A 72089-nucleotide genomic window follows, 5' to 3' on the forward strand; every position below is an offset into this window, starting at 1 on the left:
TCATCAAATGACACCATAACAAAATCACTTAACATTCCTTTGCCTTAGTTAAACTTTCAAATCAAGAACACTTAGTCTCAGCTAGCATATATTATGTTACAAGACTTACCATTTGGCTCACACAACCATATCACTTGTGCTTAGGTTGATACCATATAGGCATGCATCAAAAAGCTATAAAACACAACCAAAAGCATAAGCAAATCAATTCATACATCAGAAGCCATTATGCATCACTACATACAGCTTTAGACCTCCTATTACGTGCCATATAAGCCAAGTTGTATACGAAATCTACCAAAATGATCCTCGAATAGTGTGGTTCTTTAAGTTGATCCAGTCTCCTGATTTCAAAAAAACGTAATCTACAAAGAAAAGGCAATGACACGAGTAAGCTTACATAAAGTTTAGTAAGTCTGCCGATTAAATGATAAAGCTTACCGAATTAAATATAAACATTCAAATAACAAGATAAATGAACAGAGTTCCTGTCAACAAGGTTATTATCAGAATTCCTATCACAGCTCATAATAGGTGAGTATTACTCAAACATTAGTCCAAATCAATTTTCCACATTTCAATAACATTCACATTTCTTACTATCACAATGCTTAATCTCTTTAACAAATAATGATAATACAACATTTACCACATTTACACATATATAGTATTGATAAACCATAATTTATACATATTTTTACCCCATGTTTAACTCATTTTATGGATGATTTCCCATTAGAATAGGTGAATTCGATGCTCCTAATGCTTTAATTTCATGTTTTATGCTTAGAAGAGCATAGGAGAGAGAAAGGAACGAGAAATGGGCCAAAAACGGAGAAAATGAGCCAAAGTACAAAACAACACGGCCTGGACCTCCTCACACGGGCAGACCACACGGTCGTGTCAATTTGGTAGGCTCGAGCACGGCCTAAAGTAATCACACACGAGCGTGTCACACCGGTGTGTCCCTGCTGAGCCCAAGTTGAGTCCAATTCAAAAAAGGCTAATTTTAAGGGCTCTTAGGCATTCCAAAGCCTATAAATACACCCTAGAGGAGGAAGAAACAGGGGCACATAGGGAGGGAGTAAGAAATTACTCCGAGGAAGCCGATTGATCCATCTCAGAAGCTGGATTCATCATCAAGACTGAAGATCTCTCCTCAATTTCTCCTTCAGGGGTTTTGGATTTTCTTTACTTTTTTTATTCTTTATTATTCTGAGATGTTTTCTTATTTAGTTATGATCTAAAACCCCTAAATACCTAAGGGGAATGAAACCTAAGACGAATCTTGTTATTATTTTTTGAATTGTATGATAAATATTTAACTTGTTCTTAATTATGTGTTCTTAATTCTTGTTTTGATATCTAAAGATACTGATTCAAGATAAGCTCTTATTCAGATAAGGAATAGACCCTGTCTAAGAGTACATTTGTCATAATTCAGCGGAGTTGTTTGTGCGCCTAGACATAGGGTGACAAGATTTTGCCGGATTAGGGTGAAACCTAATAAGGGGATTCATAGATCGAGTTAATGCAACCCTAGGGTGTTAATTAGAGAAAGGTATGAAGTATTCATTCTAGGGATTAGACGTTATTAGTCTTGAATAGGGATAATAACATTAGACGTTATTAGTCTTGAATAGGGATAATAACATAACTTAGGGTGTAACACCCTGTACCCGAGACCGTCGCCGGAGTCGGACACGAGGGGTTAACGAGCTAAATCCCCTTATTGCACCGACCAATTTGACATTTCCAGACAAGCTGGATAACTGCATCACTGTCTCTTTAAAAATCATATCTTGAGTTTCAAAACTCGAAAACTGATTCCGTAAATTTTCTCGGAATTTAGACTCATATATCCATCCGTGGATTTATTTCTAGAATTTTTGGTCAGGCCAATTGGTACAGTTTATTAGTTAAAGTCACCCCTATTTCAGGGTTCGACTACACTGACCTTTGCGCATTACGACCTGGATATCTTCTCGTACAGAGCTTCAATACTCATGCCGTTTGTTTCTAATGAAACTAGACTCAAAGAGGAATCTATACATATAAGAAATGACTTCTAATTGTTTCTGGATAATTTATGGAAAATTTTCAAAGTCGAAACAGAGGATCCAGAAACCGTTCTAGCCCTGTCTCACGAGAACTTTAATATCTCTTAATATACTGTCCATATGATAGTTTCTTACTTTCATATGAAAATAGGTTCATCAAGGCTCGATTACATAATTTATTCACTATTTAATACCATTCCTAAAAATTTTGGTGATTTTTCAAATCCACACCACTGCTGCTGTCAGCATCTGTTTTCAAGGTAGGCCTTACCTATTTTGTAGTTTCCATGGACCAACTATAGTTTTGTCATACATAGGTCCACATATGATCATATTTAGCCATTCCAATGGCTGATCATTTGACCAACACTTCCATTCCAGTCCATAATCACAACATGAAACCATATATATATTTACATAAACACAAATGGTCTAATGCCATACTCCACTTTTACGAGCCATTTTCGCATGGCCGTACACATATACATCACAAAAGTACTTAAAAACAACAAAGGGTAGTCCTATACATGCCATATCCAAAGTACAACTAAAAGAGTACCAAAAAGGGCTTTGATAGTGTGGATGACTTCGACTTCTATGATCCCGAATCCGATCGCTAACGAGCAAAATCTAGAAAACAAAGAGCCAAAGCAACGGGGTAAGCATTTTAATGCTTAGTAAGTCTCAAGTAATGAAATCGGCTTTGACTAAGGTATTACATTCACATAGCTAAATGAATCACTTTATTAATACACATTCACATAATCGTACTTACTTCACACTTCATCAACATATACACACACAAGGTATCAACCTATTTAAGAGCTGAAAATTCGTTAGTCGATTGAACGAATATTATTTCAAACGTATCGACTTTTCCGATGCACATGCAAACATACCTTATCATTTGGGCTTTTCGAGCGTACTAATTGAATTTATTACCGCACAAAACGCTCACCTTCAACCCAAGTTTCTTCAGAATATAACCGGATATAACCACAAGCACGAATGCCTTCGGGTCTTAGCCCGGATATAACAACTCGCATAATTGCCTTCGGGTCTTAACTCGGATATAACAACTCGCATAATTGCCTTCGGGTCTTAGCCCGGATATAACAACTCGCACGATTGCCTTCGGGTCTTAACCCGGATATAATCACTAGCATAAATGTCTTCGGGACTTAGCCCGGATATCATTCAATTGCTCATGCACACATATATCAATAATCATTACACATCCATATTTCATTTTCGTTACTAAGGCTCAAACACAAACATATCACTAGCATAATTGCCTTCGGGACTTAGCCCGGGTATAATTCAATTGCTCATGCACACATATATCAATAATCATGACACATCCATATTTCATTTCAATATAATTCAAGTAGGGTCATTACTCGAAGACTTACCTCGGATGTTGTCGAACGGCTTCAACGGCTATTCGATCACTTTTTCCTTTCCCTTATCCAATTGTGGCCCTCTAAGCTCTTGAGCTAATTCAAACAAATTCAACTTATTAAAGTCTCACTTGCTAGCTTATGGCCGAATACACATATCATTAGCCCAATATCAAATAACTAAGCACTTTAGTCAATTCTCTTTAACTATGCACACATTCGGCACTTTCATTCATCACTCTACCAAGCATGTGATGTTCAAACACAACCAACTCACATTCGGCCCTAGCTCACAACAAGGTAGCCAATTATCTAAGTCAAGAATAGGCATCAATATGCTTGCCTCTAACCAAATGCATGCACAACAATTCCCCTCATATGGCTGAATATGCATGTCCATGTTGAGGCCAATTATATACTTCAAAATCGAAACATCATCATATGTAAATGTACACCTTGAGATAGTCTATATGCCATACTAATGCATCATGTGCAAACATATATATATATATATGTACAAGAGCCGAATCTCAAGTTGATCATAACCACATATAACATATATCCAAAACACAAATTTTACCTATCATGCAATAAGCATAAATCATGCTTATGAACATACCATGGCCGAATACATCACAACCATACCCTTTCCAATTTCGGTCATGGTTAAACAAAGAACTCAATGTCTTACTCAAGAATGCTAAAAAGAAAATTCAAGAGTAGTCAATCCACCATCGCATGCATCATTAACAAGCTTCACATTTAGCATGCAATGGCTTTAACACAACATCAACCTTGGCCGAATACCATCCCCATGACATAGCAAAGATTTGAACCATGGGCTAACATGAACATCAAGCTAGCAACTAAAACATGCATGAATCTCATGGCACAACCTCAAACATACCTTAATCTTGATACAAGTATGGCCAAACCTCCCCTTAATCCTCTTCTAAACCAAACATGGAGCAAAAAAATTCCTTCCTTCCTCCTTAGAATGATCGGCCAAAAGAAAGAATGGAAAGGATGAACAACTTTTTTTTTTCTTTTCTTTTCTTCAACATACGGCAAAAGGGGGGAGAATACCACACACACACAATTTTTTTTTGTTTCTCTTCCTACATCCTTAATTTTTAATCATTTTTTTACATCATGCATTAACAAAACATGTTATGACATGTTTTCTTTGCCCATAATCCTTTGTCATGGCCAGCCACTATCAATTAGGGGGGGAAAATTTGACATGCAAGTCCTCCCTTTTGATTACATGCACTATTAGGTCCTTATAGATTAGCCTATCACATTTCAAAAGTGTCACACAAGTCCTACTAACTGAATTCACATGCAATCGACTAAATCGAAGCTTGAAATTTTCGCACATTCATAATTACATATTCTAGACAATAAATATTACGTTCAAACATTTCGGTGACTCGGTTTAGTGGTCCCGAAACCACTTCCCGACTAGGGTCAATTTTGGGCTGTCACATAGGGATCTCTACGGAACAAGTTAAATGAATAAATCGTCCGATTCGGAGCCAGAATAACAAGTACTGTCTAGGTGGATTTTTTCTTAGGTATTGTCTTAATTCAATCGATTTCCCAAAAGTAATTCCCCAATTCTATTCTCTGTGAGTTCTTAGTTTAGATAATTAGTTAGTTCAAACAAAACCTCTTTATTCTTAGGTTACATAATAAAAAAGACAGTCATTACTAGTACTTTTAGTTCCCTTGGGTTCAACAATCATGTCTTGCTAAAACTGTACTACTATTCTATAGGTACACTTGCCTACATCGCGATAATAGTTAGTTTCAAGAATGATTAATTATAAATATTTAAAACCTATCACGAAATCACGTGATCAAGTTTTTGGCACCGTTCCCAGGGAACTATGATATTAGGAATGCTCAATTTTTATTAGTTTATCCATTTGTTTTTCTTCCAAGTTAATTCTATTTTATTTTTATTTATTAATTTACTTTTTTCTTTCTCTTGCCAGGTTTTTATAGTTTATGACTAGAAGAAACCCGTCAGGACCACTACTTTTTAACGAAGAAATCGATCGCACAGTTCATAGACATCAAAGAGAAATAAGGCGAAGCTTAAGATACACAGAGAACAAGCAAGAGGACGATACTTAACCCCCAACCGAAGAGATGGTTGAAAACCAAGACAATCAGATACCTCTTGCAATTGCGGTTAATCAAAATCCTGTTCCATACACTATGTATGATTGTGCTAAACCTTCTTTAATAGGAACTAAATCGAGCATAGTTAGACTTGCTGTAGCTGCAAATACCTTTGAACTAAAACCTAACACTATTCAAATGATACAGCAATTTGTTCAGTTTGATGGTTTTCAGGATGAGGATCCCAATGCTCACTTAGCAAACTTCTAAGAACTATGCGATACATTTAAAATTAATGGTGTTTCTGATGATGTTATTCGTCTTCAGTTATTCCCTTTTTCATTGAGAAACAAAGCTAAACAGTGGTTGAACTCATTACCACGAGGGTCAATCACTACTTGGGCGCAAATGACCAAAAAATTTCTATTAAAATATTTTCCACCGGCTAAAAAGGCTAATTACGTAATGATATCTCTTCGTTTGTGCAGATGGACTTAGAAACTCTTTACGATGCATGGGAGAGATACAAGGGCTTACTGAGAAGGTGCCCACACCACGGGTTACCACTTTGGCTACAGGTTCAAACGTTCCATAATGGCCTGAATCCTTCGACTCGACAAATGGTTGACGCAGCTGCTGGCAGAACCATCAATAATAAAAAACCTGAAGATGCTTATGAGTTTATAGAAGAGATGTCACTGAATAACTATCAGTGGCAAGTCATGAGGACTAAGCCAACAATAACAGCAGGCGTTTATAATGTCGATTCGGTTACTATGCTACCAAACCAGGTAGAACTTCTAAATAAAAAGATTGATGGTTTACTTGGTTCCACTCAGGTACATCTAGTAATGAGGTACGAGACGAATGGAGGAGGAGCAAGCAAAGAGTATCAACCCTTCAACCCTAGCATCGAGGAGGAACAAGTCCAATATATGGGTAACAATAACTCTCGATCCCAAAATAACCCATATAGTAACACTTACAATGCAGGTTGGAGGAACCACCCCAATTTCTTATGGGGCGGTCAAGGAAATCAAAGACCACAACATCCTCTGGGTTTTCAACAACCACCCTATCAACAGGAAAAGAAGCCGAACCTTGAAGAGATGCTCTCAAAGTTTATATCGGTGTCAGAAACCCGTTTTCAGAACACCGAGATAGCACTTAAAAATCAACAAGCGTCGATCCAAGGGCTCGAAACTCTGATAGGCCAGCTTTCCAAACTAATCTCCGAACGACCACAAGGTAGCATGCCAAGTAATACTGAACCCAACCCAAGGGAACAACTCAACATAATTAATATTCAAGATGACGAAGAAGTCGTTGAGCCTGAACCAGAACTAAGGCAAGAAACTGTGGTAAGCAAAGGTCAAGGTGAGGTAGGTCATAATAAAAATATATCAGTGAATGTCGAATATAAACCTCATGTGCCATACCCCAACGCGACAAGGAAAGACCTCTCAGATGAACAATTTGGTAAATTCCTTACACTCTTAAAAAAATTACACATTAACTTACCGTTTATTGAAGCTCTATCATAGATGCCAAACGCAATAAAATTTTTAAAGAAGCTTTTAGCAAATAAGCGAAAGTTGGATGAGGCATCGCATATGGAGCTAAACGCAGTGTGTTCAGCTATTCTGCAAAATAAGCTACCGAACAAATTAAAAGATCCAGGGAGTTTTACGATTCCTTACTTAATTGGTAGTTTAGATGTTAATAATGTATTAGCTGATTTAGGGGCTAGTATCAACGTCATGCCTGACAAAATGTTTAAGCAACTAGGTCTCGAGAAACCCAAACAGACTAGGATGAGCATTCAATTAGCAAATAAAACTATAAGATTCCCTAGGGGTATTATTGAAGATGTGCTAGTTAAAATCGATAAATTTATATTTCCCGTTGACTTTATTGTTCTAGACATAGAGGAGGATATCAACACTCCTTCAATTCTAGGAAGGCCCTTTTTAGCAACTGCTAAAACAATTATTGATGTTGGCACAAGTGAACACACACTCCGTGTGGGAGATGAAACAATCACCGTTCAAGCTCGCAATTCTGGCAACACATTAGAAATTGAAGGTGATCGTCTAAACCATTCTACTAAAACTGACAATATGGTGCAACCTTCTTTGTAGGAAATGAGTGAAGGAAGTACATGAGCCATTCTCAAGCAATAGTAGAGGACCTATTCATGAAGATCGAAGGCTACAAATCAAGGAGCTAGATGAATGGCAAATGCATAAACCGAGAACACCTGACAAACTGAATCTACGATAGAACGAGCTCAATACCTTTCCAAATCAACTTAAGGTTGGAGATAGAGTCTTATTAGATGCCACAGATCCCCACATTGTTGCTACCACACTGAATGAAGAAATCCCTCTTACAGTACTTAGCATTTTCCCATTCGGTACGGTCGGTGAGTCATCCCAAGTTCAGCACTTTTAAGGTAAACAACACCCATTTAAAACCTTATTTTGATGAGATAGATAGCAGGAATGAGGAGTATAAACTCCTCAAACCACCATGATCATTCAACAGAAAGGTAAGTCAGGCTTAGACTATAAATAAGCACTTCTCGGGAGGCAACCCGAGCACTAACTGTATTAACTTCTTTAAAATTTAGTCTTCAACACCTAACTTACTAACAGAGCTCTTGAATACAGGTTTTCCACAGAGACACGGCCAAGCATACGGGCGTGCTTAGGGCCGTGTGAAAATAGGGCAAAGATTTCCTCAAACACGGGCTACGATAAAACGCCACGGCGGTGTGACATGGCCTGGTCGAGCCTGCCAAAACAACACGAGCGTGCGACATGCTAATATGGAATAACCGTGGGCGAACCTGTTAGATTGACACGGGCGTGGGTCTTCATACACGGGAGTAGGAGAAGCTTACAACGTGCGACACGGTCGTGCGACATGACCGTGTACACCCACACGCCCAAGGAACACGGGCGTATACTAAATGTTAGACGTTCCCAAATTCAAAATTCGCGAATCACACGGGCTGAAATTGGGGAACATGGGCGTGTTACCTGGCCGTGTGCCCCAAAATCTATAAATACCCTGCACTATTCATTGTCTTCCCCACTCAAAAACCCTAACCCTAGCCACTGCAATTCCACACGGCCTCCCCACCAAGCCCGTGTGCCGTCTCCAACTCCATTTTTGACGCTCAATCCTCCCTTCCTAGCGTTTGTTTACTTCTTTCTTGTCTATTCTAATGATTTCTAAGGCTTTTTATCATAATAATATGCAAGTTTTTATGTTATTTTCATACTTTTAAATGTCATAATCTAGATTAATTTTTATTTTTTTTTCATGTTCAAGTTTTTTTTTATTTCATTACAAGATTTCTTTTCTCCATTTGATTAGTTAAAAGTAAACTATTCATGGTTAGGATAGGTGGAATACTCATGCCTTTTTCAAATATTCTAACTCAAGCCTCATACTTTTCAAATGCTTCTTGTTATTTGCCAATTTTTTTTATATATCTTTTATTATTATTCATGCGATTATCATGCAATGCCACAAATGTATGCTATAAAATGGATTAGTTTGATTAGAATTGTTAAATGATGATAGTTATGGCTGAAGTATTAGTCATAATCTATGACTTTTTGAATTTAGATACATTCTTCCTCGTTCACTTATCAAAACAAAGTAATGGTTTTGATTGCAGGTTCAAAATGTCGTCTTTACGTGGTAAAAAGGCCGCTGTCCCTACTTCAAAGAAAAGGAAGGGAGCGTCATCTTCCTCGGGTCCTACTACGAAAGTTCGTCACCCTTTCCTGAGGTTCCCCATCGGGCCCCAAAAAGAACTATTCCAAATACTCCGGGCCCAACCTTTAATTGTTGGCCGCTGCATCGACTGGGCCGCGGTAGAACAAGTTCAGTTTGCTAAAGCGATTCAGACCCTCCTAACCATCGACCCTTGGGAGCTATTCTTTGGTATCATCGAGCCAACATACCTCGAGATCACAATGGAACTATGCTCAACGTTCCATCTTCAGACTGTAATGATGAACTACGATGATCCCGGCACGGTCCAATTTCGCCTAGGTGGGTTAGTCAGCCAGCTCAGCGTCCCAGAATTCGGTACGGCGCTGGGTTTATATATGGAGGAATTTAAAGAGGAGAATGACTTACATGCTCTCAACCGCCACATCCATCATTCTCCTTTACGGTGCTGGGACGCACTAGTACCAAGTGGGGCCACCTACAATCCTAGTCGCTCCAAGGCATCGGCTCTCCCTCCATCTCTGAGGTACCGACACGCCATTTTGGCTCACACGATTACAGAACGGCGAGAGAGCACTGGCATCGTCAATACTCATGACGCCTACTTTTTATGGTGTATGTCGCACGGGCACGTCATCAACCTTGCCTATTTCATCGCCCTCGCGATTCAGCACCAAATGGAGCAGCATAGGAAGGGGTCATCTCCATTGGCCCCTATGTTACTCGGTTGGCTCAACACTTCGGGCTCCTCAGCACCGCAGCCCAAGAGTCATCCTTAACCCTCATTGGCTAGATGTCTCCACAAGGCATCTCGAGCATGCTTAGCATGAGGATATCGAAAATGTGGAGGAACCTACCCTCCTCAATATCGTCTGGCCCAATCTACCGAGGAGGAGTCCTACGAGGACATTCCTGATGATGTCCCTCACAGCACGAGGACCCACCGACTCAGCCACCACCACCCTCTCGTCCAGTTCATGCGGCGGCTTCATATGCTGACATCTCTGAGTGCCTCATACGATTCGAGCAGTAGTGTTTTCAGTGATTTGATAACATTCATGCTACTCTACAGTAGATTTGTCAGCACCTCCACATCTCATCACCAGTCCCACCTCACGAACCATCCAGCGATGAAGATGTTTAAAAACATTTATTTATTATTTTATGTTTTTAATTTTTATTAAAACTACTTTTTATTATTATTATATTTTAGAATTTTATTTTTAATTATCAATTTCGGTTATTTCTTTCTTAGTAATTATTCTTCTTAATATCCCCTAAAAAGTTCCTGATTTTATCACAGTTATATAGAGATCTTAAGCTCATCATCTCATAGGAACTGAAAACTCCACTGGGAAAGGTTCTCCACGACTGCCATGTCCTAATCGACCATGACCATAACTACTACTAGATATAATATTCTTTTGGCGCAAGACTTATTGACTAATGAACCTCTACCACCGCCGGAGTATCCTCCTCCACTCTCGCACCGATTACTCTCTAAAACTCCAGTTCGAGGAATTCATCATACAGGAAGTTTCACTTCTCTCGCTATCATATTTTTATATTCTAATATCTATTTTTGTACATTGAGGGCAATGTACATCTTAAGTGTGGGGGGTATTTATTTCATTATCAGAAAAATCCCTGAATGACCGTCTTGTTCCCTTAGAAAGCTCTCATATCGTATTTAGGATAAATTTTGATTGATTTATGATGTTGATTAATATATCTTGAATTAAAACATAGGCATTTATGCATTGATTGTTTAAACCTCAAGACATTAGAGAATCAAACATGATAAGTTGATTTTTAAGAATTTAAAATTTCAGATTGTTTCCCCAAAGTTTAGGTATTACTTTGAGTTAGAATTCACAAGTTTTAAACATCAAAAAGCCATAATTTTTTTGAGATTCTTGAGCCTTTTGAGCATCTATTAATTCTTTCATGCTCACTTTTATTATTACTTTGAGTGCGTCAGTATTGAATTGTTATTCTAGAACTTGCTTGATTATGCATGTTAAGACCACACCATTTGATTTGATATGTCAAAATGATTAAGACACTCAGGATTAACCCACTCATGCCATGAAAAGCCTACCTCCACGATTAACCCCTAATAAACCCCGTTTAGCCTAACAAGCCATTTCTTGTATTACCTTTAATATTAACCCTTAACCCATTATTGTTGAAATCCCCTAAATTAATCCCTATTTTTGTCGAGATTTGAGTTGAATAAATTGCTTAGCTATGTCTTGTTCTTAATAGTTAGTCTATGATATTTAACTTGTTCATAAAAAAAATGTATACATATTAGTAGTGATCTTCTGTTTGTAAGCTTCAGTACTTAAATTCCATAGTCAGAGAAGGAGTTATGTTGCACGTAAATGATGATTAAATATTTTTCTAGTTAAGTAATTTTTCAACTCAATCTCGATTCTAACCCTTTCTTTCAGCTTGTGACCACACCCCCTAACCAAGCCTCATTACAACCCTCTAAAGACCTTTTGATTGATGTATCATCTTAAATTATAGTGGTGGAGATTTGATTTTCATGCAAGCCTATGGAAATGACTTTTCATTATTGACTATTGAGTGCTTCATTTATTGTCCTTAAACACCTCAAGTGATTTGAGTGAATCTTTAGTGAGCATGTGAAACTTTGTGATATTCTGAATCAAAGGTAATTACTTAGATGAGGGGAGACACCTATGTTTGCATGATTAAATACTCAACTTGGAATGTTTGAAACTTTTATGTTCTTTTAGTTGAATTCTCAATGTATAATTACCTATGGATTATTTTGAGATATTATCGATAGAAATTATAAGTTGAGAAGAATTTATTTTGATTATGAGTTGAGAATTTTGCTTGAGGACAAGCAAATGCTTAAGTGTGGGGGTATTTGATAAACCGTAATTTATACATATTTTTACCCCATGTTTAACACATTTTATGCATGATTTCCCATTAGAATTGGTGAAGTGCTCCTAATGCTTTAATTTCATGTTTTATACTTAGGAGAGCATAGAAGAGCGAAAAGAACGAGAAATGGGCCAAAAATAGAGAAAATGGGCCAAAGTACGAAATCAACACGACCTAGACCTCCTCACACGGGCAGACCATACAGCCGTGTCAATTTGGCATGCTCGAACACGGCCTAAAGTAATTGCACACGAGTGTGTCACACAGGCATGTCAATTCGGAAAAGGCTAATTTTGAGGGCTCTTAGGCATTCCAAAGCCTATAAATACACCCTAGAGGAGGAAGAAAAAGGGGCACATAGGGAGGGAGTAAGAAATTACTCCGAGGAAGCCGATTGATCCATCTCAGAAGTCGGATTCATCATCAAGACTGAAGATCTCTCTTCAATTTCCCCTTTAGGAGTTTTGGGTTTTCTTTATGTTTTGTATCCTTTATTATTCTGAGATGTTTTCTTATTTAGTTATGAACTAAAACTCCTAAATACCTAAGGGGAATAAAACCTAAGACGAATCTTGTTATTATTTTCTGAATTGTTTGATAAATATTTAACTTGTTCTTAATTATGTGTTCTTAATTCATTTTTTGATATCTCAGGATACTTATTCAGGATAAGCTCTTATTCAGAGGAGGAATAGACCCTGTCTAAGAGTACATTTGTCATAATTAAGCAGAGTTGTTTGCACGCCTGGACATAGGATGACAAGATTTTGCCGAATTAGGGTGAAACCTAATAAAGGGATCCATAGATCGAGTTAATGCAATCCTAGGGTGTTAATTAGAGAAAGGTCTCAATTATTCAATCTAGGGATTAGACGTTATTAGTCTTGAATAGGGACAATAACATAACTTAGGGATCTCTACGGAACAAGTTAAATGAATAAATCGTCCGATTCGGAGCCAGAATAACAAGTACAATCTAGGTGGATTTTTCCTTAAGTATTGTCTTAATTTAATCAATTTTCCCAAAAGCAATTCCCCAATTCTATTCTTTATGAGTTCTTAGTTTAGATAATTAGTTAGTTCAAACAAAACCTCTTTATTCTTAGGCTACATAATAAAAAGACAGTCATTACTAATACTTTTAGTTCCTTCGGGTTCAACAATCCGGTCTTGCTAAAACTATACTACTGTTCGATAGGTACACTTGCCTACATCACAATAATAGTTAGTTTCAAGAATGATTAATTATAAATATTTAAAACCTATCAAGAAATCACCTAATCAAGTATTACAAATCGCTTACCGTTTCATAAATCACATTTAGATCCTAATTTATTTCCATCCGATAAATATTGTAAAGACGATTGAAACCCCTATACACCTTTCATATTGTGCCATATTCCAACTATGGTCTTACATGTGCATTGCCATGGCCCTACCATGGTCTTACGTTCATAGTGCCATAACCCATTTATGGTCTTATCATCAGAATGCCATAGCCTAGTTATGGTCTTACATATATTCACTATCATGGTCCAACCATGGTCTTACATCTAAACAACTATCATAGTATTGCTATGGTCTTACATATACATTGTCATTTTCCATAGCCTTGCTATAGTCTTACGTACGAATGCAACCTGTCTCCATGGATATCAGAAATACCATTTTTGTAACTTTTTACAATTCCAGTTCTATAAACAAATCAATTTAAATATTAGTATTTTTATATCATTTAATCTCTAACATTCATAAAAAATTAGAAATATAATTGAGTTCATAGTAAATGAACTTATCAGAGCTAAACTGCAGAAATGACAAAAGTTCAAGGACTATTCAACAACCTCTCTTTTCCTTGATTTTTGACTCTCCTAGATCTAAATAACAATTTTGTTCAATTATTAATTTCCAGCAACATGATTAAATATTTTATGCAATTAAGTCCTTTATTGACATTTTTACAAAATTACCCTTAACATTTTACTTTTATGCAATTCAGCCCGTAAGCTTCAAACTTGAAATTTAACCAATTTTTTAACCAAATGTAAATTCAACCAAATTGTATACTACTCCATTATAGCCCATTCTTGCTGTTATTTCACATCAAGTCCTTGTAATTTTATCATTTTAACATTTTAGTCTTTTAACATTAAAATTACTTTACAAAATAGTCTTATTTAACAATCAAGCTTAAAATTTTATCATATCAGAAACATACTAAACTCATCAATTACATAATCTATAACATTTGACTGTTTTACAAATTAGTCCATGGGTTAGCTACATCTAGCTAAAACGAGCTCGAAAACATAAAAATCACTAAAGACGGGCAACTGAAACGTACCATACAAGCACCAATACCCAATTGAAGTTCTCAAGCTCCCAAAAAGGGAGGTTCGGCCAAGCATGGAAAAAAATAAAAAAGGTAAGTCCTTTTTATTTCCTTTGTTTTCTTTTTATTATAATAATACTTTTACTTTAATTTAATTAAAACATTTTAAATAATAAACTAAGGAAATTAATCAAATTCTAGATAATGCTCCACTATTCCATCGTTTGACCAATTAAAAAGGGTCCAATTACACAATTGGTCCTTCAATTATCTTTTATTATTGATTAATTAAGCTTTATTTCAATTTAACCATAAACTAATTAGGACTTAATAGGAAAATAGGCCAAAAGTAATTGAATCAATCATGTCCACCACCGCTTGGACTTTTTGACCATGGTTTAATCACCATATTGGTCCCTTTACTATTTTAAATCTATAGCAATTAACTTTTAACTATTTTACAATTTAATACTTTTACCTTAATTAACTATTAAATCACTAAAATTTCTGGATTAAACTTCAATTCACCTATAATACGAATCCATAAATATTTAATAAAATTATTTACGACCTGAAATTATAGAGACGAGGTCCCAATACCTCATTTTCGAAAACCACTTAACTTCCAGAACAACCACTTACACTAACCATTAATTCAATTAATTAAAGTTCATCAAATCAAAATTCAATATAAAATTATTATTGAGTCGTATAATTTAAATACTAATTATACAAACTTACTCGCCAAATTTGTGATCTCGAAACCACTGTTTCTGATAACATTAAAAAATAGGATGTTAAATGCTTAATCCTAATCAAATGGTGCTAATGGACGCGATAATTGAAAAGTGCATGCTTAATTTATATCCTAATCAAAATAAACTAAAGGTTCGTAATAATCTAATAGAATACTATTACCAAGGGCAAAGCCAAAAAAAAATTTTAGGGGGGTGAAATGAAATTTTAATTTTTAATAGTCTATATCTTTATAATTTTTAAAAGATTAAATTAAATTTTTAGAATTTTAAGGGTTCAAAGTACAATTTTACCTTTACTAATTTAGAATTTTAAAATTTTCTAAAAGACCAAAACAATAATTTCTCATTTTAGGGGGGCTGGGCCCCTACCGGCCCCCTGGATTCGCCTCTAAATATTACCTTGCATAACTTTATGTTGATTAAATCATTTCAAACTTAATACGTCCTTGTTACTTCACATAACTTCTAAGGAATTCTTAGTTATATATGGACATATAAATATACATGTTTTTTTAAGTATAAGACTTCGAAAGAACTTATATGAGATTCAAAGATAATAAATGATCGAGTTGCCATGGAATTTTTCCAAACATTGTTAAACATGATGAAGAATGAATTGAGTCAAGTGTTGTAATTGTTCTAGCTTATTCATGTTATTATTGTTAAAACTTGTGAATTTGCTGCTAAAACCATTTCATTGCATTTTATTTCATCTCATTTGCATTTAGGCTAGTTTACATTTAGTTTTAATATCCATCACTTCAAATTATTGTGTTTTCTTTACCAACTTTTAAATTCTTAATTTTAGAATTTTTTTACTAATAGATATAGTCCCTATGGAGACGATAACTCATTTTACTTACTTACTACTTGATAATGACTGTGTACATCTGCACATTCCATCGCAAATCACATATTAGCCTTTCAAATGGTTTGTTCATTTCTAGTTAAACTAAGGACATGTTTAGGTTTGTCTACTAATACAAGTTGTCTTTCTGTATTACGATCCGACCACAATACCGCTTAGTATTAGTTTAAACATTAAACAATCAATGAAAAAAACTAGATGAGGACGATCATACAAAGTATATTAATGTTATCAATGAATTTTTATTAACCAATATGTTCTAAAAAATTACAAGTTTACAAACGAATATACTACATTCAGGGCACCAGGTCCAACAATATGTAATATGCTCCTACGGATGGAGGAAATGCAAAAAATATTCCTGGACAAGGTGTTGATGCATGGTATGATGGTGTATAATTTGGTGCTTGTGTGAAAAAATGGGGTTAGTAAAAGCACCAAAAAAATATGAACCATATTGACCGGAAGGTGGTGCAACCATCGATATAGAATTTAGGGTTAGAACTGATAATGATGAAATTAATGCATGCACTCTTGATCTCAACCTCATGTGGTGTCGTATTGGCCTTCTACAATGAATTCGTGTACTTCTTTCCTCCATTGACAATAGATATGGCTTACTGTGAAGTCTAAACCATGTCATGTAATCTGAAGACATCACCGAATCAAGTTTGACAATTGGTTTACACATAGGTATGAAATTGTACCTATGTTCCCACAAGTAGATATACCTTGCATGAAATTTAGGCCACTCTTCATCGTTCTCCCCCACAAGTCAATCTTTTGAATTTCATCGAGCTCTTAAGGTAAGGATAAAATATTTTTCCCAAACCCAAATTGGCGCATCACTCAATCAAATTCATGCATCTCAATTGTTGTAAAAACTATCAATTGCACTTTGATGTGTCAGATATTGCGATTTGTCAAAAATTCAGTCAGGATGCCTTCTTGAATTCTCATATCAGAGTATGACAGTCATTCAAACTATAGTATATAATTTTTATGTAATTTAAATTTTCAAAAACTAACCTTAGCTTTTAGCCGTTGATCTAAAAATAATTGGATATGTTCAAGCTTGTTTGGTATACCCATATGACTCGAGCCATTGTTCCACCTATTCAAATAACATTTTATTCCAAAAATATAATAATGGAATAAATAATATGATAACTATATTATTAATGAATCTTACATTTTTACGAGTGGGAACAAATAAAAGAAGTTTACTTGGGGACGTAAAAATGGTAAGCGATAGCATGCCCATGACTGAAAGAGTATACAACCACCGATTTTACTTTTTTGTGCTTCAATTTTCTGACACATCTCTCAGTATCATGTAGCCAAGACAATTGATCTCATCTGAGTCGCCCAACTTCTTTTAAGTCGCTTAGTTGTAGTAGTCACCTTAAATGTACAAAATATCAAGATTTATCTAGCATTAGAAGACCCCCAATCAAACTCAATATGAATGCTTGAGCGAATTGTTTTCTTTCAACCGCAATAGAAGAGTTGTCAAAATATGAGAAAGTATCTTCTAACCATTTCATATCTATCCGATTACTACTAAACTTATCTGGAACCTTGCCTAATAGTTGGTGGCAAATTGAGCTCCAATCACCAACGCGTACTACCCCCGTAACCAATGGTCCATCAATCGGTAGATTGAGTTGTAATGTCACATCTCTGAGTGTAATCATACACTCACAACATGGAAGATGGAATGTGTGTGTCTCCGGTCTCCATCATTCCAGTAAAGCACTAATAAGTGCAAGCTCCAATTTAGTCTCACCAAGCATACGGGACACGTGCAAGAATCCAACCTATTCCAAGTGTTGTTCAATAACACGCAGTGTTCTTACACTTAAATTGTGTATATATATTTCAATAATTTGAACTTCATCTTGATTATATAAACATAAAAAAATTAAAACAATAATATTAGCAACTCAATAATGATATTAATTAAAATAAAAAAATATAATAATATTTTCTTACCTTTTGTAATTAGACGCCAAAAATGTGTTTGTGATCCAAATGAATTAGAGGCATTTAAATTTTTAAATTTTCTAAAATGATGAAAATCAAATAAGGTCTAAAAAATTACAAACAATTGGGATAGAAATTTGAGTGAAGAATAATTTGAGAGAAACTTGAGAGATTAGGATTGAAAAATTAAGAATAAAAGAGTTGAGTGAGTGAGAGAAATAAAAATTGAAATTAGGGTAAAAAAGATAAAAGATTAGAATGAAAAATTTTGAAACTTAAGAGGCTGTATATAGAAGAAAAAATACAGGTCGTTACTATGAGGCAACAGACATGAAGGTTTATATTGTTTCCACCCTCTCTTCTCAAACACCAAGGATGTTGTTTGTTCCAAATTTTAGTTGAATAATATTGAGTTGAGTAGTAATGTTGATTTCCACTCCTCTTTTACTTGTAATATGTTTTGAGTTATAGCATCAGGGTCTTGGGCACCCATCTACTCAGGTCCTAAGAGTTGTTTTTAAAAGATTGTAATGTTTGTTTTAATGATAATAATAAAATGTAGAATGTCTACTACTTGTCAACAAAGGAATCTCACAAACTTTCTTTTTCCAACTCTACTACAACCACAACGACTAATTGGTTGGCAACCTTGAGCAAAAGAATAAACGAGGTGAGGCGCTCCAGACTGTTACTTTTTTCATAAATTAATTTTTTTTTAAAATATCAATCCAGTCGATGAACAATATGCATAGTATATCATCAGATAATGAGTCAATATGGGGGATAATTTTGCTATACTTCGAGAAAAGGAACTTGACACTTACCTTACTAAAATTCAAGGAAAGACATCTTTGCAAGAAAGCTGATTCAAATCCCCAGTGACTCTCAGTAGTACAATACAAGAATTAATTCAATATCATAGGTGGGTCAAATTTTGTAAAATCTTGACAAACCCAGTTATACCTTATTAAAAGAAATAGAAGCCAAGCGACTGTTTGGTGAGCTATGGTCGCACGTCACTATTAGGGGAATATACATATCAATATTACCCCCCCCGAAATTTGTAGATATTATGATGTTTCATTCTACATGTATGATTTTTTTCAAAAATCGAATCTAATTTTTTTCCAAAACATAGACATGGACATCATAATGGACTACTTAATTAAAGGGAGAGGTGAATGGACACGTAAGTTCGATATTGAGTTCCCAATATCATTTCCACATGTTACACTATCTTCTATGGCCAAGATGTGGTTCCAATTTATTTGCACTAATATACATCCTGAGGTAAATGTGTCTACAGTCAATGCTTTTGTAGCTACTATGCTTTATGCCATCATGCATGTAACAACCCTCACCCGTATTCAACACCGGAATAGGGTTACAGAGCGTTACCTAACTTATAAAACAATTAAACAACCATTTAGAAAACATTTTCCCAATTTAATTATTCATCATCCAATCTCAAACAATTTGTCCCTAATACCAGCCTACGAGGCCCTAAACATTATTTGGGAGTGGTTCGGGACCGATAACGTAAAAAACTTTTACAAAACTTAAAAAATTTTTCCTCAAAACAAGGGACACACGCCCGTGTGGCCAAGCCATGTGTCTCACACGGCATCTCACACGCCACCAGACATGCCCGTGTCACTGGCTGTGTGGACAATCGAAATGGGAGCACATGGCCGTGTCCCAACCCTTGTCCAACCCAGTGTAACTCTCTAACTTCGGTCACACAGCCAACACACATGCCCGTGTGACTAGCTCGTGTGAACTAAAAATGACCACAAACGCCCGTGTACCAGGTCGTGTGTTAGGCCATGCCAAACCTGTAGGGTATACTGACTTATTCCACACGGTCAAGTCACACACTCGTGTGTAAGGCCATGTGGAGCATACTGCTTGATTTCAAATTCAACATCAAGGGACACACAGCTGTGTACTTGACCGTGTGTCACACGCGATTGAGACACACGCCCGTGTGGACAAAAGTAGGCTATTTACCAAGCCAATTTGCCACCCAAATATGCATATACCTACACAACCAAAATGCTTTTAACCTCAAGTCTTACTCAATCAAAACATACCAAAACACAATTACAAATCAACTAACTAAACCTTTACCAAACATACATCATTTTTCACCAATTCACAAACATAATTCATATCTAATGTCAACCATTTAACATATACTATATCAATATCCACAAGCCTCATAATATAATCTATTCGCATATCCATTCATGAGCTTACCTTAACAATCATATATACACATATATGCACATAACCAAAATCCACCAAATTAAGCCAAATCTCAAGGCTATATTTACAAACCAAACATAAACATTTACAATGCTAATTCATATGGCCAAATTCATTAACAAAACATAACCAAAATGACTCAAAATCCCTATACATGCCATATATTTAAAATACCAAGTTCATAGGTACCAAAAGATAGGTGGATAGTGTGACGATGTCTCCAACGATCCCCAAATCTGAGCTAGCTTTGAATTCACTCTAAAACATAGAAAAATAAATTAAGCTATAAAGCTTAGTAAGCTCGTATGAAATAAACTTAATGCAATCACATAAATATAATTCAATAATTGAATACATCAATATGTAGCTTACATTAGCTAACAAACCTTTCAAATACTCATTCACAAAACTATATACTTCCATTCTCATTTCTTCGATTCAACACTAAAATAGTTTATACCCATACCTGTACCATCTCGTACCAACCTCATATATATTCTCGTCTTTCATTTACCCATTGAACCATTCAAAATAGAAGTCGGATACTAAAGGGTCTCACACGATAAGTACCTATACTATGGCCCAAAGCCAAATCAAGGTAACTTATCTGAAATACTGATATCAAGGCCCGAAGCCAAATCAACCGATATGCATGGCCTGAAGCCAAATCAGTTTATCTCACACTCGAAGTGCTATATCTTGGCCTAAAGCCAACTCAAAGTATCTCTAATGGCATGTCGCTAGCATCCTAAACTATTTCTAAGGTTCAACCGAGACTCCAACTGTCGAATCATCGTCGAATCATTCCCAAAATTGTCCGAAGTCACATAATCATAATTTTTTCTATATCAAAGCATATATAATACATTTGAAATGAAATTATAACATATGAACTTACCACGATTCAAAAACGATGAAATTGTCGATTAATCGAGTACTTTATCTTTTCCCTGATCCAAGTCTGTACTTCTCTTTTCTTGATCTAAATATATTTAAAATTAACTTATTTAATCATCTATTCATTCAATTTGGTCCAAAACACACTTTAAAACACATTTACAATTTTGCCTCATATTTAACATTTTTTACAATTTAGTCCTTAATTCATAAAATCACAAATTAATGAAATTCCAATTGTACCCATGCTAGCTAAATTACTATTATGCCCCCAGCATCCTATATGTTTCATTTGTTTCACATTTTAACCACTAACTTTGTATATTTCACAATTTAATCCTTATTTTGCATTTTCATCAAAAATCACTTAACAAAACTTGTTTAACTATCAACAACCATTCAAAATCTATCATCAATCATCAAAAATCATTCATATTCATCAATGGTAACTTTCAAAATCTTTAACAATTTTGCAAATTAGTCCTTGGGCTAGGTAGTACTAGTTGCAACGATCACAAAAATATAGAAATCATTAAAAACGAGACAAAACACATACCTGATTGCACCAATTTGCCTTAGCTGAATGAAATGGAGAAAAATGGCTTTTCTTGCCCTATAAATCGGTTGAAGAAGATGATAATGGAATAAATTTGGTTTTATTTTATTTAATTAACCTTTATTAACCAATTTACAAAAATAACCGTAATGAACATTAATTATTTCAAATTTACCAAGCTATTATCATCCATTATCATGTTAATGGTCTAATTACAACTTAAGGACCTTAAATTTAAGGTTCTATAGCTATTAAACACCTTTAACTAATAGAACACAACTTTTTCACTTTACGCGATTTAGTCCTTTTTATCAAATTGACCAATTAAACGATAAAATTTCTTGAACAAATTTTCACACAATCACATTATCATGATGTAGACATTAAAATAATAAAATAAATAAATATTTTTACCTCAGATTTTTGGTCTGAAACTACTGTTCTGATTTGACTAAAAACGGAATGTTACAACTCTCCCCCTTAGGGATTTTCGTCCCCGAAAATCTTACCATTGAATAGGTTAGGGTACTGTTTTCTCATAGCTTCCTCGGGCTCCCACATAACCTCTTCGACACCTTTTCATTTCCAAAGTACTTTCACTAAAGCTATGCGTTTATTTCTCAGTTCTTTGATCTCTCGAGCTAGAATTATGATCAGTTCTTCGTTGTACGTCATATCAGGTTGAATTTCAATTTCTGCCAGAGAAATTACATGTGAAGGGTCTGATCTATATCGAGCAACATCGATACATGAAACACATTGTGAATTTTCTTTAACTTAGTCGGCAAAGCTAGTTGATGTGCTACTAGCCCTATTCTTTCAATAATCTCGTACGGCCCAATGAAACGTGGAATCAATTTGCCTTTGCGACCAAATCGAAGTATTTTCTTCCACAAGGATACTTTTAATAATACTTTATCATCGATCTAAAATTCAATGCCTTTTCATTCCAAATCTAAATACGATTTCTAACGATCTAAAGCTGCTCTCAAACAATCGTGAATTATTTCACTTTCTCTTCAGTTTCTCTAACCAAATCAACCCCATGAATTTGTTTCTCGCTAAGCTCAGTCAAGTACAACGGAGTTCGGTATTTGTGACCATATAAAGCTTTGTACGGTGCCATCTTTATGCTCATTTCAAAACTGTTATTATACGCAAATTCAACCAACAAAAAATATTTCTCCCAATTGCCTTCGAACTCTAAAACACAATATCTGAGCATATCTTCGAGAATCTGAATTACTCTCTCAAACTAACTGTCGATTTGCGGATGAAAAGTTGTACTAAAATTTAACTTTGTACCCAAAGCTTCTTGCAATTTCTTCCAAAATCGCAATGTAAACCTCGAATCTCTATCTGAAATAATCGAAACTAGTGCCCCATGCAATCTAACAATCTTAGCAATGTACAACTCAGCTAGTCGTTCAAGCGAATAGTCTATACGTACCAGAATGAAATGTGCAGATTTCGTCAGTCGGTCAACAACAACCCAAATTTCATCTTTCTTCTTAAGAGACAGGGGTAATCTCGATACGAAATCCATAGTCACTCTATCCCATTTCTATCCCGGTATCATCACAGGTTGAAGCAAACCTGAAGGCATTTGATGCTCAGCTTTCACTTGCTGACAAATCAAGCACTTCGATAAAAACTCAGAAATGTCTCGTTTCATTCCCGACCACCAATACAATATCTTCAAATTATTATACATTTTAGTACTCTCCTGGTGAACAAATAAAAAACCACTATGTGCCTCATATAAAATTTTCTGAATCAACTCTAGATTTTTTGGTATGTAGATCCTATATCAGAACATCAAACAATCATCGGATTTGATTTGATACTCTGAATCACTATTCAACTCGCATTGCACTCTTTTAGCTTGTAACTCAGTGTCACATTTTTCAGCTTCGCAAATTTGTTGAAGAAAAACCGATTTAGCCTTTAACTCAGCTAAAATCGAACCATTATCAGATAATGTCAACCGCGTATTCATTGCTCTCAAAGCAAACAACGATTTCCTACTCAAAGCATCTGTAACCATATTTGCTTTCCCCGGGTGATAATCAACCACCAACTCGTAATCTTTCAATAATTCGAGCCATTTCTGTTGTCGCAAATTTAAATCTTTTTGAGTCATAATATATTTTAAGCTTTTATGATTAGTAAAGGTGTGGAATTTTTCACCGTACAAATGATGACGCCAAATTTTCAAAGCAAATAAAATAGTGGCCAATTCTAAATCATGCGTTGGATAATTCTTTTCATGCGGTTTCAATTGTCTGAAGCAATAAGCTACAACTTTTTCCTCTTGCATCAATACGCAACCCAAAACGTGCAATGACGCGTGGCTATAAATCACAAATTCTTTACCCTACTCAGGTTGAACCAACACTGGTGCCTCAGTTAACAACGCTTTCAATTGATCGAAACTTTGTTGACATTTCTCAGACCATTCAAACTTTACCTCTTTCTGTAGCTGTCTGGTCATCAGTGTAGCAATCATCAAGAACTCTTTAACGAAGCGTCGATAGTAACCAGCTAATCCCAGAAAACATTTGACCTCGAATACATTTCTAGGTGGTTTCCAGTCAATAACTGTAGAAATCTTGCTCGGATCAACTCGAATGCCATCCGTCAAGACAATATGTTCCAAAAATCCAACTTTCCAAAGCCAAAACTCACACTTACTGAATTGAGCATACAGTTGCTTATCTCTTAAGGTTCGCAATACAATCATCAAGTGCTTGGCATGCTCAGACTCATTTCGTGAATAGATCAGAATGTCGTTGATGAACACAATAACAAATCTATATAAATATGGTCAAAATATCTGATTCATCAAATCCATAAAAATGGCAGAAGTATTAGTCAATCCAAAAGGCATAATAAGAAATTCATAATGTTCGTACCTCATTCTGAATGCAGTTTTCAGCACATCTGAGTCTTTAACTATCAATTGATAATAACCTGGTCTCAAATAAATCTTCGAAAACACTATTGCACCTTTCAACTGATCAAAAAAATTGTCTATTTTCGGCAACGGTGTAACACCCCAAAACCGGCCTAGGTGTTATGGCCAATACCTGAAGTGTCACATGAAATGGGTTGAAAAATCATTATTGTTAGGTTAAAACATTTCCAGTTCATTAGCCTTTAGAGTTATTATTAATTTCAAAGCTTTCTTTCATTTAATTATTTAGAGATGAAACGTGTTTGTAGTGGAAGCTTGTAAAAATCGTTGTGTCTAGAAAATTCGTTCGAGGTTTTAGAAAAACATCACAGTTATAAATAAGTAAAAACCCAAAACCCAAAACCAACATCAAAATTTTAAAAGAGTCCAGAGTCCCAGAAAAGTACAATCTCAATGCTAAAACTTAACAACCCACGAACAAAATAAAACAGTAAAAAAAAGGTGGTCACCGTCGAGTCCTCTGCTACACCGATCCTCCTAGGACTGTGGGTTACTTGTACAGACAAATAGAAAAGGGGTGAGTTTATGTAAACTCAGTGTGTAACCCAGCAAAGCTAAGCATGTACACATACAGAATATCATAAATCAGTCAGATTCACAATCGGGCCTGGGCCCATGTTAGATACAGATACAGATTCGGGCTTGAGCCCAATTTAGGTACAAATACAGTTACAAATATGCAAATCAGATAAAAAAATCCTACCCCCATCCTCTACACACCATATCTGACCATCCCTACACACCATGTGGGGTTTAAAACACTCACCCAACCCTACACACCACACTGTATCGATGCGGCACATATCAGATATAACGCAGTTGTGCTAGCAAATATTAGGCATAGTCTGCCTTTCAGAACACTTCTTCCAATATAAATCATCCCCCTCAATCACAGTAAAAGAACACGAATACAGAATTAATAAATAAATCGTGCTTAACATTCTTTCATACTCAGATAACAGATAAACAAACATAGGCATGCTCATAACCATATTTCAGTCTAACAGATCATTTGGTTATGGGGTTAGATAGCATTTACCAATGCCACAGTAGGCCCATGGTCGATTAGGATGACCCGTACGACCCTACGAAAAATTTCAAAAATATAGGCCTACACGCCCGTATGCGTTGCCTATATAGGCTCACATGCCTATGTGGGCCACACACCCAGATTTACCTTGCCCGTCAGGATAACACGACTTGGCCCAGTTACCACACGCCAGTGTGGCGTGCCCGTGTGGGCCCACATCCCCATGTAGCCCACAAGCCCAATTTGGTCTAGCCCGTATGGTCCAAATCGGCCACACTCTAGCCATCACATGGTCGTGTCTTGTACACGGCCTGGCCTTTGTCAATCACACAGCAATGTCATCGTACACGGCCTATCACACGGCCATGTGGTATCGATAGTGGGGTTTTTCAGCTTTCGTAGAACCTCAGTTTTCTACATTTCGGGTACATACCTAATATCGTTTCGCTGTAAAACAATCCTGAGCCGTCCAAAAGCCTAAAAATAGAGACCCATCAACGATTTAGTGGATTTACTAACGAATCTGATATAAATAAATTGATAGAAAACTCACTTACAGCCAATGACTACCACTTCTAACACGTTCTAAATCGTCGAAGCTCTAACAGATGGTCCCCCGTTAATTCCTGCACATAATGATCTTATTGAATTACTATTGTTTCGAAAAAAACCCCATTAAGAAAAAACTCCACCGTTCGAATACACTTCATGATCGCGTGATTTCATGATAGGTTTTAAATATTTATAATTAATCGTTCTTGAAACTAACTATTATCGCAATGTAGGCAAGTGTACCTATCGAACAGTAGTATAGTTTTAGCAAGACCGAATTATTGAACCCAAAGGAACTAAAAGTACTAGTAATGACTGTCTTTTTGTTATCTAGCCTAAGAATAAAGAGGTTTTGTTTTAACTAACTAATTATCTAAACTAAGAATTTACAGAGAATGGAATTGGGGAATTGCTTTTGGGAAAATCGATTGAATAAAGACAATACCTAAGGAAAAATCCACCTAGACTGTACTTGTTATTCTGGCTCTGAATTGGACGATTTATTCATTTAACTTGTTCCATAGAGATCCCTAAGTTATGTTATTATCCCTATTCAAGACTAATAAAATCTAACCCCTAGATTGAATAATTGAGACCTTTCTCTAATTAACACCCTAGGGTTGCATTAACTCGATCTATGGATCCCTTTATTAGGTTTCACCTTAATCTGACAAAATCTTGTCACCCTATATCTAGGCGCGCAAACAACTCCGCTTAATTATGAAAAATGTACTCTTAGACAGGGTCTATTCCTCCTATGAATAAGAGCTTATCTTGAATCAGTATCTTGGGATATCAAAACAAGAATTAAGAACACATAATTAAGAACAAGTTAAATATTTATCATAAAATTTAGAAAAAAAATAACAAGATTCGTCTTAGGTTTCATTCCCCTTAGATATTTAGGGGTTTTATTCATAACTAAATAAGAAAACATCTCAGAATAATAAAGAATACAAAACATAAAGAAAACCCAAAACTCTTGAAAGGGAAATTGAGGAGAGATCTTCAGTCTTGATCATGAATCCGGTTTCTGAGATGGATCAATCAGCTTCGTCGGAGTAATTTCTTACTCCCTCCCTGTGTGCCCCTTTTTCTTCCTCCTCTAAGGTGTATTTATAGGCTTTGGAATGCCTAAGAGCCCTCAAAATTAGCCTTTTCCAAATTGGACTCAACTTGGGGTTGGTAGGGACACGCTCGAGTGTGATTACTTCAGGCCGTGCTTGAGCCTGCCAAATTGACACGGCCGTGTGGTCTACTCATGTGAGGAGGTCCAGGTCGTGTTAATTTTGTACTTTGGCCCATTTTCTCCATTTTTAGCTTGTTTCTCATTCCTTTCGCTCTCTTATGCTCTGCTATGTATAAAACATGAAATTAAAGCATTAGGAGCATCAAATTCACCAATTCTAATGGGAAATCATCCATTAAATGCGTTAACCATGGGGTAAAAATATGTATAAATTACAGTTTATCAAATACCCCCACACTTAAGCATTTGCTTGTCCTCAAGCAAAATTCTCAACTTATAATCAAAATAAATTCTTCTCAACTTATAATTTCTATCGATAATATCTCAAAATAATCCATAGGTAATCATACATTGAGAATTCGACTAAAAGAACATAAAAGTTTCAAACATTCCAAGTTGAGTATTTAATCATGCAAACATAGGTGTCTCCCCTCATCTAAGTAATTACCTTTGATTCAGAATATCACAGAGTTTCACATCCTCACTAAAGATTCACTCAAATCACTCGAGGTGTTTAAGGACAATAAATGAAGCACTCAATAGTCAATAATGAAAAGTCATTACCATGGGCTTGCATGAAAATCAAATCCCCACCACTATAATTTAAGATGATACATCATTCAAAAGGTCTTTAGAGGGTTGTAATGAGGCTTGGTTAGGGTGTGTTGTCACAAGCTGAAAGAAAGGTTTAGAATTAAGATTGAGTTTACTTAACTAGAAAATTTTTTAATCATCACTTACGTATAACATAACTCCTTCTCTGACTATGGAATTTAAATACTGAAGCTTACAAACAGAAGATCACTATTAATCTGTATACATTTTTTTTTTAAGAACAAGTTAAATATCATAGACTAACTATTAAGAACAAGACATAGCTAATCAATTTATTCAACTCAAATCTCAACAAAAATAGGGATTAATTTAGGGGATTTCAACAATAATGGGTTAAGGGTTAATATTAAGGGTAATATAAGAAATGGCTTGTTAGGCTCAAGGGGGTTTACTAGGGGTTAATCGTGGAGGTAGGCTTTTCATGGCATGAGTGGGTTAATCTTAAGTGCCTTAATCATTTTGACATATCAAATCAAATGGTATGGTCTTGACATGCATAGTCAAGCAAGTTCTAGAATAATAGTTCAATACTGAGGCACTAAAAGCTATAATAAAAGTGAGCATGAAAGAATTAATAGATGCTAAAAAGGCTCAAGAATCTCACAAAAATTATGGCTTTTTGATGTTTAAAACTTGTGAATTCTAACTCAAAGTAATACTTAAACTTTGGGGAAACAACCTAAAATTTTAAATTCTTAAAAATCAACTTATCATGCTTGATTCTCTAATGTCTTGAGGTTTAAACAATCAATGCATAAATGCCTATATTTTAATTCAAGATATATCAATCAACGTCATAAATCAATCAAAATTTATCCTAAATATGATATGAGAGCTTTCCAAGAGAACAAGGCAGTCATTCGGGGACTTTTCTGATAATGAAATAAATACCCCCCACACTTAAGATGTACATTTCCCTCAATGTACAAAGATAGATATTAGAATATAAAAATAAGATAGGGAGAGAAGTGAAACTTCCTGTATGATGAATTCCTCGAACTAGAGTTTTGGAGAGTAATCGGTGCGAGAGTGGAGGAGGATACTCCGGCGGTGGTAGAGGTTCATTAGTCCATAAGTCCTACGCCAAAAGAATATTATATCTAGTGGTAGCTATGGTCGTGGTTGATTAGGACATGGCAGTCATGGAGAACTTTCCGGTGGAGTTTTTATTTCCTATGCGATGATAAGCTTAAAAGCTCTATATAACTATGATAAAATCAGGAACAATTTAAGGGATATTAGGAAGAATAATTAATCATAAAGAAATAACTAAAATTGATAATTAAAAATAAAATTCTAAAATATAATAAAAATAAAAAGTAGTTTTAATAAAAATTAAAAACATAAAATAATAAATAAATGTTTTTAAAAATCTTTATCGCTGGATGGTTCGCAAGGTGGGACTGGCGATAAGATGTGGAGGTGCTGACAAATCTACTGTAGAGTAGCATCAATGTTGTCAAATCGTTGAAAACACTGCTGCTCAAATCAAGTGAGGCGCTCAGAGATGTCAGCATATGAAGCTGCCACATGAACTGGACGAGAGGGTGGTGGTGGCTAAGTCGGTGGGTCCTCGTGCTGTGGAGGGACATCATCAGGAATGTCCTCGTAGGCCTCCTCCTCGATAGTTTGGGCGAGACGATATTGAGGAGGGTAGGTTCCTCGGCGCTTTTCGATCATCCTCATGCTAAGCATGCTTGAGATGCCTTGTGGAGACATCTGGCCAATGAGGGTTAAGGATGATTCTTGGGCTACGGTGCTGAGGAGCCCAAAGTGTGGAGCCAACCGAGTAACATAGAGGCCAATGGAGATGACCCCCTTCCTATGCCGCTCCATCTGGTGCTGAATCGCGAGGGTGATGAAATAGGCAAGGTCGATGACGTGCCCGTGCAACATACACTATAAAATGTAGGCGTCATGAGTGTTGACGATGCCAGTGCTCTCTCGCCATCCTGTAATCGTATGACCCAAAATGGCGTATAGGTACCTTAGAGATGGAGGGAGAGTTTATGCCTTGGAGTGGCTAGGATTGTAGGTAGCCCCACCTGGTACTAGTGTGTCCCAACACCGTAAAGGAGAGCGATGGATATGGCGGTCAAGAGCATGTAAGTCATTCTCCTTCTTGAATTCCTCCGTATATAAACCCAACGATGTACCGAATTCTGAGACGCTGAGCTGGCAGACTAACCCGCCTAGGTGAAATTGGACCGTGCCGGATCATCGTAGTTCGTCATTACGGTCTGAAGATGGAACGTTGAGCATAGTTCCATCATGATCTCGAGGTGTGTTGGCTCAATGATCCCAAAGAACAGCTCCCAAGGGTCAGAGGTTAAAAGGGCCCAAATCGCTTCAGCCAACTGAACTTGTTCTACCGTCGCCTAGTCGATGCAGCAGCTCGCAATTAAAGGTCGGGCCCAGAGTATTTGGAATAGTTCTTCTTAGAGCCCGATAGGGAATCTCAGGAAAGGGTGACAAACTTTCGCGGTAGGAACCGAGGAAGATGAGGCTCCCTTCCTTTTCTTTGAAGCAGGGACAGTGGCCTTTTTACCACGTGAAGACGACATTCTGAACCTGCAATCAAAACCATTACTTTGTTTTGATGAGTGGACAAGGAAGAATGTATCTAAATTCAAAAAGTCATAGATTATGACTAATACTTCAGCCACAACTATCATCACTTAACAATTCTAATCAAACTAATCCATTTTATAGCATAATTTTGCGGCATTGCATGATAATAGCATGAATAATAATAAAATATATGTAAAAAAAATTGGCAAATAACAAGAAGTATTTGAAAAGTATGAGGCTTGAGTTAGAATATTTGAAAAAGGCATGAGTATTCCACCTATCCTAACCATGAATATTTTACTTTTAACTAATCAAATGGAGTAAAGAAATCTTGTAATGAAATAAAAAAAAAACTTGAACATGAAAAAAAAATGAAAATTATTCTAGATTATGACATTTAAAAGTATGAAAATAACATAAAAACCTGCATATTATTATGATAAAAAGCCTTAGAAATCATTAGAATAGACAAGAAATAAGTAAACAAACGCTAGAAAAGAAGGATTAAGCGTCAAAAATAGAGTTAGGGGTGGCGCACGGGCATGGCGGGGACCGTGTGGAATTACAGTGGCCAGGGCTAGGGTTTTTGAGTGGGGAAGACAATGAATAGTGTAGGGTATTTATAGATTTTGGGGCACACGGCCAGGTAACACTCCTGTGTTCCCCAATTTCAGCCCGTGTGATTTGCGAATTTTAAACTTGGGCGCGTCTGACATTTAGTACACACCCGTATCCCTTGGGCGTGTGGGTGCACACAGCCGTGTCGCACGGCCATGTCTGGCATTGTTTGCTTCTCCCACGGCCATGTATGAAGACCCACGCCCATGTCAATCTAACAGGTTCGCCTACGGTTCTTCCATACGGGCATGTCGTATGCCGTGTTGTTTTGGTAGGCTCGACCACGGCCATGTCGCACGGCCGTGGCATTTATCGTAGCTCATGTTTGGGGAAATCTTTTCCCTATTTTCACACGGCCCTAAGCACACCCATGTGCTTGGCCATGTCTTTGTGGAAAACCTGTATTCAAGAGCTTCGTTAGTAAGTTAGGTGTTAAAGACTAAATTTTAAAGAAGTTAATACAGTTGGTGCTCGGGTTGCCTCCCGAGAAGCGCTTATTTATAGTTTAAACTCAACTTACCTCTCCGTTGAATGATCATGGTGGTTTGAGAAGTTTGTACTCCTTATTCCGGCTATCCATCTCATCAAAATAAGGTTTTAAACGGGGGTTGTTTACCTTAAAAGTGCCAAACTTGGGATGACTCACCTCGACCGTACCGAATGGGAAAATGCTAAGTACCATAAGAGGGATTTCTTCATTCGGTGTGGTAGCGACAATGTAGGGATCTGCGGCATCTAATAAGACTATCTCCAACCTTAAGTTGATTTGGAAAGGTATTGAGCTAGTTCTGTCGTAGGTTCGGTTTGTCAAGTGTTCTCGATTTATGCGTCCGCCATTCATCTAGCTCCTCGATTTGTAGCCTTCGATCTTTATGAATAGGTCCTCTACTATTGTTTGAGAATGGATCATGTACTTCCTTCAGACTCATTTCCTACAAAAAAGGTTGTACCACATTGTCAGTTTTACTAGAATGGTTTAGACGATCACCTTCAATTTCCAATGTGTTGCCAAAATTGCAAGCTTGAAGGGTGATTTTTTCATCTCCCACATGGAGTATGAGTTCACCTGTGCCAACATCAATAATTATTTTAGTAGTTGTTAAAAAGGGCCTTCCTAGAATTAAAGGAGTGTTACTATCCTCCTTTATGTCTAGAACAATAAAGTCAATGGGAAATATAAATTTATCGATTTTAACTAGCACATCTTCAATAATACCCCTAAGGAATCTTATAGTTTTATCTGCTAATTGAATGCTCATCCTAGTCTGTTTGGGTTTCCCGAGACCTAGTTGCTTAAACATTTTGTAAGGCATGACGTTGATACTAGCCCCTAAATTAGCTAATGCAGTATTAACATCTAAACTACCAATTAAGCAAGGAATCATAAAACTCTCTGGATCTTTTAATTTGTTCGATAGCTTATTTTACAGAATAGCTGAGCACACTACGTTTAGCTCTACATGTGACGCCTCATCCAACTTTCCCTTATTTGCTAAAAGCTCCTTTAAAAATTTCATTGCGTTTGGCATCTGCGATTAAGCTTAAATAAACAGTAAGTTAATGTGTCATTTTTTTAAGAGTTTAAGGAATTTACCAAATTTTTCATCTGAGCGGTCTTTCCTTGTCGCGTTGGGGTATGGCACTCGAGGTTTATATTTGACATTCACTGATTTGTTTTTATTATGACCTACCTCACCTTGACCTTTGCTTACCACAGTTTCTTGCCTCAGTTCTAGTTCAGGCTCAATGACTCCTTCGTCATCTAGAATATTAATTGCATTGAGTTTTTCCCTTGGGTTGGATTCAGTATTACTTGGCAAGCTACCTTGTGGTCATTCGGAGAGTAGTTTGGAAAGTTGGACTATTTGAGTTTCAAGCCCTTGGATTGACGCTTGTTGATTTTGAAGTGTTGTCTCGGTGTTCTGAAAACAGGTTTCTGACACCGATATAAACTTTGAGAGCATCTCTTCAAGGTTCAATTTCTTTTCCTGTTGATAGGGTGGTTGTTGAAAACCCGGAGGATGTTGTGGTCTTCAATTTCCTTGACCGCCCCACAAGAAATTGGGGTGGTTCCTCCAACCTGTATTGTAAGTGTTACTATATGGGTTATTTTGGGATCGAGAGTTACTGTTACCCATATATTAGACTTGTTCCTCCTCGATGCTAGGGTTGAAGGGTTGATACTCTGTGCATGCTCCTCCTCCATTCGTCTCACACCTCATCACTTGATGTACCTAAGTAGAACCAAGTAGACCATCAATCTTTTTATTTAGAAATTCTACCTGGTTTGATAACATAGTAACCAAATCGACGTTATAAACGCCTACTGTTTTAGTTGGCTTAGTCCTCCTGACTTGCCACTGATAGTTATTCAGTGACATCTCCTCTATAAACTCATAGGCATCTTCAGGTGTTTTATTATTGATGGTTCTGCCAACAGCTGCGTCAACCACTTGTCGAGTCGAAGGATTCAGGCCATTATGGAACGTTTGAACCTGTAGCCAAAGCGGTAACCCATGGTGAGGACACCTTCTCAGCAAGTCTTTGTATCTCTCCCATGCATCGTAAAGAGTTTCTAAGTCCATCTGCACAAACGAAGATATATCATTACGTAATTTAGCCGTTTTAGCAGGCGAAAAATATTTGAATAGAAATTTTTCGGTCATTTGTTCCCAAGTTGTGATAGACCCTCATGGTAATGAGTTCAACCACTTTTTAGCTTTGTTTCTCAATGAAAAGGGGAATAACTGAAGACGAATGGCATCATCAGAAACACCATTAATTTTAAATGTATTGCATAGTTCTAAGAAGTTTGCTAAGTGAGCGTTGGGATCCTCCTCCTGCAAACCATCAAACTGAACAAATTGTTGTATCATTTGAATAGTGTTAGGTTTTAGTTCAAAAGTATTTGCAGCTACAGCAGGTCTAGCTATGCTTGATTCAGTTCCTGTTAAAGAAGGTTTAGCATAACCATACATAGTGCATGGAGCAGGATTTTGATTAACCGCAATTGTAGGAGGTAGCTGATTGTCTTGGTTTTCAGCCATCTCTTCGGTTGAGGATTGAGTATCGTCCTCTTGCTCGTTCTTTGTGTATCTTAAGCTTCACCTTATTTCTCTTTGATGTCTGTGAACTATGCGATTGATTTCTTCATCAAATAGTAGTGGTCGTGACAGGTTTCCTCTAGTCATAAACTATAAAAACCTGCCAAGAGAAAGAAAAAAGTAAATTAATAAATAATAATAATAAATTAAATTAAATTAAATTGCAAGAAAAATAAATGGCTAAAGTAATAAAAATTGATCATTCCTAATATCTTAGTTCCCTGGCAACGGTGCCAAAAACTTGATCGCGTGATTTCGTGATAGGTTTTAAATATTTATAATTAATCATTCTTGAAACTAACTATTATCGCGATGTAGGCAATTGTACCTATCGAACAGTAATATAGTTTTAACAAGACCGGATTGTCGAACCTAAAGGAACTCAAGGTACTAGTAATGACTGTCTTTTTATTATCTAGCCTAAGAATAAAGAGGTTTTGTTTTAACTAACTAATTATCTAAACTAAGAATTCATAGAGAATGGAATTGGGGAATTGCTTTTGGGAAAATCGATTGAATTAAGACAATACCTAAGGAAAAATCCACCTAGACTGTACTTGTTTTTCTAGCTCCGAATCGGACGATTTATTCATTTAACTTGTTCCGTAGAAATCCCTAAGTTATGTTATTATCCCTATTCAAGACTAATAATGTCTAATCTGTAGATTGAATAATTGAGACCTTTCTCTAATTAACACCCTAGGGTTGGATTAACTCGATCTGTGGATCCCCTTATTAGGTTTCACCCTAATCCGGCAAAATCTTGTCACCCTATGTCTAGGCGCGCAAACAACTCTGCTTAATTATGACAAATGTACTCTTAGACAGGGTCTATTCATCCTCTGAATAAGAGCTTATCTTGAATCAATATTCTGGGATATCAAAACAAGAATTAAGAACACATAATTAAGAACAAGTTAGATATTTATCATACAATTCAGAAAATAATAACAAGATTCGTCTTAGGTTTCATTCCCCTTAGGTATTTAGGGGTTTTAGTTCATATCTAAATAATAAAACATCTGAGAATAATAAAGAATACAAAACATAAAGAAAACCCAAAACTCCTGAAGGTGAAAATAAAGAGAGATTTTCAGTCTTGATGATGAATCCGACTTCTAAGATGGATCAATCGACTTCGTCGGAGTAATTTCTTACTCCGTCCCTGTGTGCCCCTTTTTCTTCCTCCTCTAAGGAATGCTTAAGAGCCCTCAAAATTAGCCTTTTCCGAATTGGACTCAACTTGGGCTCGGTAGGGACACATCCGTGTGTGATTAATTTAGGCCGTGCTTGAGCATGCCAAATTGACACAGCCGTGTGGTCGGCCTGTGTGAGGAGGTCCAGGCAGTGTTGATTTGGTACTTTGGCCCATTTTCTCCGTTTTTGGCCAGTTTCTCGTTCCTTTCGCTCTCCTATGCTCTCTTAAGTATAAAACATGAAATTAAAGCATTAGTAGCATCGAATTCACCAATTCTAATGGGAAATCATCCATAAAATGCATTAAACATAGGGTAAAAATATGTATAAATTATAGTTTATCACTTCAACCAAACCGAAACCTCACTAACCATGACGCATGACAACCACAGAACAAGGTACTACGAAATTACCACGGAAAAAAGAAAGAATTGAACGATGAAAAGGAAGGAGGAAAAGAGGGGAAAAGAAACACAGAGAAAACAAAGACGTTAATTTTTTTTGGAAGGGAGAGGAAAACAAAAACTAATCAGATATCTCACAATCCCTTAACTCTCTCTACTACCCCACTCTTGATAACCTCCACAATCCCTTGACCGAGAGAGACAAACAAAAATAATCTCCCATGATTGTGCAAGGATTCGAACACAGAACCTCCACACCACACATAGACTCCCTTACCACTCGAACCAGCAGGCTCATTCTGATATGATTCTACAAATAATTAATATAAGCCCACTCCCCAAACACAAGGTTTAGATCAGAAAAATATCAAAATTTGCCAAAGGTAGGGCTTGAACTTAGGACTTCTCACACACACCCAGAATGCTTAGCCACTAAAGCAGATACACAATTGTATCAAGATCTCACAAAAATAAAAATAAAAATTTTGGGGCGTTACAACTTCACCCCCTAAAAGAAATTTTGACATCGAAATTTACCTGAACAGAACAGATGATGGTACTGCTGTCACATTGAGTCCTTGGGTTCCTACATGGCCTCCTCAGTGCTATGATTTCACCACAGAACATTTATTAAAGGAATAGACTTCCTCCTCGAAATGTTAACGTCTCGCTCCAGAATTCGAATCAGCTCCTCCTCGAAGGTCAAATCTGGCCTTGAAAACACAAAATACCATTATTATTCAATCCAAAATCTGCAGTAGTACCACTCTCAACCTGACAGAATCGCACACCCAGAGTCTCATCTATTATCTGTTTATCTCGAATCTGCTCAATCTAAGTCGGTTTAACTTGCAAATCGGCCAATAAACTTCCATCATCAAACAAACTAACAAACATAGCCCTTAGATTAGTCATCACCCTATGACTCAGAGCATCGGCCACCATATTGGCTTTACCCGGATGATACTCTATTGTGCAATCGTAGTCCTCAAGTAGCTCAATCCATTGATGTTATCTAAGATTTAACTCCTTCTGGGTGAGGAGGTACTTGAGGCTTTTGTGATTGATGTAGATAATACATCTCTCACCATACAGATAGTGCCTCTAAATTTTTAGTGCAAAGGCCACAGCAGCTAACTCAAGGTCATGCGTCGGATAGTTGGCCTCATGCGTCTTAAGCTGACGGGACGCATAAGCCACAACCTTACCATTCTGCATCAGAAGACAACCCAGTCCAACATGCGACACATCACTGTATACTATAAACTCTCTTTTAGATTCAATCTGTATCAGAATAGGAGCCTAAGTTAGAACATATTTGAGCTTCTCAAAGGTCGATTGCTGCGCATCAGTCTAGACAAATGATACACCCTTACGCAGAAGCTTAGTTAACGGTGCAACAATCAAATAGAACCCCTCAACGAAATGCTGATAGTATCCCGCCAAACCCAGAAAGCTACGGATCTCAGATACATTCTTAGGCTGTTTCCAATCCAGCACAACCTCGATCTTTCGAGGATCAACTTGAATCCCCTTTCCAGAAACCACGTGCCCTAAAACCGTTACTTCACGTAGCTAGAACTCACACTTGCTGAATTTAGTATACAGTTGCTTCTCACGCAGAATCTGAAGACTACTCTAAGATGCTCATCATGCTCATCCTCAATCTTAGAGTATACCAGAATTTCGTTGATGAAGACCACTATGAAATGGTCCAGATAGAGCTGAAATACTCGGTTCATTAGATCCATGAATGCAGCTAGTGCATTCATCAAATTGAAAGGCATCACTAGGAACTCGTAATGTCCATAACAAGTCCTAAATGCAGTCTAATGCACATCCACCTCCTTAACCACTCAACTGATGATACCTTGAATGGAGATCAATATTAGAGAATACAGAACTCCCTTGAAACTTATCAAATAAGTCGTCGATCCTCGAAAGTGGATACTTATCCTTAATGGTCAACTTATTCAACTGCCGCTAATCTATACACATCCTCATGGTCCCATCCTTCTTCTTAACAAATAGGACTGGTGCTCCCCACGAAGACACACTAGGACGAATGAAACCACGGTCCAACAACTCTTGCAGTTGAGCCTTAAGCTTTGTAAGCTCCTTCGATGCCATACGTTAATGAGCGATGGACACCGGAGTTGTACTTAGAAGAAGCTCAATCCTAAATTCCACTTCCTGATTCGGTGGTAATACCAGTAACTCCTCAGGAAAGACGTCTGGAAAGTCCTTTACTATTCTAATGTTCCCAACAGAGGAGTCCCCAGAATCAGAAACACTTACATAGGCCAAGTACGCCTTACACCCTTTTCAAACCAGTTTCTCAGCTACTAGTACAAAGATCACATGTGACAAATAGTCTCAACACTCACCAATTATAACCACCTACACGTCATCCTTGATCCTCAGAACGACCCTCTTAGATGCACAGTCTAAACTGACTCGGTGCTTAACCAACCAGTCTATACCCAGAATTAGGCCAAACTCCCCAAGCGGAAGCTACATCAAATTAGCCAGAAATATCTCCCCTTACACCTCTAATGGAACATCCTCATACAATTTACTAACCTAAACAGACTACCCCAATGGACTTATCACAGTAACTTCGCTAGAAGTACTCTCAATCGATAACCTAGATTTTTGAAAATAGAACAGGCCATATAGGAATGAGTAGATCCTATGTCTATCAGAGCAAAGTAAGGTACATCAAATAAAAAGAATGTACTGGTGATGATGTCAGGAGCATCTCTGTCCTCTCGGTGACGTGTAACGTAAACCAAAGCAGGCTGCCTTACCTCGGTCTGACCAGCACCTCTACCTAGTGCTCCCTGTCCAGACCCATATCATTACCACCCCTAGCCTGTCCATGGCCCCTAAGTGGCTGTTGAACTACTCTCTGAGGCTGTACAATACCTGGAGCTAGAGCTTGCATCGGATCTTTATGCTGTAGACACTCCCTAAAATGGTACTCAAGAGACCCGCACCTCAAACACGCCCCACTCTTCGTCTAGAACTTGCCCAGATGGCGTCTCCTATAATCACTGCATGGCTGTAACCTAGTAGGAACTATAGGGGCTCCCACTCTAATTGGCCCATCAGACCTGGCCTTTTTCCTAGGCCTAAGACCAGAACTGGGCTTCGACTCCCTCTTGTTCTTACCTCTCTCTTGATCCCTATTCTGGCGCTCTGCACGCTTAACAACTTCGCCGATCTTTGCCCTCTCAACCAGAATAAAAAACTCACGCTTGCTCTGTGGAGCAATCAAAACCCTCAGATTATCCCTCAGTCTATCTTGAAAGGGAATACACCTCTCATATTCTGATGCCACCATACCTCGAGCATAACGGCTCAGCCTCAAAAATTCATCCTCATACTCGGCCACAGATCAATCACCATGCGTGAGATTCAAAAACTCATGCCTGCGAGCATCAACATAACTGGCCCCCGCATATTTTCTATAAAAAGTAGTCTTAAAGAATTCTCAAGTCAGACGATCAGGATGAGTGCCCTCTTTAATGGTCAACCGCTACTGGTATGCCTCGTCGCGAAGCAAGGAGACTACACACTTTAATTTCTACTCAGGGGTACAGTCCAAGACATTTATGATCCTCTCAGTGGCCTCCAACCAATACTCATCCACATTAGGGGTGACTCTTGTGACACCCCTAAATAACTCAGCTCTATTGGACTGGAGCCATTCAATTACCGACCCTTGGCCTCCAGATCCAGAATTAGGCCCAGCAACCCTCTTGATAAACCATAAATTATACATATTTTTACCCCATTTTTAATGCATTTTATGGTTGATTTCTCATTAGAATTGGTGAATTCGATGCTCCTAATGCTTTAATTTCATGTTTTTTACTCAGGAGAGCATAAGAGAGCGAAAGGAACAAGAAACGGGCCAAAAATGGAGAAAATAGGCCAAAGTACGAAATCAACACGACCTGGACCTCCTCACACGGGCAGACCACACGACCGTTTCCATTTGCCAGACTAGAACATGACCTAAAGTAATCGAACCTGGGTGTGTCCCTGCCGAACCCAAGTTGAGTCCAATTCAAAAAAGGCTAAATTGAGGGCTTTTAGGCATTCCAAAGCCTATAAATATACCCTATAGGAGGAAGAAAGGAGGACGGAGAATAGGGGGTAAGGAATTACTCCAAAGAAGCCGATTGATCCATCTCAGAAGCCAGATTCATCATTAAGACTGAAGATCTCTCCTCAATTTCCCCTTCAAGAGTTTTGGGTTTTCTTTATGTTTTGTATTCTTTATTCTTCTGAGATGTTTTCTTATTTAGTTATGAACTAAAACCCCTAAATACCTAAGGAGAATGAAACCTAAGACGAATCTTGTTCTTATTTTCTGAATTGTATGATAGATATTTAACTTGTTCTTAATTATGTGTTCTTAATTCTTGTTTTGATATCCCAAAATACTGATTCAAGACAAGCTCTTATTCAGAGGAGGAATAGACCCTGTCTAAGAGAACATTTGTCATAATTAAGCAGAGTTGATTGTGCGCCTAGACATAGGGTGACAAGATTTTTTCGGATTAGGGTGAACCCTAATAAGGGGATCCATAGATCGAGTTAATGCAACCCTAGAGTGTTAATTAGAGAAGAGTCTCAATTATTCAATCTAGGGATCAGACGTTATTAGTCTTGAATAGGGATAATAACATAACTTAGGGATCTATACGGAATAAGTTGAATGAATAAATCGTCCGGTTCAGAGCCAGAATAATAAGTAAAGTCTAAGTGGATTTTTCCTTAGGTATTGTCTTAAGTCAATCGATTTTCCCAAAAGCAATTACCCAATTCTTTTCTCTATGCTTTCTTAGTTTAGATAATTAGTTAGTTAAAACAAAACCTCTTTATTCTTACGCTAGATAATAAAAAGACAGTCATCACTAGTACTTTTAGTTCCTTTGGGTTCGACAACCCGGTCTTGCTAAAACTATACTACTGTTCGATAGGTACGCTTGCCTACATCGCGATAATAGTTAGTTCAAGAACGAGTAATTATAAATATTTAAAACCAATCACGAAACCAGATGATCACCTCTCTAATATCCTCAACATGGCTTGGGACAGTGCATCGTCCCCGGCCGAACGACTCTGAGACCTAGTCTCAGTAACAGGTGACACAAGTGTTTTACTAATGTCCATATTTGGCATGTTGCCCAAATATGAGGACTCAGTTCGAGCCACCATACTACCTTTACCTCAGGCTTAAATACCACGTCCACTGATACCCGGTATGCTCATTGTGATTTAGAAGCTTTATCTACATTAATAATTTTACGCATCAGTTTCAGTTTTTATTAGCAAATATTTTTTGTAGTAAATATCAGAGGTTCAGTAATGTCTTTGTAAGTTTCAGTCTCTATTCTCTTCACTACAGTTTCAAAGAATGCTAACTGTAGTGTTTTCAGAACATGTATTTACAGTATTTCAAAATAAACTATATAAGTTTCAAAATACTTACAGGATCGACGCCGGAGACTCAGTGTACCACACACTTAATCAGAGTGTTTAACATCACTTGAAAACTAATTCTTTAAGACCAAATTTTGGAACCCAAAAATACACAGTTGAGTTTTTTGAAACCTGACTCTGATACCACTAAATGTAACACCCCAAATCCGATGAGACAGTATGGCTGAATCTGAAAATGTCCTTTGAAATTGGTTGAAAAACCATTGTCGTTAGGTTAAAACCTTTCCAGTTTATTAGCCTTTATAGTTATTATTAATTTCAAAGCTTTCTTTCATTTAATCTTTAGAGATGAAACGCGTTTGTAGCGAAAGCTTGTAAAAATCATTATGTCTAGAAAATTTGTTCGAGATTTTAAAAAAACATCACAGTTATAAATAAGTAAAAAAAACTCAAAACCAACGTCAAAATTTTAAAAGAGTCCAAAGTCCTAGAAAAGTACAATCTGAATGCCAAAACTTAACTACCCAAGAACAAAATAAAATAGTAAAAAAATATGGTCACCGTCGAGTCCTCCGCTGCACCGATCCGCCTAGGATTGTGGGTTACCTATACAGACAAATAGAAAAGGGGTGAGTTTACGTAAACACAGTGTGTAACCCAGCAGAGTTAAGCATGTACACATACAAAATATCACAAATCAGCCAGATTCACAATCGGGCCTGGGCCCATGTCAGATACAGATACAAATTCAAGCCTGAGTCCATTTTAGATATAGATATAGTTATAGATATTCAAATCAGATAACAGAATCCTACCCCCATCCTCTACACACCATCTCCGACCACCCCTACATACTATGTGGGGTTTAAAACACCCTCCTAACCCTACACACCATGCTGTTTCAATGCGGCACATATCAGATATAATGTAGCTGTGCTGCCAAATATTAGGTATAGTCTGCCTTTCAGAACACTTTTTTCAATATACATCATCCCGCCCTAATCACAGTAATAGAACACGTATACAGAACTAACAAATAAATCATGCTTAACATGCTTTCATAATCAGATAACAGATAAATATAGGCATGCTCATAACCATATTTCAGTCTAACAGATCATTTGGTTATAGGGGTAAATAGTATTTACCGACCCCAAGGTAGGCCTACAGTCGATTACGACGACTCGTGTGACCAATTTCAGTAATATAGGCCCACACGCCCGTGTAAGTTGCCCATGTGGGCCCACACACCTAGATTAGCCTTACCCGTGTGGATCACACGGCCTAGCCCAGTTACCACACGCCCATGTGGCGTTCCTATGTAGGCCCACACGCCCAATTCTGTCTAGCCCGTGTGGCCTATACGACTAACTCCAACCATCACACGGCTGTGTCTTGCGCACTGCCTGGCCTTCATTGATCATAGGGTTGTGTCATTGCACTCAGCCTACCACACATCTGTGTGGCATCGAGAGTGGGGTTTTTTGGCTTTTGTCGAACGTCACTTTTCTATATTTCGAGTACACACCTGATATCGTTTAGCTGCCAAACAATCCTGAGCCTTTAAAAGCCTAAAAATAGAGTACCCATCAGCGATTTAGCAGATTTACTAATGAATTTGATAAAAAGGAAATAATACGAAACTCACTTACTGCCAAAGACTACTACTGCTAGCACGTTCTAAATCGTCAGAGCTCTAACGGATGGTCCCTCGTCAATTCCTGCACATAACGATCTTATTGAATTACTATTCTTTCTAAAAAACCCTATTAAGAAAAAGCTCTACCTTCAAATACACTTCAACCAAACTGAATCCTCACTTACCAAGACGCACGACAACGAAGGAACAACGCACCACGAAATTACCACGAAAAAAATAAAGAATTGAATGATGAAAGGGAATGAGGAAAAGAGGGGAAAAGAAACGCAGAGAAAACAAAGACGTTTTTTTTTAGAAGGGAGAGGAAAATAAAAACTAACCATATATCCCATAATCCCTTAACTCTCTCCACTACCCACTCCTGATAACCTCCACAGAATTTCTGTTTGATCGAAACTCTCTTTTTCTTTCGGTCAAACAAACAAAAAAATCTCTCACGCTCGCCTAGGGATTCGAACATAGAACCTCCACACCACATACAGACTTCCTTACCACTCGAACCAACAGGCTCATTCTGATATGATTCTACAAATAATTAATAAATGCCCACTCCTAAAACACAAGGTTTAGATCGGAAAAATATCAAAATTTGCGAAAGGTAGGGCTTGAATTTGGGACCTTTCACACACACCTAGAACACTTAAAGCAGATACACAATTGTGTCAAAATCTCGCAGAAATAAAAATAGAAATTTTAGGGCGTTACAAACGGATACTTATTCTTTATCGTAACCTTGTTAAGCTAACAATAGTCAATACACATTCTCATTGACCCGTCTTTCTTCTTCACAAACAACACAGGCACACCCTAGAGCGAAAAACTCGGTCGTGCAAAACCTCTATCTATTAACTCTTGCAGCTGAGCTTTCAACTCTTTCAACTCTGTCGGAGCCATTCTGTACGGAGTCATAGATATCGGTGAAGTTACTGGTACTAATTCAATAACAAACTTGACCTCTCTTATCGGTGGTAACCCCGGTAATTCTTTTGGAAACACACCCGAAAATTCACATACTATTGGCACTGATTCAATTTTTAATTCAGACACTTTAGTATCTAAAACATAAGCGAGATAGGTTTTGTAACCTATCTCGCTTATGTTTTAGATACTAAAGTGTCTGTGTAACCTTTTCTCATATATCTTTGACCCGATATTGACAAAATCACTATAGGTAATCCACCCAATTTATCAAATTCAATACGAAGAATTTCATTATTCTGACATTTCAATTCTATAATATTTCATCTATAGTTCACAACGACATCATGTAGAGTCAACCAATCCATACCCAGAATCACATCGAACTCATTAAATGGAAAAAGCATCAAGTCAACCATAAAATAGTAACCCCGAGTCATTAAAGGACAGTTCTTGCATACTTTGTCAACTAGAACATACTTGCCTAAAGGATTAGATACTTTAATTACAAATTATGTAGACTCAATAGGCAATTTCTTACTAGACACTAAATTTTCACAAACATACGAATGTGTCGATTTAGGATCAATTAAATCAATCACATTAGTGTCATAAAGAGAAAATGTACCGGTGATAACATCTGGCGACAACGCTTCTTCGCAAGCGCGAATAGCGTAAGCTCTGGCTGGTGCTCTAGCTTCAGATCTCACTGCTAAATCCCTAGTCACACCTCTACCACTGGACATATTGCCCGTATTCCTTGGTGGTCTCTCTCTCGCAGTCATATTACTTGGTCTTATATTCTAAAATTTATCTTTCTTCTATAACTTTAGGCAATCTCGAATAAAAGAATCTGGCGAGCCACATTTGAAACAAGCTTTAACACTCTTATTCTAGCACTCTCCATAATTTCGTGTCCCGCACTTTTGACACTCGAGTTTATTGTTTCTCACACTACCAACACTCGAGACCAAAGTTGTTTCAGCTTTAGGATTTACATGTTGATTTCCATGATCTCAATTCTGATATTCCACTGATGCATTGGATCGACTATATAAATCTCGAGATTTCTTTGACGAAGAATGATAAGGTTTATTTGTCGGTCTTTTTCTTCAATCTCTAGCCTCTGAATCAGCTTTCTTCTTTTCTCGGTTAAAATCTTTAGCTTTGCAAGCCCGGTCAACCAATACAACAAATTCTTTCAAATCTAAAATCTCAACTAGAAGTTTAATGTCTTCATTCAACTCGTCAACAAACCGCTTCCACATAATTTCTTCAGTAGAAACATACTCCCGAGAATATTTACTCAACTGCACAAATTCTCTCTCGTACTCGGTTATGGTCATACGGCCTTGTTTCAGTTCTAAAAACTCTTTATGCTTTTAATCCATAAATAGTTTGCTTATATATTTCTTCCTGAACTCGATCTGAAAGAACTCTCAAGTGACTCTCTCTCTTTCGGAACAACTGATACTAGCGTATTCCACCACTAATACGTAGTGTCTCTCAACAGTGATATAGCACATTTTAGACATTCAGCCAATGTGCAAGAAAGTTCGTCAAACACTCGAATTATATTTTCAAGCCAAAACTCTGTTCTTTCAGGATCATCATCAACATTAGCTCTGAATTCTTCAGTCCCATGTTTATGGGTCTTGTCAACTAGAGGTTTATTCAATTTTAAAAGCTCGATACGTTGGGGCGCTATGGGAACCGGTTGGGGATTAGGAGGAGGTGGAGGTTGTTGAGCAGCCGAATTCATTTGAATATATTTTGCGAACCTCTCATTCATCATTTGGAAGATGGCTTCACTAGCTTCTCCTCCCTAGCTACTTGACACGGGTCTAGAAACAAACAGCACTATCCCTTGAGCGAGAACGAGTGCATTACTTTCAACCTCATCAGCTATACTCGATTGGGATCCATTTACTATATGAAAACACATTTTAAAATGTCAGGAGTCATCACACTATCACAGTTTATATATGGCATGTATAGCTAGACTCTCACACGCACTACGTTAGTCCTAGAATTAACTAAACCATAGCTCTGATACAAATAAATGTAACACCCATCACCCGTATTCAACTCTAGAATAAGGTTACAAAGTGTTACCTAACTTATAAAACAATTAAACAACCATTTAGCAAACATTTTCTCAATTCAGTCATTCATCATCCAATCTCAAACAATTTGTCCCTAATACAAGCCTACAAGGCCCTAAACATGCTTTGGAAGTGGTTCAGGACTAAACCAATAACTTAAGAAACTTTTACGAAACTTAGAAATTTTTTCCTTGAAATAGGGGACACACGCCCGTATGGCTAGGCAGTGTGTCTCACATGGCCACCCGACACACCCGTGTCATAGGCCATGTGGACATTCGAAATAGGAGCATATGGCTATGTCCCAGCCCGTGTCCAACCCCGTGTAACTCTTTGACTTGGGTCACACGGCCAACACACACGCCAGTGTGACTAGTCCGTGTGACCTACAAATGGCCACACACGCCCGTGTGCCAGGCCGTGTAGAGCATACTGACTTCATTTCAAATTCAACACCACGGGACACAAAGGCCATGTACTTGACCATGTGTCACACTCGGCTGAGACACACGCCCATGTCTCTGCCCGTGTAGACAAAAATAGGCTATTTACCAAGCCAATTTGCCACCTAAATATGCATATACCTACACAACCAAAATTCTTATAACCTTAAGTCTTACTCAATCAAAACATACCAAAACACATTTACAAATCAACTAACTAAACCTTTACCAAACATACATCATTTTTCACCAATTCACAAACATAATTCATATCCAATGTTGATAAACCGTAATTTATACATATTTTTATCCCATGCTTAACACAATTATGGATGATTTCTCGTTAAATTTGGTGAATTCGATGCTCCTAATTCTTTAATTTCATGTTTTATACTTAGGTGAGCATAGGAGAGTAAAAAGAGCGAGAAATCGGCCGAAACTAGAGAAAATGGACCCACATGGGAAATCAACACGGCCTGGACTTCCTCACACAGACGTGTCACACAGCCATGTCTCTTTGGCAGGATCGAGGCATGACTTACACAGGTAGACTACACACTCGTGCCTATTCAATAGCCTTGACCACGGGCTGGAGTAATCGCGCACGGGCATGTCACACGGGCGTATCCCTGTTGAGCCCAAGTATAACCCTATTGGGAAAAGGCTAATTTTGAGGGCTCTTAGGCATTCTAAATCCTATTTAAACACCTGAGGAGGCACTTAGAAGTGGGGATGCAAAGTAGGAAGCAAGGAATTACTCAAGGAAAGCCGATTGATCCATCTCAGAAGCCGGATCCATCACCAAGACTAAAGATCTCCCTTCAAGTTCCTTCAGGAGTTTTGGGTTTTCTTATGTTTTGTTATCTTTATGCTTTTGAGATGTTTTCTTTCATAAGTATGAACTAAACCCCCTAAATACCTAAGGGGAATAAAACCTAAGACGAATCTTGTTATTATTATCTGAATTGCATGATAAATATTTGACTTGTTCTTAATTATGTGTTCTTAATTCTTGTTTTAAGATTCCAGGATATTGATTCAAGCTAAGCTCTTATTTAGAGGAGGAATAGACCCTGTCTAAGAGTAAAATTGTCATAATTAAGCGGAGTTGATTGCGCACCTGGAGATAGGGTGACAAGATTTTGCCGGATTAGGGTGAAACCTAATAAAGGAATCCATAGATCGAGTTAATGCAATTCTAGGGTGTTAATTAGAAAGAGATTTTAATTATTCAACCTAGGGTTAGACGTTATTAGCCTCGAGAGAGATAATAATATAACTTAGGGATTTCTACGGATCAAGTCAAATGAATAAATCGTCTGATTCTGAGTCAAATAACAAGTGAAGTCTAGGTGGATTTTTCCTTAGTTATTGTCTTAATCAATCGAATTTTCCCAAAAGTATTTTCCCAAACTTTCTCTCTGTGCACTCTTAGTTTAGTAATTAGTTTAGATAACCAAATCCTTTAATTTTTAAACTAGATAATAAAAAAAAGGTAATTACTAGTACTCTTGGTTCCTTTGGGTTCGACAATCCGGTCTTGCTAAAGCTATACTACTGTTCGATAGGTACACTTGCCTTCATCGTGATAATAGTTAGTTTCAAGAACGATTAATTATAAATATTTAAAACCTGTCACGAATATCACGTATCAAATGTCAACCATTTAACATATACTATTTCAATATCCACAAGCCTCATAATATAATCTATTCACATATCCATTCATGAGCTCACTTTAACAATCATATATACGCATATATGTACATAACCAAAATCCACCAAATTAGGCCAAATCTCATGGCTATATTTACAAACCAAACATAAACATTTACAATGCCAATTCATATGGCCAAATTCATTAACATAACATAACCAAAATGACTCAAAATCTGTATACATGCCATATATTTAAGATACCAAGTTCATAGGTACCTAAAGATAGGTGGATAGTGTGACGATGTCTCCGACGATCCTCGAATCCGAGCTAGCTTTGAATTCACTATAAAACATAGAAAAACAAACAAAGTAAGCTATAAAGCTTAGTAAGCTCGTATGAAATAAACTTAATGCAATCACATAAATATAATTTAATAATTTTAATACATCAACATGTAGCTTACATTAGCTAACAAACCTTTCAAATACTCATATACTTCCATTCTCATTTCTTCGATTCAACACTAAAATAGTTTATACACATACTTGTACCATCTCGTACCAACCTCATATACATTCTCGTCTTTCATTTACCCTTTGAACCATTTGAAATAAAAGTCAGATACTCAAGGGTCTCACACGATAAGTACCTATACCATGGCCCGAAGCCAAATCAAGGTAACTTATCTAAAATACTAATATCATGGCTCAAAGCCAAATCAGCAGATATGCATGGCCCAAAGCCAAATCGATTTATCTCGCACCCGAAGTGCTATATCATAGCCCAAAGCCAACTCAAAGTATCCCTAATGACAAGTCACTAGTATCCTAAACTATTCCTAAAGCTCAACCGGGATTCCAACTATCGAATCATTGTCGAATCATTCCCAAACTTGTCCGAAGGCACATAATCATAATTTATGCTATACCAAAGCATATAGAATACATTTGAAATGAAATTATAACATACGAACTTACCTCAATTCAAAAATGATGAAATTGTCAATTAATCGAGTACTTTATCTTTTTCCCGATCCAAGTCCGTATTTCTCCTTTCTTGATCTAAATATATTTAAAATTAACTTATTTAATCATCTATTCATTAAATTTGGTCCAAAACACACGTTAAAACACATTTACACTTTTGTCTCATATATTTACTATTATGCCCCTAACTGCCCCTAATATACCATGCTAGCCGAATTACTATTATGCCCTTAACTACCCATATTTTTCATTTATTTCACATTTTAACCACTAACTTTGCACATTTCACAATTTAATCCCTATTTTGCATTTTCATCAAAAATCACTTAACAAAACTTGTTTAACTATCAACAACCATTCAAAATCTATCATCAATCATCAAAACTCATACATATTAATCAACGGTAACTTTCAAAACCTTTAAAAGTTTTGCAAATTAGTCCTTGGGCTAGCTAGTACTAGTTGTAACGATCACAAAAACATAAAAATCAATTAAAACGAGACAAAACACATACCTAGTTGCACCAATTTTCCTTAGCCAAATGAATTGGAGAAAAAATGGCTTTTCTTGCCCTAGAAACCGGTTGGAGAAGATGATAATGGAATAAATTTGGTTTTATTTTATTTAATTAACCTTTATTAACCAATTTACAAAAATAACCTTAATTAAACATTAACTATTTCAAATTTACCAAGAAACTATTATCCATTATCATGTTAATGGTCTAATTACCACTTAAGGACCTTAACTTTAAGATTCTATAGCTATTAAACACCTTTAACTAATAGAACACAACTTTTTCACTTTATGTGATTTAGTCTTTTTTTATCAAATTGACCAATTAAACGATAAAATTTCTTAACAAAATTTTCACACAATCACATTATCATGCTGTAGACATTAAAATAATAATAAAATAAATATTTTAACCTTAGATTTGTGGTCCCAAAACCACTATTCTGATTTGACTAAAAATGGGCTATTACAGTGCAGAAGGAAAGAATTTACATTGGAACATGGATATACCGAAGCATGATCCACTACATTCGTAAGAAGAAAATATGGATACTTTTTCCATATCTTCTTGCAGTCCTATATAAGCAAGCGGAAGTTCCCATAGGCATATTAGAACTTGTAACGCCCCAAAAATCTAAGTAATCAATTTTTTACGTTGTGTTGCACAAATGCATGTCTGCGTCAATGGTTGAGTGTCTTGAGGAGTGTGGGAGAGGTCCTGGGTTCAAGCCTTTTCTTGGACAAATTTTTTTTTTTGCTTGAATTAAACCCTTTCTCTAGACAGTAGGGTTCTTAAATAAATCTAGTTATGTCATAAAAAGCTTACTGGTTTAGGGGATAGTGGCGTGTTACTTCTGCTAAGAGACTTGAGTTCGAATCCTGTGGTATACAAAGGGTATTTATTTTGCTGTTGTGCCATGTAGGAGGTTGTATGGCAGTAGGATTCTGATACTCATGGGCGGTTGAGAGCGTTGAGGGGAGTGGAAAGTGTGTAGCTGAAATCTAGGAGTGTTGTGGGGAGAAAAGTTAGGAGTTTGAGGGGATATGGATAGTGTTTAGTTGGAGAAATTTGAGGAGTGAAGTAAGGAGAGTGTCGGTGTCGTTTGGGGACTCTAGGTGCTCAAGGGAATTTGGCTGGAGTGTAGTGGGTTCTTTCTCCATTTCGTCTATTACCAAGTTTGTTTTGCATTTCTCTTGGTGCTATTTTGCATTTTGGTTTGGCCGAATCTTGTTTGGGTTTTTCGGGTACCTTGTTTTTACGTTTGTTGTGCAACTTTATTTTTCCTTCCAGTCAATTAAGGTTAGCCGACTACCTTTGCTACTCTTTCTTCCTGACTCTCTAACAATTGTACCTTTTGGTTAGGCTGATTCCTGTTTATTCTCCCCTCTCTTGAGCTTTGATCGATTTCTTCATCTTTTTCTCTTGTCGCTTTGGTTCGGGATTCTATCTTCTTCCTTTCACAATCGATTATACCTTAGACCGAATACTTCTTCTTCCCTTTTCTATTCTTCTCTCTGTTCTCTCTGGATCCCTTCCCTTTTCACTAGTGTAGTGGTCGAATATTCTCCAGTAAGTCCCTGTGTGCCTCTGCTTTTCGGCTTTTCTTCTTTTTTTCTCTGAATGCCAATTCTTTCCTTATTCTCTTGGTTATGGTGTTTTTTGGGTTTAAGTAATTTTCAAGGAGTGAAGGAGTTCTCGAATATTACAGAATCGATCAAAACCTTTTCTCGCATTCTTGACCAGAGGTAATGTTCCTCATTGTGATTGATCCAAACTGAGGTATTTTGGCTTGGGTTTAGTATTGGCCGAATATTTTTTCCCCTGTTTTGGGGTTATGTTTTCTTTCGGCTGATATACATTGATTCAATCCATATGAACTAGGAAAACATGAATAATAGTTCGGTTGTCTTGCAGATAATCATCAGGGAGTCTATTATCAACTTTCGTCAACGATCTAAGCGGGCTAAGACTACGCTCAATTAAGCGAGGCGATAGTAAGTAGTCTTTTGAACAACTTTCGGTTAGGGTTTCTTTCAATTTGTGTGTTAGGTACTTAACCGAAGCTTCTATTTTAATAGGTTGGAGTGATCGTAGGCTAATTCGCTCGTTTTCGCGACCAAGTGCGTAATCACAACATGAACTTTCATCTCACATATTATCACATATGTATCATAAACCTTTATTCATACTTTTCTGAACCGAGACTTATCATAATCATAATTTTACTCAAATACCTTTACTTAACATTGAACATGGTTGGCGCAGCTCGGTTGGAGAGTACCCTGTCTAAATAAGACTGTACTTATACGCGTCGGAAAACATCACACTATCACAGATCAGTGGCATGTATAGCTAAACTTTTACACATGCTAGGTTAGTCCGAGAACCGACTAAACCTGCTCGATACCACTAAATGTAACACCCGTGCACTTTAGACCGTTTCGAGTCGAACACGAGGTGTTAACGGACTTAATTCATTAATTAAACAGCTCATACAATTCATTTTAAAATTTCCGGACAAGCTGGCTAACTGCATCACGATCGCTTTAAAAATCATATCTCGAGTTCTGAAACTCGAAATCCAATTCCGTAAATTTTTCCTGAAACTAGACTCATATATATATATCTACTAATTTTTTCTAGAATTTTGGTTGGGCCAATTAGTACAGTTTATTAGTTAAAGTCTCCCTGTTTCAGGGTTCAACTACTCTGACCTCAGTGTATTACGAATCAGATATCTCCCTGTACAGAGCTTCAATGACTATGCCGTTTATCTCTAATAAAACTAGACTCAATAAGGAATCTGTACATATAAAGCATGACTTCTAATTATCTTTTTAAAATTTATGGTGAATTTCCAAAGTCAGAACAGGGGATCCAGAAATCGCTCTGGCCCTGTTTCACAAAAATTTAAACATCTCATAAAATATAGCTCATATACCTGTTTCGCTTATTCCATATAAAAATAGACTCATCAAGATTCGATTCCATAACTTATTCATTATTTAATTCCATTTCTACTATTTTTAGTGATTTTTCAAACTCACGTTACTGCTGCTGTCTGAATCTATTTTATGGTAAATTTTACCTATTTCATGGTTTCCATGGATTAGCTAGCAATTTGACATACATAATACCAAATATGATCATGATTAGCCATTCCAATGGCTAATCATTACCAAGCATTTCTATCTCCATACCACTCAATAACCATATCATAAGACCATATATACAAAATGATTATAATGCTATACATGCCATACTCAAAATATACAAGCCATTATGTCAAGATGGTATACGGATAGTGTGAGCGTGCCTCCGACCGCTTCCGATTTCGAGCTGGCTTGTCAACACTACAAGGAATGAAAAGGAGGAGTAAGCATAAATGCTTAGTAAGCTCACATGCAAATAGCAAGTAACATAACCATATAAGCAAACATAAAACATCATTTGCATAATCATCACCAAGACATTCATATCACCTTTTCATTTATCATCTTACCATATTGTTGTTATATCGAGTTTTCAACCCGAGGGTTAAGTACATACCTGTTCAAATTATCCATTTCACAACACTTACCAATACGTCCCTTTCATTTTGAGTATTCCTCCATTTGAGTAGAACTTTACCCGTTGAACACATCGGAATATAATTCGGATACATGGATAACTTGCACATAAGTGCCACATATGTAGCCAAGCTACCATGTAACCCGCCCATAAGTGAACTCGGACTCAACTCAACGAGCTCGGGCGTTCGCATCCATAAGTGAACTCGGACTCAACTCAACGAGCTTGGATGCCTAGTTACATCTCTCGAACTCGGACTCAACTCAACGAGTTCGGACATTCGCATCCATAAGTGAACTCGGACTCAACTCAACGAGTTCGGATGCCCAAATATCCTAGTGACATGTCACTTGTATCCTAATCTATTCCTAAGGTTCAAACGGATTTTCCTCGAACACATATCCTTGCCATCTTCCGTAAAATACGAAACCAATACTCGGTAGCACTTTATATTTAACAGATAATACACATATCTTGCATTTTATTCAAAATAACCACAAAGCATATATTTCATGATAAAAATCAGCATATCATATATTTAACATCAATAACTTAAAATAACAATTATGCTACATTATTTACACATGAACTTACCTCGTATGCTAAAATGGCTATTTTACCATTTCGTCCACAACTTGGTATTTTCCCCATTTTAGCCCAATTTCAGTTTTCCTTGCTCTATCATTTAAAATATAGTCTAATTAGGACTCACATTATTCAAATTGACCCAAAATCATATTTTGGAAAAATTACAATTTTGCCCCTAAACTTTTGCATATTTACACTTTTGCCCCAAAGCTCGTAAATTAAAATTCAGCCTATTTTCTTATGTTTTATGACATGCTGATCATTTTTCCTTCTATGGCAACATCAAATTCTCACTCTAACATGTACTTATGACTATTAGGTATTTTTACCGATTAAGCCCTTTTGCTCGTTTTCACTTAAAACCGAGTAGCACAAGTTGTCTAACATAATTTAAAACCTCATATTCTATCATAAAACACCAAAATACACAAATTTCACCTATGGGTATTTTTCCAAATATAAACCCTAGGTTAAATTATTGCTAGCATAAGCTAAATCGAGCTACCGGGACTCCAAAAACGTAAAAATCATTAAAAACGAGGCTAGAACGAACTTACAATCGAGCTTGGAAGCTTGAAAAACCCTAGCCATGGTTTCTCCTTGCTATATTCGGCCATGGGGTTGAAGATGAGCAAAATTGGCTTTTAATTTTGTATTTTAATTCATTTTACCCCAAATGACCAAAATGCCCTTACTACTAAACTTTCCAAAAATTCCATCCATGTCCAATTTTTGTCCATAGACTTAGAAATTGGTAAAATTACTCTTTAAGGACCTCTAATTAATAATCTAATTCAATTTTATGCAAAATACTTCTAGAACACAAGTTTTGCAATTTATTCAATTTAGTCCCAAATTTCAAATTAAGCACTTTATGCATAAAATTTCTTCACGAAATTTTCACACAATCATGCAATCATATCATAGACCTTAAAATAATCATAAAATAATTATTTATATCTCGGATTTTGTGGTCACGAAACCACTATTCCGACTAGGCCCAAAATCAGGATATTACAACTCTCCCCCCTCGAGGATTTTCGTCCCCAAAATCTTACCGAAAAAGTGGTCTTCACTTTTAATCTCATATTTGGTGCCAAGAACTTGCACTTAGACTGCACTCTCCAATACATCTCTTCAATTTCTCATATGATCTAAAAGCTTACAATCTCAACTCTCAACTGTTCTTAAATTTTCAACCCTTCTCAATTTCCCATGATATCATGACATAAAACCTGGATCTCAACTTGATTTAATGGAGACCGGAATTCCAAGAAATCCGACAATTAAAGAGACCTGAAATTCCATGAATCTGATGAGTAGGAATTCATTCAATACAGATGTGATTTATAGATCTCGCCAAACATTTAACAATAGGATACATCCCATTTTCCTTTTTCCGCCATAGAAATAATTACGATATGGCCTCAAGAATAATCCTTCTCATTTCCATCCCAATATCAACATTGACAAGGATAATTTTGATAGATCCCAATGCTCGGCTTTAACCCTTTAACAACTCCGATTTTATGTAACATCGGATGCTCTAAACTATCACATTACCTCACCGTCTTGAAACACATCACAATTCATACAACAATACATTACTTGAAAGTCGAAGTCATTGCTCAATGTAGACTAGTCTAGTTCGACGCTTGGTTACCAATATTCTCATCTATCCGAACTCTGTCAACATGTAATAAACTTTTCAGCTTTCACAAGATGGAAACCTTATCATTCGTAGTGACTTAAACTAATATTCAACTCTTTCTATTAAATATAGACTTCTCGCTCAAACTATTTACTCTTTGATCTGTACAAAATGAAATTCTATTATCAAACTTGGGAAAAATAATCCGACATAATTGTCACATGAAATCTTTCAAATAAATAATTTAACATACCGACTAAAACTCGTGCTTTTATCACCTATGCCTTTATCGATGTCAAATCCTTACACGAAATTAGAAAAATCCCAATACTAAAATCACCACATTACCAAGATCAAATTAGAAGTATAGTCATATTTGACATGATTATCACGAAATGAAGAACGTTTCTTGAACATGAGTCGTAATTGACAAATTATGGAACAAAGATAACAAGAAAACCAAATAAAGAAATCCAAGATAGAGAAACCCGAATAAAGAAATCCGAATAAAGAGATCCGGATAAAGAAACCCAAGATACGATACTATGCGGAGAATCGAAAACCAAATTCATAGAGAAAATACGAATACCGATAATTCTTCAAAGAAAGAAAGTCCAAAAGAAAACATCATTTAATCCCAATGAAATCAAATATAACAAGATCAATATATCTTCCCATACATATATATCGATGAAGCATCAAGTAGAAGAAAGAATCATAATATCATATGAATTCTCTCATCAATTCTTATCGATTTAAATGAAATAGAATACCCGATGAAATAGAGCAATATAAATTATAAACCAATCAGACTACCAATGCTTTCATCCAACATCAAATTAGAAGACATTCCCATATAACAAGAATTTCTTCGAAGATCAATAGCCATAGAAATATTTCGAGAACGGGTGAACACATAGAACATCTCAAAAGAGATCGCTAAATCATCCGGTCATAATCATCACACTCAGATAATTCACATTTGAAATATCATTTCCCCAACTAGTTCTGCCGTCACAAATTTTATATTAAACCATTCACTAAAAAGGCCAATTCTCAATAAATTTCGATTTACACTTTTCTCGACCTTGCACTTGAGTAATTCGATTTACCAAGGAGAATTCCTTTTCTAACTAGGACAAAGGCATAACTCCAATAATTTTTACGTCAATCCGATACTTTCTGCTCGACTTTACTTATCAGCTCATTTTCAATCTCGGATCATACTTATAATTATTCTATCATTTGAACTCTTTGGGTTCTCAACCAAAACTTATTCAATACAAATCTCATGAAATTCCATTATAAGTACCACTTTGGTAAGGGGAGGGTTGTAGGACCTCGACTGACTTTCTTATACATACACATATGACACAACTTCCATCATCATAGTAACATCATCAAAATCATGTCATTCATTCATGTTGGCTTACACCAATTTTCCTATTGTCCTATTTAGACAATATACTTATGCATACATTCTATGTTTTCTAGACGACTTTACTTATCCATTCAATTAATTAAATTAATTCATGCTCATGACATTATATAAGGCCAAACAAACATAGATATTTGCATCACAATCACAACTTTCATTTCGTGCATCATCATGTACATATCATTACAATCATATAATTCAGGTCCAACAATTTAACATAGATAAGTTCATTTCATTATAATCCTTTACCTCATAAAATTATATACCATTAACATTCATCAACATTCGACATCCAATCAAGACAAGGACATTTTCATTCGTATCATAATATTATGACCTTTATTCATACCTCTACTACTTTCTATTTATTCCGTTCATCTTATCAAGTAAGCCACATACACTACATCATATGAGCATTAAGCAAATATGAATATTTATCACAACATGAACTTTCATCTCACATATTATCACATATGTATCATAAACCTTTATTCATACTTTTCTGAACCGAGACTTATCATAATCATAATTTTACTCAAATACCTTTACTTAACATTGAACATGGTTGGCGCAGCTCGGTTGGAGAGTACCTGCCTAAATAAGATCTGTACTTATACGCGTCGGAAGACATCACACTATCACGATCGTGGCATGTATAGCTAAACTTTTACACATGCTAGGTTAGTCCGAGAACCGACTAAACCTGCTCGATACCACTAAATGTAACACCCGCACAGAGACCGTTGCGAGTCGAACACGAGGTGTTAACGGACTTAATTCATTAATTAAACAGCTCATACAATTCATTTTAAAATTTCCAGACAAGCTGGCTAACTGCATCACAGATCGCTTTAAAAATCATATCTCGAGTTCTGAAACTCAAATCCAATTCGTAAATTTTTCCTGAAACTAGACTCATATATATATATCTACTAATTTTTTCTAGAATTTTGGTTGGGCCAATTAGTACAGTTTATTAGTTAAAGTCTCCCTGTTTCAGGGTTCAACTACTCTGACCTCAGTGTATTACGAATCAGATATCTCCTGTACAGAGCTTCAATGACTATGCCGTTTATCTCTAATAAAACTAGACTCAATAAGGAATCTGTACATATAAAGCATGACTTCTAATTATCTTTTTAAAATTTATGGTGAATTTCCAAAGTCAGAACAGGGATCCAGAAATCGCTCTGGCCCTGTTTCACAAAAATTTAAACATCTCATAAAATATAGCTCATATACCTGTTTCGCTTATTCCATATAAAAATAGACTCATCAAGCTTCGATTCCATAACTTATTCATTATTTAATTCCATTTCTACTATTTTTAGTGATTTTTCAAACTCACGTTACTGCTGCTGTCTGAATCTATTTTATGGTAAATTTTACCTATTTCATGGTTTCCATGGATTAGCTAGCAATTTGACATACATAATACCAATATGATCATGATTAGCCATTCCAATGGCTAATCATTACCAAGCATTTCTATCTCCATACCACTCAATAACCATATCATAAGACCATATATACAAAATGATTATAATGCTATACATGCCATACTCAAAATATACAAGCCATTATGTCAAGATGGTATACTGGATAGTGTGGCGTGCCTCCGACCGCTTCCGATTTCCGAGCTGGCTTGTCAACACTACAAGGAATGAAAAGGAGGGAGTAAGCATAAATGCTTAGTAAGCTCACATGCAAATAGCAAGTAACATAACCATATAAGCAAACATAAAACATCATTTGCATAATCATCACCAAGACATTCATATCACCTTTTCATTTATCATCTTACCATATTGTTGTTATATCGAGTTTTCAACCCGAGGGTTAAGTACATACCTGTTCAAATTATCCATTTCACAACACTTACCAATACGTCCCTTTCATTTTGAGTATTCCTCCATTTGAGTAGAACTTTACCCGTTGAACACATCGGAATATAATTCGGATACATGGATAACTTGCACATAAGTGCCACATATGTAGCCAAGCTACCATGTAACCCGCCCATAAGTGAACTCGGACTCAACTCAACGAGCTCGGGCGTTCGCATCCATAAGTGAACTCGGACTCAACTCAACGAGCTTGGATGCCTAGTTACATCTCTCGAACTCGGACTCAACTCAACGAGTTCGGACATTCGCATCCATAAGTGAACTCGGACTCAACTCAACGAGTTCGGATGCCCAAATATCCTAGTGACATGTCACTTGTATCCTAATCTATTCCTAAGGTTCAAACGGGATTTTCCTCGAACACATATCCTTGCCATCTTCCGTAAAATACCGAAACCAATACTCGGTAGCACTTTATATTTAACAGATAATACACATATCTTGCATTTTATTCGAAAATAACCACAAAGCATATATTTCATGATAAAAATCAGCATATCATATATTTAACATCAATAACTTAAAAATAACAATTATGCTACATTATTTACACATGAACTTACCTCGTATGCGAAAATGGCTATTTTTACCATTTCGTCCACAACTTGGTATTTTCCCCATTTTAGCCCGAATTTCAGTTTTCCTTGCTCTATCATTTAAAATATAGTCTAATTAGGACTCACATTATTCAAATTGACCCAAAATCATATTTTGGAAAAATTACAATTTTGCCCCTAAACTTTTGCATATTTACACTTTTGCCCCAAAGCTCGTAAATTAAAATTCAGCCTATTTTCTTATGTTTTATGACATGCTGATCATTTTTCCTTCTATGGCAACATCAAATTCTCACTCTAACATGTACTTATGACTATTAGGTATTTTTACCGATTAAGCCCTTTTGCTCGCTTTTCACTTAAAACCGAGTAGCACAAGTTGTCTAACATAATTTAAAACCTCATATTCTATCATAAAACACCAAAATACACAAATTTCACCTATGGGTATTTTTCCAAATATAAACCCTAGGTTAAATTATTGCTAGCATAAGCTAAATCGAGCTACGGGACTCCAAAACGTAAAAATCATTAAAAACGAGGCTAGAACGAACTTACAATCGAGCTTGGAAGCTTGAAAACCCTAGCCATGGTTTCTCCTTGCTATATTCGGCCATGGGGTTGAAGATGAGCAAAATTGGCTTTTAATTTTGTATTTTAATTCATTTTACCCTAAATGACCAAAATGCCCTTACTACTAAACTTTCCAAAAATTCCATCCATGTCCAATTTTTGTCCATAGACTTAGAAATTGGTAAAATTACTCTTTAAGGACCTCTAATTAATAATCTAATTCAATTTTATGCAAAATACTTCTAGAACACAAGTTTTGCAATTTATTCAATTTAGTCCCAAATTTCAAATTAAGCACTTTATGCATAAAATTTCTTCACGAAATTTTCACACAATCATGCAATCATATCATAGACCTTAAAATAATCATAAAATAATTATTTATATCTCGGATTTTGTGGTCACGAAACCACTATTCCGACTAGGCCCAAAATCGATATTACAACTCTCCCCTTCGGATTTTCGTCCCAAAATCTTACCGAAAAAGTGGTCTTCACTTTTAATCTCATATTTGGTGTCAAGAACTTGCACTTAGACTGTACCTCCAATACATCTCTTCAATTTCTCATATGATCTAAAAGCTTACAATCTCAACTCTCAACTGTTCTTAAATTTTCAACCCTTCTCAATTTCCCATGATATCATGACATAAAACCCGGATCTCAACTTGATTTAATGGAGACCGGAATTCCAAGAAATCCGACAATTAAAGAGACCTGAAATTCCATGAATCGATGAGTAGGAATTCATTCAATCTGATGTGATTTATAGATCTCGCCAAACATTTAACAATAGGATACATCCCATTTTCCTTTTTCCGCCATAGAAATAATTCTGATATGGCCTCAAGAATAATCCTTCTCATTTCCATCCCAATATCAACATTGACAAGGATAATTTTGATAGATCCCAATGCTCGGCTTTAACCCTTTAACAACTCCGATTTTATGTAACATCGGATGCTCTAAACTATCACATTACCTCACTGTCTTGAAACACATCACAATTCATACAACAATACATTACTGAAAGTCAGGAAGTCATTGCTCAATGTAGACTAGTCTAGTTCAGACGCTTCGGTTACCAATATTCTCATCTATCCGAACTCTGTCAACATGTAATAAACTTTTCAGCTTTCACAAGATGGAAACCTTATCATTCAGTAGTGACTTAAACTAATATTCAACTCTTTCTATTAAATATAGACTTCTCGCTCAAACTATTTACTCTTTGATCTGCATAAAAATGAAATTCTATTATCAAACTTGGGAAAATAATCCGACATAATTGTCACATGAAATCTTTCAAATAAATAATTTACCATACCGACTAAAACTCGTGCTTTTATCACCTATGCCTTTACCGATGTCAAATCCTTACGTAAATTAGAAAAATCCCAATACTAAAATCACCACATTACCAAGATCAAATTAGAAGTATAGTCATATTTGACATGATTATCACGAGTGAAGAACGTGCTTGAACATGAGTCGAATTGACAAATTATGGAACAAAGATAACAAGAAAACCAAATAAAGAAATCCAAGATAGAGAAACCCTAATAAAGAAATCCGAATAAAGAGATCCGGGATAAAGAAACCCAAGATACGATACTATGCGGAGAATCGAAAACCAAATTCATAGAGAAAATACAGAATACCTCGATAATTCTTCAAAGAAAGAAAGTCCAAAAGAAAACATCATTTAATCCCAATGAAATCAAATATAACAAGATCAATATATCTTCCCATACATATATATCGATGAAGCATCAAGTAGAAGAAACAGAATCATAATATCATATGAATTCTCTCATCAATTCTTATCGATTTAAATGAAATAGAATACACGATGAAATAGAGCAATATAAATTATAAACCAGTCAGGACTACCAATGCTTTCATCCAACATCAAATTAGAAGACATTCCCATATAACAAGAATTTCTTCAAGATCAATAGCCATAGAAATATTTACGAGAACGGGTGAACACATAGAACATCTCAAAAGAGATCGCTAAATCTGTCCGGTCATAAGCATCACACTCGGATAATTCACATTTGAAATATCATTTCCCCAACTAGTTCTCCGTCACAAATTTTATATTAAACCATTCACTAAAAAGGCCAATTCGAATAAATTTCGATTTACACTTTTCTCGACCTTGCACTTGAGTAATTCGATTTACCAAGGAGAATTCCTTTTCTAACTAGGACGAAGGTATAACTCCAATAATTTTTACGTCAATCCGATACTTTCGCTCGACTTTACTTATCACTCATTTTCAATCTCGGATCATACTTATAATTATTCTATCACCGAACTCTTTGGGTTCTCAACCAAAACTTATTCAATACAAATCTCATGAAATTCCATTATAAGTACCACTTTGGTAAGGGGAGGGTTGTAGGACCTCGACTCGACTTTCTTATACATACACATATGACACAACTTCCATCATCATAGTAACATCATCAAAATCATGTCATTCATTCATGTTGGCTTACACCAATTTTCCTATTGTCCTATTTAGACAATATACTTATGCATACATTCTATGTTTTCTAGACAGCTTTACTTATCCATTCAATTAATTAAATTAATTCATGCTCATGACATTATATAAGGCCAAACAAACATAGATATTTGCATCACAATCACAACTTTCATTTCGTGCATCATCATGTACATATCATTACAATCATATAATTCATCCAACAATTTAACATAGATAAGTTCATTTCATTATAATCCTTTACCTCATAAAATTATATACCATTAACATTCATCAACATTCGACATCCAATCAAGACAAGGACATTTTCATTCAGTATCATAATATTATGACCTTTATTCATACCTCTACTACTTTCTATTTATTCCGTTCATCTTATCAAGTAAGCCACATACACTACATCATATGAGCATTAAGCAAATATGAATATTTATCACAACATGAACTTTCATCTCACATATTATCACATATGTATCATAAACCTTTATTCATACTTTTCTGAACCGAGACTTATCATAATCATAATTTTACTCAAATACCTTTACTTAACATTGAACATGGTTGGCGCAGCTCGGTTTGGAGAGTACCTGCCTAAATAAGACTGTACTTATACGCGTCGGAAAACATCACACTATCACGGATCGCTGGCATGTATAGCTAAACTTTTACACATGCTAGGTTAGTCCGAGAACCGACTAAACCTGCTCGATACCACTAAATGTAACACCCTGCACCGAGACCGTTTCCGAGTCGAACACGAGGTGTTAACGGACTTAATTCATTAATTAAACAAATTTCATACAATTCATTTTAAAATTTCCGGACAAGTGGCTAACGCATCACAATCGCTTTAAAAATCATATCTCGAGTTACTGAAACTCAAATCCAATTCCGTAAATTTTTCCTGAAACTAGACTCATATATATATATCTACTAATTTTTTCTAGAATTTTGGTTGGGCCAATTAGTACAGTTTATTAGTTAAAGTCTCCCTGTTTCAGGGTTCAACTACTCTGACCTCAGTGTATTACGAATCAGATATCTCCTGTACAGAGCTTCAATGACTATGCCGTTTATCTCTAATAAAACTAGACTCAATAAGGAATCTGTACATATAAAGCATGACTTCTAATTATCTTTTAAAATTTATGGTGAATTTCCAAAGTCAGAACAGGGATCCAGAAATCGCTCTGGCCCTGTTTCACAAAAATTTAAACATCTCATAAAATATAGCTCATATACCTGTTTCGCTTATTCCATATAAAATAGACTCATCAAGATTCGATTCCATAACTTATTCATTATTTAATTCCATTTCTACTATTTTAGTGATTTTTCAAACTCACGTTACTGCTGCTGTCTGAATCTATTTTATGGTAAATTTTACCTATTTCATGGTTTCCATGGATTAGCTAGCAATTTGACATACATAATACCAAATATGATCATGATTAGCCATTCCAATGGCTAATCATTACCAAGCATTTCTATCTCCATACCACTCAATAACCATATCATAAGACCATATATACAAAATGATTATAATGCTATACATGCCATACTCAAAATATACAAGCCATTATGTCAAGATGGTATACTGGATAGTGTGGCGTGCCTCCGACCGCTTCCGATTTCCGAGCTGGCTTGTCAACACTACAAGGAATGAAAAGGAGGAGTAAGCATAAATGCTTAGTAAGCTCACATGCAAATAGCAAGTAACATAACCATATAAGCAAACATAAAACATCATTTGCATAATCATCACCAAGACATTCATATCACCTTTTCATTTATCATCTTACCATATTGTTGTTATATCGAGTTTTCAACCCGAGGGTTAAGTACATACCTGTTCAAATTATCCATTTCACAACACTTACCAATACGTCCCTTTCATTTTGAGTATTCCTCCATTTGAGTAGAACTTTACCCGTTGAACACATCGAATATAATTGGATACATGGATAACTTGCACATAAGTGCCACATATGTAGCCAAGCTACCATGTAACCCGCCCATAAGTGAACTCGGACTCAACTCAACGAGCTCGGGCGTTCGCATCCATAAGTGAACTCGGACTCAACTCAACGAGCTTGGATGCCTAGTTACATCTCTCGAACTCGGACTCAACTCAACGAGTTCGGACATTCGCATCCATAAGTGAACTCGGACTCAACTCAACGAGTTCGGATGCCCAAATATCCTAGTGACATGTCACTTGTATCCTAATCTATTCCTAAGGTTCAAACGGATTTTCCTCGAACACATATCCTTGCCATCTTCCGTAAAATACCGAAACCAATACTCGGTAGCACTTTATATTTAACAGATAATACACATATCTTGCATTTTATTCGAAAATAACCACAAAGCATATATTTCATGATAAAAATCAGCATATCATATATTTAACATCAATAACTTAAAAATAACAATTATGCTACATTATTTACACATGAACTTACCTCGTATGCGAAAATGGCTATTTTTACCATTTCGTCCACAACTTGGTATTTTCCCCATTTTAGCCCGAATTTCAGTTTTCCTTGCTCTATCATTTAAAATATAGTCTAATTAGGACTCACATTATTCAAATTGACCCAAAATCATATTTTGGAAAAATTACAATTTTGCCCCTAAACTTTTGCATATTTACACTTTTGCCCCAAAGCTCGTAAATTAAAATTCAGCCTATTTTCTTATGTTTTATGACATGCTGATCATTTTTCCTTCTATGGCAACATCAAATTCTCACTCTAACATGTACTTATGACTATTAGGTATTTTTACCGATTAAGCCCTTTTGCTCGCTTTTCACTTAAAACCGAGTAGCACAAGTTGTCTAACATAATTTAAAACCTCATATTCTATCATAAAACACCAAAATACACAAATTTCACCTATGGGTATTTTTCCAAATATAAACCCTAGGTTAAATTATTGCTAGCATAAGCTAAATCGAGCTAGGGACTCCAAAACGTAAAAATCATTAAAAACGAGGCTAGAACGAACTTACAATCGAGCTTGGAAGCTTGAAAACCCTAGCCATGGTTTCTCCTTGCTATATTCGGCCATGGGGTTGAAGATGAGCAAAATTGGCTTTTAATTTTGTATTTTAATTCATTTTACCCTAAATGACCAAAATGCCCTTACTACTAAACTTTCCAAAATTCCATCCATGTCCAATTTTGTCCATAGACTTAGAAATTGGTAAAATTACTCTTTAAGGACCTCTAATTAATAATCTAATTCAATTTTATGCAAAATACTTCTAGAACACAAGTTTTGCAATTTATTCAATTTAGTCCCAAATTTCAAATTAAGCACTTTATGCATAAAATTTCTTCACGAAATTTTCACACAATCATGCAATCATATCATAGACCTTAAAATAATCATAAAATAATTATTTATATCTCGGATTTTGTGGTCACGAAACCACTATTCCGACTAGGCCCAAAATCAGGATATTACATATTAGCATAGATCGGCAAAAGCCAAAAAACGTATGACTGTTGACGCTACACAAGCGTACGCTCGCTCGTGTAGTGAACTGAATGCACAAACGTGGGTGTTCGATCGTAGAGGCCACCATAAGCGATTTCATGGGCTTAGGCCGTTATGGGCCATGTTGGGTCCAAATGGGCCGAGTGGGCCCCACAGGCTCGTGGGCCCACACGAGTAAATCACATGAATGTATAGGAATTATTGGGTTAGGCTGTGTAGTTCACACGGCCAAGGCCAATTTTGGGCTCATTAAGCCACATGGGTCGTGTTATGGGCTTTGGGCCCATTTTTACTAATTATTTGTTAAGGTTGCATAGGTCGCCCAAAATGACTGTGCACCTACTGTTGGGCCGGTAAGTGTGTCTGGACCCTCATTTTTGGTAAATGACTGATATACCCTTATGTAATGTATGACTATTTGAGCATGCCTTTTATACTTTTTATACATTTATATTATGTTGCATTGCATGGGGTGGGATATATGATTTGGAGGAAGTGTACTGAAAGGCTATAAGCCTATTACTGGTAGCTCTGCTGCAAATACTATTATAGTGCCGCAACCGGTGCCATTTGAAGTGTAGGGTTAGATAGGTCGATTTTATCCCCACATGGTGTGTAGAGTTGGTACGGAGATGGTGTGTAGAGGCCGGATTGGATAGGATTTTTTGATTTCATACTGTACTGATACTATAATGGGCTTAGGCCCCCACTGATACTATTACTGAAATGGGCTCAGGCCCAGACTGCTACTGTTACTGAAATGGGCTAAAAGCCCTAACTGAGACTGTAAGGGCTTAGGCCCAAAATGCGTTTACTCTGATTGATTGCTATTGTGGGATTACACACTGAGTTTCGTAAACTCACTCATCGGTTAATTGCACAGGTAATCCCCAGACATAGGCGGATCGTTCCAACAGATGACTCAGCGGTGGCCACTCGCTTTACTTAACTTTTATTAACTTACATTTTGGTTTTATTTTGGGTTTTATTTATGTAATAAGGCCTCTTGGGCATTTATTTTAATTTGGTATTTTATTTTTATTTTTCATTGAATATATATATCTGCTAGCAGTAGGATAGTCGCATGATTTCAAAAGTCAAATGTTTCAAAAACACCATGAAATCACAACTAGATTTAAAAGCTTCCGCGGGTGAAAATCGTTTTACAAAATTAATAATGTTTTAATATAAGTAAACTTTAAACATACAATCACTGAACACACACGACTTTTTATCGGCTTTTCAAATTATACAAAGAGGCTAGCTAAAGTTTGGTTTTATGTTTTTAGAAAAACACTTCAATGTGATATCGCCAGATCCGGTCATGACGGCTTGGCTGGGTTTGGGGTGTTACAGAACTATTTTACAACCATCAAATAATATGATACAAGATTTTGGCACAAGAAAATTTATCGATTTTCATAATCGGAAAAGGAATTTTGACACCCAAAAATTTTCATATGAAAGTAACATTCCTGACTCAGAATGGATAATTCAATGGATGCAAGAGGCAAAGCCTATTTATGAGGATTATGCACGGAGACACGGCCTGCGGATGCCACAGTTCCTATCTTTCAAATACAACTCATGACCAAACAACAAAAAAATTATTGATGAGGACCCAGAAAAGAGCAAGCATCCAAACAGGACTCCTACTAAATTTGAACTATTTTTATTTTTATTTTTATTTTTCAGATTTGTAAAAATTTTAAACTTGGATGATCTTTATCAGTTAGATATTAATTTTAACTATTTTTTTTTAAAAAAAAGTTTTTTTTGTCTTCTGTGTAGGAACTCTGTACTTTCGACGGTACAAATTTTTTAAGCTAAATTGAAAAGAAAGAGATAACTCGACAACTCTAGTGGCACTCATACAACTAGATGGTTAATCTTGTTCCTTACTTATTTTTGGGTGCACATTAGGGACAATCTTTCAAATAAAATGTAGGGGTGACATAACATTTTTAAAATTCTCAATTTATTTTTGTTTAGTTTTTATTAGTTAACTTTTTTTTCTTGTGTGCTTCGTTTATGCTCGAACTTGTAGAAATAAAAGTGATTGGTTAGGAGCATGTAAATAGGTTGTTTGTTTAAACTATAAGTTTAGTTTGAGAATAAACAATGTACCGAATGAGTTAAATGTGAATAGGAAAAATGAGTTAAATATATCAAATGAGAAAGGTAGGCACGAGTAGGCATATACATTTGTTTGAATTATAGGTTGTTTAAATTCATATACTTAGTGATTAAATCCATGGTTATTGAAACGGTATAGTATAATAAGTATAAAATCATTGCAAGTATGTGCTTAAAATTAAAATTAACTGAGGGACCAAAAGCATTATGAAGGTTAAAAGCAAAGCGAGTGACATAAAAGGATAAAACGATTAAAAGTCAAGGGAATGAAGAGTGATCATAGTGAAATAAATCAAAATATGAGAAATTGCGATAAATGTCACGCATATTGGCACAAATACTTGTGAGTTTCTTATATTTGTAAATATTGTATTAGAGTTCAAAGCATGGTTAAAAGAAATTGAGTACGTAGAATTCAGACTATATGTATTCTTCAAACGTAAAAGTTACACGTGTGTGTAAATTTTGATGAGTCATATGTTTAACTTTCTTTGACTTCTTTCCTTTGTAACATATTGAACTAGCATGTTTGAATGTGAAAATTGTAAGTCGTTTAGACATTTATCTATAACTGCCTATTTAATAAATCTTCCTATTACAAGCACTCCAATCCGATCTTGTTTGTCGAACACAATAGAGTACTCTAGTTATATTATGTTTTTCTTTCTTTGTCTTTTAATTTTATCTTGTTTGCTTAAGGACAAGCAATGACTTAAATGTGCGGGTAGTTGACCTACCACAAATTGTAGTTGCAGTTTAGGTACTCTTCGGTACTTAAAGAGCTTGTTTCTAGTTGATTAATATTTATTTATTGCATTTTTGGATTTTATTGCTTGGATTTAATTAATTGCAAAATAAGCATTTTTACTCATAATTTTTATTTAGTTGAACTATAGAGCCAATACGGGCCTTAAGGTAGTTTTAACGAGTTAATTGAGTGTTCATGACACCTATTTTTAGGCCAAAAGCATCAGGAACGATAGCTGAGTCGCAAGACGAGCTATCAGGGTTGCAACATAGCTGAATGAACTCTAGATTTGATACTTGAAGTTGTATGTCGCAACACAAGACTGACAGAGGGTAAAATTTAATTAAGGGTGTTTTCGTCCACACAATACATGTTTAGCCTAATTAAGGCCTTGCAATTGACCTAAGTGGGCAACTAACTTTGCCTATAATTGTTAAATTGATGATAAGGTAAGGATATAACATTCCAAATTTTTTATTTAAAGTTGGTAAATTATTTCAAGGATGAGCCATTCACTTAGTGGTTAAGAGAAAATAAGGAGATAGTGAAATTTGCTTAAGAACCTGAGTTTGATTCCCTTCCCTTGTAAATTGTCAATTTTTGCTATTTTTGATCCCACTCCCCTATTTTTGTTCTGCCCAAATTAGTATAACCTAGGTATTTACGCCACTTTTTCATTAATTTTTGGTTCATTCATTACTCTTGCTGCCCCTTCCCTTCCAACTTCTTCATCTTTCTTTCAAAAATTTTCTTCTTTCTTTAATGATTTCAGCATAGTTGGGCCACCCCATTTGCTAAAGTTTTGCTATTGTTTTCTAGCCACCTTGCTGGTTGTTAAACCTCTTAAACTAGACCTTTTTCTACGCTAAAACTCATATATGTGCCTCCCATTTCGGCCTCCCTTTGTTTGTAGTGGTGTCGGTAAGTTATCTTTTCCTTCCCATTTTCTTTCCCTTGTGCCACTCAAGTCAACCCTTTTTCTACGGTTACTTATGTTGTTGTCGCCAATTGGAACATCATTGTTTTGGACTACAGATTTTCTTTCAGTTGTCTCCCCTTACAATAGTAAGTCTCTTTATTTATCATCTATTTAGGTCTAATCTAAATGCTCTTACTAAAAGAGTATCCAAGGCGTTCATCTAACAACCCAAATCTCATTAACGGGTACTGTAAAGTGTAGATCTAGACAAGATCTTACATTGTTTCGATTCGATTAGTAGTTGTTCCTTAAGTTGAATAATCTAAGGCGTAAACTTTAATTTTAGTTACTAATTTTTGAGTTTTATTTATGTTTTAGGTACAGTTTTGAACATCTCAGATCAACAGTGAATTCGAATTTCGTTCGCGCCGTCGTTCGCAACAAACCAGTGTAAGCTACTTAACGGAATGGATCTAAAAATTATATGGTGTAAAACTAATTTGGTCGAAGCCTTAGGGGATACTTCAAGGCTTTTTTAAATAGTAATTTAACGATTTTGAAGTTGTAATTTGGTTTTAGGTAAGTTTAAGGCATTAGTATGGATACACGGACTCTTACGGCTTAGTGTTGCGAAGAACGTAATAAGGTGTGGGTCCTAACCTTGTTTAATCGGTTGTTAAATTATTTTTATAAATTGAAAATTATTATAAAATGCTTTCTAGTTGGGCATGGTTGAATGACCAATTAGGCATATTAAAAGTTGCCGAACAAGGTATGTGACTTTAAAACTACTGATTGGATGGTTAAGCATTTACCGAGATTGTTGGTATGTTTGATTGTGATACTTGAGTGTTTGATTGGTTCCCAATGTTATGGATTGATGTATGATGATTATTACATGTTTTGAATTGATGTATATCGAGTTCATTGAATATGGGATGCAGGTGTAATGTTCGATGTACAATGCCATTGTTCAAACCGCGTACTAAAGCATGACTAGATTGTATCGTATGCTACAAACCAATGAAACTATTAAATTGATTGATTGATTGAGTACAAATCTAAATTGAGCATGTACTAAAAGCATAATTATATGCTAAAAAAATTTTAAGTGAAAAGCATGTAAAGTGTGCACCGACACTTATTGTTGATATTCATGTTAAGGATTCCACTATACCATGACTGATATTGATAGTACAAATTGCTCACTGATGGTATGCCATATTACATTTGCTTAGGATGGGTTATTATGGTAGACGGAGGAGTTCCGTAGAGTACGTACGGCAATTTAAGTCTGCATCATTGTTGTTAGTGCACTGCACCGGGAGTACCAAGGAGATTGGTGATTTGATTGCATTATTGGCAATTTTTATATGCAACCACGTTGTGTATTCAAAACCTACTGACAATGTATTATCCTACAAATTATTATTGGTGGCTTGTCCAAAAAATTATTGGCAGCTTATCTACATATTTATTGGCAGAATAACTGCACTACCGTACTAGTGGTATTATCCACATTGTGCTTATGCTCGCATTGTTTGGTGTTTGGTAGATGAATTCTAAAAAACTTATGGTGTGTAGCAGGTGCATGGGTAGGTAATCTCACTTGCATTGCATCATTTCCATGACTTATACATGCAATATTGAAATGTAATTGAGATGTGTCATGTACTGAATTGTAAAGAAATCGTTGATCATTTATACTATTCTTGACTCACATTGAGCTAGTCTTAACTTCTCAAGTAATGATCGAGACTAGGACCAGACCCGACATGTTAAAATTTCATGGACTTCGAACTATTTCAACTTTAAATAATTTTTAATAAGTTTTATTCGATTTTTGGATTGTAAGGCTTAATTTTAGGCTGTGGTTTGTGGTTTTAGGATTTGGTTTTATGCATGCATTTATTCAACATATTGCATATATATGATAACCAGAAAATGCATGTTACTCAAACTAATTATAACCTGACATAATTAGCAT

The 72089-nt window shown here is 36.1% G+C and overlaps 1 protein-coding gene and 2 non-coding genes across 3 annotated transcripts; 1 reads left to right on the forward strand and 2 right to left on the reverse strand.

Annotated features, from left to right (window-relative positions):
- Nucleotides 1–6046: 6046 nt before the first annotated feature.
- Nucleotides 6047–6152, reverse strand: LOC128287689 (small nucleolar RNA R71). The gene has a single exon (XR_008278389.1). It is a non-coding gene; the product is annotated as a small nucleolar RNA R71 (small nucleolar RNA).
- A 27901-nt stretch (nt 6153–34053) lies between these two features.
- Nucleotides 34054–34160, forward strand: LOC128287038 (small nucleolar RNA R71). Its single transcript, XR_008277738.1, has one exon. It is a non-coding gene; the product is annotated as a small nucleolar RNA R71 (small nucleolar RNA).
- A 3440-nt stretch (nt 34161–37600) lies between these two features.
- Nucleotides 37601–39593, reverse strand: LOC128286827 (uncharacterized). Its single transcript, XM_053024559.1, has 4 exons — nt 39281–39593; nt 38459–38568; nt 37927–38076; nt 37601–37822 (listed from the first exon to the last, which is right to left on the reverse strand). Exons 1-4 carry the CDS (start codon nt 39591–39593, stop codon nt 37601–37603), a joined length of 795 nt encoding a protein of 264 aa, XP_052880519.1.
- Between the last annotated feature and the right edge of the window lie 32496 nt (nt 39594–72089).

This window comes from Gossypium arboreum, chromosome 13, assembly GCF_025698485.1.
Source record: "Gossypium arboreum isolate Shixiya-1 chromosome 13, ASM2569848v2, whole genome shotgun sequence".
Lineage (NCBI taxonomy): Eukaryota > Viridiplantae > Streptophyta > Magnoliopsida > Malvales > Malvaceae > Gossypium > Gossypium arboreum.

Bases quoted from the DNA above. Each gene is read 5' to 3' on its own strand.
- LOC128286827 (XM_053024559.1), bottom strand. From the start codon at position 39,593: ATGGTGGCATCAGAATATGAGAGGTGTATTCCCTTTCAAGATAGACTG. The intron at 38,569-39,280 runs GCAAGTTCTAGA...TGGTTTGAAAAG, and splicing joins TTATAGGAGACGCCATCTGG to GGTGTAAGGCGTACTTGGCC. The intron at 37,823-37,926 runs GTATACTCTAAG...TGTGAGTTCTAG, and splicing joins TCTTCATCAACGAAATTCTG to CTACGTGAAGTAACGGTTTT.